Source organism: Rhizophagus irregularis, chromosome 5 (genome assembly GCF_026210795.1).
Source record: "Rhizophagus irregularis chromosome 5, complete sequence".
Classification (NCBI taxonomy): Eukaryota; Fungi; Glomeromycota; class Glomeromycetes; order Glomerales; family Glomeraceae; genus Rhizophagus; species Rhizophagus irregularis.
The window spans coordinates 3,481,332-3,542,772 of record NC_089433.1 but is presented as its reverse complement, the minus strand read 5'-3'; the positions used below and the strand labels follow the sequence as shown (position 1 = coordinate 3,542,772).

Below are 61,441 nucleotides of genomic sequence, written 5' to 3'. Positions count from 1 at the left end.
GGTACTTTTCACATCATATACATTAAATTTCGGATTTTCCATAGATTCAAGGTATATATAACTTTCGTTTTATCATCAAAAATTAATCCAACGAATTCTTCTGGATCATGTTCAATTTAATAGATTTAATTTACAAAAAAAAAAATAATAAATATCTTAAATTGAATGAAGTTTCGTCGTACGAATAACTTGTTTTAAATAAAAACATAAAAATTATTTATTAAAAAAATGGATTTTTCTAAATAATTCAAAAGAAATGTTTATATTACGTTAAATTATAAATATCAAGTACAAAGATATCATTTATAATATGTCCATCTGATCTAGAATAAAAATAGAAAACGTGTAAAAATTTTATTTTATTTTGTTTATAATAATGTTAATGGAACATTTATTTCATATTTTTATTTTACATTTATATTTTTTTTTAATTTGATTTTTTTATAATATTAATATTTATTTTCTTAATTATATATCTATTTATTTATTACTTATGTAAAAGAAAGGTTTGCATAAATTCGGTTGAAAGACGATAGAAAATTTCGTAATTCATTGCCTGATACAGGGTTTTTAATAGCAATATTTTGAAATAATATCATTTTATTTTTACTATCATCACATCGTTTCGTATGTTGAATTGTTGTTAATTGTATTTTTTTTTTTACGAAATTATCAGTTCTCAATTTGTTTATTATTATTTGTCATTTGTTCAATTTATAAATTATTTCTTAAATTATTCTTTTGGATACACCAATGTAAATTTTAGAAAATAAAAGAATTTAGACATTTGATTGATCTTTAGCTTATTTGCTTTTCAATAAAAAAAATATGCGTTTCCGTACATTTTGTAATATCTATAATATACTACTTGTATAATTAATCGGAAATCGTAGAAATCGTAAAAAAAGTATATTTTATTAAATTTATTGTCAAAATTTCCACGAAACATACAGTGCTTGTATATATCGTCTCGCTAAAATAAAATAATATCTACCGTATTTCTCTTATATTAATATTACTTATTTAAAGAAATCGTGTGAAATTTGTTAAAATATTAACAAAACTATAATAAATCATGGTAGGTTTTAGATGTACCATTTTAAAATAACTCGAATAAACAGGTTTTAAACCCGTTTTAAAAGGATACCGGAAGGACATAATAATTCTATCTTTTATTTGTTAAATAAATATTGCAATACATGATTCATACAAATTTTTTTTTTTTTTTTGGCGATGATCTATATATAACGTGCGTTTGTTAAATAGCGTTGAATCTATTGCTCCTCTATATAATGTTTTTTTTCGTTAAAGTTAATTATAATTCAATTTTTTTCCAAAACATTGTTGAATTTAGATCCAGATATCAGCATTTCTTGCAAATCAAATTGTCATTGATTATTTCTTATGCGCCACAACAAAATGTTAGCTCTACTAAAAGGGTATCCAATACCAATTTCTATAGTGCACCTACAAGACATTGTGACCCATTGAAGAATAAATTTCTTATCGTTTGCATAATAATTGTCAAAATCTACTTTTGTCGCAGTAAACATACGACACTTATTATTCGACCTTTTTTTTCGATCCATCGGTTGTTCATGCAAAAAGCCATTGCTGCCACCTACAAACTTCTAACTGCTTCAAATCAGACGCATTCGATATCTTGTACATGATTTTGAATTTCAGAACCAACGTAAGAATTGACTCGATGCCTCTTGTTTTCACTTGGAATATCATCAACCTCTCTTCCTCTTTTCCTTGTATTAGGAAGGTCATCAGAACCTAGTTGATCATTTGTATCTCCACTCATAAATTTTAAAATTGTTGGTTGCGACTATAAAGTTAATTATACACTATTAATAATAATCACACACATATTGAATTTTAGAAAAAATAATCCTCACCTGTTGAACCCCAGCCATATTGAATGCATTTTCATTAACACGTCGACCAACACGTGTACATTCCAAAATCCATTCGGGGTTGACTACCCGGCAGTTTGTGCTGCGCCGCAACTCATCAACCTTATACCAAGGTACTGGTTTACATGTTATTACATGAGTGGTTATTTTTTTCAGCTTATCGCTGTTAAATAATACAAATAAAGTTAATATATAAATAAATTTAATAAATAAAAAATCAATTTATTAAATAACCTACCAAACTTCACCTCCATTTTGTGTCACAAGAGTTCTTAAATTTTCTCGGATATGTAAAGCTCGATCTAAAATGGAAGAAATTTCTACATTAATAATCTATGTAATAATTAACAAATTATAATATTAATGCAATTACCTTTAAAAAAAATTGTGAGCCCATAAAATATCCCACTTTTAATTCCCGCTAGTTCCGTATCATTTGTATCATTTGACTTTGAAGTGGATAAAATGAGCGAAGCGTTGTCACGTTTTGTTCCCAGGAAAGAGCTAAATACAAGTGTATTGAATTTCGCTTTCTCTTCGGCTGTCACTCGTATCTTGGACTTTCTTCCTGGTCTGCCTGGTGAAGTTTGAAATACCAAACAGTCCCAAGAAGGATGCGCGTCCGTTAAAGATGGGGTAGCAATGAGTCGGTTATCTAAGCCTATAGGTGAATCATCTGTTATGGTAATAATATCTACCGGGCGAGCAGATTCGTTTTTGTCGATTTTGTGTGTTGCACCTTCATCATTTAGAGTACAATTTGTGAATTTATCCGCACGGCCTTCATTGACTTCGTCGTTTGGTAGTGAAGGAGAATCGGAAACTGAACAAGGTTGCGCATCAGGATCATCACCAGAGTAACCAGTATCATCAACTGTAAAAACAGGGATCACTTGATCGATAGGATTTACGTTCGGACGATCCCTATTTTCATCATCAATAACATCAATAACGATATCCATTGGAAGAGTTTCAGTTGAAATTTCAACATCATTAACAAAATGATCGAAGTTATTCCTCCAATCGTCCATGGGAAATTCTACCACTAAAAACGACCTTTCTGATATGTATCCAAAAAACATATTCAACATTATTGTAATTTCTAAAAAAAAAAAGAGCACCAAAATTATTTATTAAAACTCGAAATGATTAATTAAAATAATTAGTAGTAAATAAATAAATAAGAAAAACATACTTTTTGCGTTTTTATGTTTCAATCGTGGACGAGTTAATTCCTCAATCATTTCCGACAACATAATATCATCATCTAGATATACCAGGTGCATAACTTGGAGAAACGCAATATGCATCCAGTATGGGATCTGTATTATGAATAAATCCGTAACAATTTTATTAAGAATGTTGAAAAAAAGAAAAAAAATTTCACAATTAGTTGAGTGCTTACGTCAATTATTTCTCGTCCATCGACCTTATAACCATTAATGTGTAAATACATGCGAACATGATCATTAACAAGTTCTCCATCATGAAGGAGCTTATTGAAGATTTTTTTGAGAAAATTTTCATCCAGGCCTCCAAGTACCTCTCGTACCCACTAACGAAAAAAAAATAATATTTTAGAAAACCATATACAAAAATTGCTCACGTTATGCAATATTTCTCATCTACAATACTTATTCAATGATACCTTTATATTTCGTTTACGGGTATAAATATTACTAATTTATATGTAGAAACTAACGTAAAACCCCTTACTTACGTTAAACATTCGACGACAAGTATCATGGTTCTTCCAAAACAACATATTTTCTCTCCATTCTTCCAATAAATACGGAGTTGCAGTTTTCTCCTTTCTACTGAGCACTCTACATTCTTTTTTTTCACTTACGACATGCCGGTCGTTTGGCTCGTACGAGTCTGAAAAGTGCTCCGTAGGTGAGTGCATATTCCTAAACACTAAGTTCCAAAATTACGAGAGGAAGTCGTCGTAGTTAATGTAACCTTCGCGAAAATAAAAATTATTTTTTGTGCAAACGACTAGTTCTAGTCGTTTACGCGAGTAATGTACAAAATTTTTTAAGTTAAAGTAATTTCACGGTGGTTCAACCAAAAAAAAAAAAAATGAGAGATAATAAATAATTAAATAATTTCAAATAATTCTAAAAAAGAAGTTTGTTGTACTGCAAGAAAGTGTTACCGTGCACAATTTCCAAAACAATTAGTTGAATGAATAACGCGTTGACAAGAGACCTTAACTTACCAAATAAGGTTATTGCACATCAAAAAAGTTGTGTCGCCATTTCCGCAGTTTTCCTCAGTTTTCCGATATTTACTGTGGTAATATTCAATATGAGGTATAATTTCATGTGTGATTACTTTTTAATGAAAAAAATTTATGTAATGTATTTTAATAAAAATAGAGAAATAAAGAAAACAATTATCTATTTAAAAAATAATATATTTGTTTAAATTAAAAAAAAAAAAATTTTTTTTTTCGATATAATAATCTTATTGGTGAAACATTATTCTGCATACTAAAAATACAAAGTTTGTACATGAAGTATCAGTATCTATAAATAAAATTGAATTATTCGACAAGATCGGTTCATTAAACAAAAAAAAATAAAAAATAAGAAATAAAAAAAAATTAAGATTATCTTCATGATTTATAGAAATGACTCGCGACTCAGATGCAAATTACCCGGTACAACCCGATTATACATGACTAACATGAGTAGGGGACTCGGGGCAAATATTTTGATCCTCTCCGTGGTACTATTTTATTGGTATATATTGTTTTACGTCATTTACACTTATATAATAACACAAGGTCACAAGGAGGTCAAACAAAGTAATTTTTGCGTCACCGGACTCCGAGAGTCCGGTTGGGTAACTTGACCAGCCGAAATTAGTTTCATAATTAAGTAAAGACAGGTAGCCACATTTCTAATTTTTATTAAATATAATTACTGTATATTGTAATTTACATGGTTGATTTACAGCATAACCGTCAAAATATATTGAATATATTGTAAAAAAATTATTGCCTAGACTACATATTTGAAAATGTCCATTTCTCTTTTGAAAAGTCAACTATTCAATTTAATCTACTGAAAGTATTAATACACCATGAGAATACAAAGGGGACTTTTTAGTGTCATGCGATTTTCAAAGGGTACTTGACTCGTTTAGAACGATATTACACTGATTTCTTTAAAATATAACAAAGAAATTAATAAAAAAAAAATCACGTTGACTTAAGGCGGTTACAAACTCGTGTATTAAAGAAAATTCAAAGAACAGCTTTCAACACAACATATACGGAAGCGGAAAAAAACCTCGGGTAATGTGACGATCGCCTCCGATTGGTGCAGAATGTGCATCAGCGACGCCAAATGTATCGTCTGACTTTGAGTCTTTGACCCGCTTTACAATTAAAGATGACGCCACCGGGAGGGTCAAGTGATTATTCGTTAATTGTTATACATTCTAATAGTCGTTTATCATTTGCAAATTATATTTAATGTGTTTACTATTTACTGCGCAAATTATAATTTCCAAATAAAATAGAGAAATATAAAATAGTCCAATAAAACAATAGTCGCTTTCAAAAAAAAACGGGTCTCTCGTATCTAAAAACTAAAAGAAATTCAAAATAATAAGACGGATCATGAGATAAAGTAATTTATAAAGACCACAATAAATATTGCTTTCGTGTTCACGATAGTTTCGGGTGACATCGCTTTTTAGTATATACTCACTTCCATTTTGGTTCTAAAACGATATATATTTATATATTAGTATATGATATAGTAGTACGATATAATTAATAAACCATTCTAGAAAAAAGATAGGATATTTAGGTTGTAGATGGTTGTCAACGATTGTTAGTTTGTATATAGAATTGTTGTAATTATAATATCATTCATCATTGATGTAACAGGTTAAAAGAAATTGATTTTAAACTGTAAAAACTGTTCGTAAAGGCAAAATTATATTCAGGTTGAGTATTGAAGTTTAAAAGTTTTATTATGAAAATCAAAATTCAATTCATCAAAAAAAAAAAAGAATTTTTGAAAATACTTTTAAACCGTCTTTTTAAACATGGTCGGTTGAAAGAAATATTTTATTTCCAATTAAAAATTAAAAAAAAAATATAATTAGAAACGACTAATTAGGTTTGCTTTTTTAAAATTTAAATAATGGTTGTTAGATGACAGTCTTTTCATTTTCTATAAAAAAATTCTCAAAATTTAATAAAAGTAACAAAACAAAATTAAAAATAAAACATTTTTTTCAAAAATTAATTTCCTTCGTAAATATTACACCACTTCATATTATTTATTTATAAACTCAAAACTTTCTTTACATGGATAATAAAATGCAAAAACAATATAAAAAATTCATGTTTTTTAAATTTATAATATTTACAATATTTACGCACTTGTAATAATTTAAAAAAAAAATATTTTAACGACAAGTACCTATTCCTAAAAAATTCAAGCTGAGTTTTAAAATATGATGAATCATTCTGGTTATACTTATTTAATCAATCAGATACATAATTTACAAACTCAATTTTTTATGATCAAATAAATATATAAATACCGTACCTCAAACATCATAAACTTTTCGTAGAAACGGTTTACAAAAAAGTTTAATCAAATATATAACATATCTTTTATATCTTTTTTTTTTAATAAAACTCGTACAAGAAACAAAATGAACGGATCAGGTATTGGTAAAATCGTAACAACAAAAGTAGAGAAAGTAAAGTACTTTTCAAGATCTCAGAAAGTATGTTTGGGTATAGAAAAATAAAGTATTTGACTTTATAATTTTCATTTTTTTACTTATCTCTTTCGTCGATAATAATCTTTTAGGCTGGTATCATATTTCCAGTCGGACGTATTAATCGTTATCTTCGAAGAGGAAACTATGCATCACGTATTGGTCTTGTTGCACCCGTATATCTTTCCGCAGTTATCGAGTATTTGGTAGCCGAAGTATTAGATTTTGCCGGTAAAATTGCTCATGGTGACAGGAAAGTAAGAATTATTCCTCGCCATATTCAACTGGCTATTCGTAACGATGAAGAACTGGATAAATTATTTAACCAAGTTACAGTTGCTCAGGGAGGTGTCATGCCCAACATTCATAAAAATTTGTTGCCAAAGAAAACTATGAAAGGTGAGCTTATAAAAGTAATTGTTCTTTTTTAATTTGAACAAGACGAATTAACCGTTATTTGATTTGTAATAATAGGTAAAAGAAGTGCTTCTCGCTCTGCTCCTTAACCGGAAGAAAACCTCAAAGAAAATTAAAATAATACTCTTTTATTATATCTAAAACCATTTCTTTCTACGTTATGATTTTATAAAATGATTTAAATAAAAAAATATATTGCTAAAATTTATTAACATACTGCATTTTTAATGATTTAATGGTGTATTTATTAGTCAGTTGTATAAATTTGTAACATCAATATATCGAATATGTTCGTGCGACCAAGATCACACGTACAGTAAACTAGTGTGATTTATTTTGATCCATAACGCCAAGAAATATAAGCAATAAAAACTCATTTCAATTTACCTCTAAAAAAAAAAAATCTCTTTTCTGACGTTTATGTTATTGTTCATATAAATGAATTTTGAAACTGTTTATTTTATTTCTAATAAAAGATTGAGAGTTGGCGTACGAAAACTTCAAACATATAAAACTTTTTGATGATAATAAATTTAATAAGTTTATTTTGATATCAAATATTACATCAATATATACTGTAAACAATATAACTTATAATGATATTAAGGATGAGTTATGCTGACTTTTCCTTCAATACATGATAAATCTTTACCATCCGGATTTGTAACTGTATAAAATATAGTAAAGGTTATTAAAGAACAAAATTTTATAAAATCAAAAAAATTTATAAGTAATTTATATTATTATTACTCACTCGTTATCTTTACATCATATTCAACTTGAGTATGTTTAGAAATAGGATGAGGTTTTGCGGTAAAATCAAAATTATCGTTTACTGGACAAGTGAACCCACTAGATATGACAAATTCTTTGCAAAAACTCGTTTCATAGATTACTTCTTTATTCACTGTAAGCCTATACAATGTACTGCTTTCAATAGTTATAGTTGCTTTACCACCGATACGAACAGTAAATTCTTGACCTCCGACAAGTGGATTGGGAGTAAAACTAAATAAGGTAATTTCATTTGGGAAATCGCCTTGACATGGTCTAAAACCACTGAGCGCATCTTGACGCCTTATTGGAGTTGACGATACGAATGTCACGAGAATCAAAAAAACAATAAATAAGATATTCATTTTATAAAATCGTTTTTAAAATTAAAATTATACAAAAATAAAAAAAAAGAACGAGATAATACTACTTTTATATAAAATATCTCATATTCCCGAAAATAATCGAACAAGCCAAGAATATCTGATTGCGCTTTCCAAAATCGTGCTACCCACTATAGATCATCTGATAAACAATTTAAACAATTACGATTATTATATTAAAGGAAGATTACCGTCCTGTAATCGTCCCGTAATTGTCCTGTAATAATAATCACTCATTAATCACAACGTACAAATTCTGAAAACTGCGATAAAAATAATCAAGTCGTTGCAAATAGGCCCTCCCCGAAAAAAGTCTGCACTGAATGTATCGTCATTATGTGAAAGTTATAAAGATCCATAAATACATACTGCACATACTCTCCACTTTAAATAAAAATAACACTTTTATTATGCGCAATTTATGAAAAGAAAATTCTCAAATAAATGTGGCAGTGTAATAATTTGAGACTAATGAGAAAAAGGTAAATTCCATTTTTTTTTAGAACGTGATTGTGAGGCCAACATACTGTAATAGGATTAGTTTAATGAATTTTTATTTACACATAAAAAATCCGGAAAATCCGGTTTTTTTATTTTAGGATATATCAGGTCTCCCCACTTAATATTTTAACTAAAATAAGTAATTTAACAAACAAACTTAATTTGATGCAATCATGCGATGTTAAGCCACGACTCCCAAAAATCTTTGATTTTACGATAAAAAAAAAATAATAATAATTTTTTTTTATGATGAAATTTTTTACATTAATTTATTCTAATTTTAGAGCGTAATGGTAATTTATTCTTGCAGCTTTCATTACTTTTATTTTTTTTATTGGAAGTTGTACAATATTTCGAAATAATTTAAATAATTTATTAAATATTCCTTATTTTCAATTAAAAAAAATTATTATTATAATGAATAAATATTAATTTAACAAATCAAAAGATATTTATTTTTTTGATCTTTCAACAATAGGTCAAATTTTAATTTAGGATAAATATCAAATTCACTATATTTGGACAATTATCTAAATTTCTAAAATAATATTCAAAAAAACTTTAAAACTCTTTTTAACTTTTTTAAGCCTTGAGAGAAAATTTAATTTCATTATTTTTAAATAATAATAATAAGGAGGAAAAATACGATGAAACAAAATGCATGAAATTAATCTTCGGATTTTACGAAAAAACTAAAAATATTTTTTTCTCTTTATTTCGATATTTATGGAACAATTTAATATAATTGAGATCTTCATGGTTTTCATTCAATAATGAAAAAAGGGTAATTTCATGCCGTGCATACCGCTGTTTAATGTGATATGATGATCATTTTAAAAATGAAACAAACTTTTTTCGGTATAGAAGTTTCCTTGCTTCGTTATAAAAAAAAAAATTTATATGTTATTTGACTTGATTTGATATAATTTGATATGATTGATATTTTTGTATTTTCAATGATAAAATTCCTTTTATGGTTGGGAGAAATCCACGATGCAAGATTAATTAATATCTATCCCTTTTTATGATGATGGCGCAGAAAATGAAATACATATAAAAATCCCAATTTTCCGCTTTATTCAAAAGACATCCTCATCAAGATTTAATTCCTCTAAATCTAAATAAAGGATATACATATATAGACATACTTATATATATAAGCAACAATTATGAAGCTTCAATATCTTCTTCTCTTTGCATTATTCACGATTTTTTCGTTACAAGTTCAAGCTAACGGAGATTATGGTGATTCCGAACAATGGGAACACGATTTTCCTGATACTTGTCAAGAACTTTTCAAGACTAAACATTGTAATAAATGTCAATCGTTAATGTGGAATCATTTCAAAAATCCCGGTCAATGTGCTACTGCTTTCAATTTTGGTCGTGATATTTTTGAAGTTATAAAAGATTCCGGTGAAAAACCAAAACCTTATGACGTTACTTTCATTAAGAAAGGCTTAAATAAATATTGCCATGAAGGTTTCCATTGTAGCCAAAATAAAGTTGAGAAGATTTATAATAATATACAAAAAGTCTGTAAACATGAATTAAGTGTTAAACTTGATTGGAGTGATCATCCTGAAAATATTAAAGATATTACCTCTTACGCTGCTTATGGTACTTTGCTAACTTATTACACTGGAATTCCTGCTCGCAAAGCTCTTTGTACTAAAAACAATCATGGTGGTGAGTTGTTAATTTTTAAAGTACAATCTTCTTTTAACGTTCTTTAGTGTATATCTTAAAATGTAACATTGTAATTCTCTATTATATACTAGATTTCTGCAGTTTTGAATTCATTAAGAAACTCACTAAATGGATGAAGAAGAAAACAAACGCTGATCCAAAGGCTATTATAACCCATGACCTTAGATTCGTTATCAAAGGAGATGGAAAGAAAATTCGTATTCCAAAATCATTCTTTTGCGATCCATGCTGGAGAAAGATGGCTCACATCTATGGTGATTATATCGAAGATCATAGATTGAAGAAATCTATCGAAAAGAATATTTGGGGATCTTCTCATGACTTAAAAGAATTGTATCTCCCACATTGTACTTATCATAAACGTGGTTTAGGTGAAATTTTGAAAGTTAGAAGTGATTCTAAATTAAGCGAACGTAGTGCAAATCCTGTTTTTGGCGTTTTAAGTCATCGCATGAATAAATTTCATTCTTTAGCGATTTAAAAAATCTTTTTTTTTTTAGATAAATAATCTATATAGATAATAGAAATGCCTATTATAAGATTATGATTTTGATTATTTTTTAGATTCTTTTTAGATCTAATTATTTTACTTAATTATTTATAAGCTTTATTAATAAGTTTTTTATCATTTAAATCTTTCCTTTTTGTTCAATTGCCTATATTTTCAATATGTTCTACTTAAAATAACATGCATATTAAATAAATTTGTCCTTAATTTTAATTTCATTTATTAATGCAGAAAAAATGACTTAAGTTCTCGATTGAATATTCGATACTGTACTGTACACTTTTTTTTTCTGATAATAAAAATAAAAGACTATATCTCCTTCTATTTTAACCAAACGTAATTTTTTCTGCATAGAATTCTTTTTTATTCGCATTTACTTCTCCTGTGTTTGGTCCTATCCTTAAATTTATTAAATTAAAATATATATACACCTTTAAAGTGAAGTGAAAAAGAAACTTCTTATGCGCCCCAGTATGGAATTATTGGCGAAGATAGCAAAGGTCGGGTCGATTATGCAAAGGTTGAGACTTTTTTTATTTATGAAATATTTACCTCAATCAAGAAAAAAGTACTAATGTTTCTTTATTCCAAGAAACCGAGGAACTTATTTGCATTACGGAGGACGAGCAGCATAAACTCGAAAGTGCATTTGTTTTACAAAACAAATGAAGAAAGGAAAACGAGCTGATGATGATTTCGATTATCTCTATGGAATCGTCCCGATGGGTCAGGACTGGCACTTCTTGCTCTACTCCCCGGAACTATTTCGAAAGGTAGTAAGTTGCCGACTTACCGTGCACCATCGAATTTACCAATGAATTAATTTTTAATATCCACTACAAATTTATATAAATAATTCATTATATTTTCAAAAGTAGTAAAATAATATAAAAAATAAAGGAGAAAAGTATGAAAATGGATAGTGCATTCATTGCAAAATATTTTCAACTCATTTGAATATCATCAAAAGTAGTATTACCAATTAGTGACCTTTCCTCAATGATTCTGGACTCGCCTTATAATAAGTCCTTCTTTTATTCTGATTACTCGATGTTCATTCTTTGAGATTGGACAGAAAAAATATTGTGTTGCAAATTCATAGATAGTCTACCTATCGAGATAGGAATTAAGGAATTTAACGTCACCCTTTAGGGACCGCCAGTCCACCAATCAGGTACCGACTACCGCACTCAATATTCCGTAGATCCTTATTATGGTCCTATCATGTAGTTTAAGATTTAATGGTCGACCCTCGTTATAATTTACGCCTCTATAAATTGTAATGATGCAGTATCCCGAGATGATGCGTGTGTTTTCAGTAAGTATAAAAGATGTTAAGTCAATCTTTACGATCTTGGTTGTCCTACCCTTTCTAATTTTTCTATCCTCTATACGGTAAATCATGTTGCTAAAAAATTATAATTATTATATAATTATTAATCATAATTTTTATAATGAAAATAATTCACTAGATCTTCTAATTCCTGGAGGTATCAAACCAATAAAGGTATCACGTTTTATAAAATGATAATCGGTTTCTATATACGTGATCAATTAATCAACATCGGATAAAATGTTGAAAGAGCGGGTAAAAAAAATGTTTGTTTTCTTAAATTCTTCTTTGTTCTGAACTGATTGATCAGATTGAGACAGAACCTACTGTACCCCAAAAATTTTAAGGCGCAGTTGTTGCTACATTTTCAAATATTCCAAAGACCGGCTAAGGACCGGGCGGATCCGTCAAAATTAGCCGGTTGATACTTTATAATGATTTGAAGGCAGGTTACAATCTTGTAGAACCAAATGGAAGACGAGCAGTGTGATAACATTAGCTTAAATTCGTGCATCACTTTTACAAGGGATATTAATTTGGTCGCATTTTTGTATGTTACATCATTGTGTAACTAAACTTTTTACGTTATTATTGTTATTACAATTTTATTCCAAGTGTATCTAAATACGATTAATTATTCTATTTTTATTTTGTGACATGCAGTGTTATAAACTCAAAAAATTCTAATTCATACGCGCAACCTACTAATTTCATATGCGCTTTATATATTAGATTAAAATAATGATAGCCGCCTAATATTTTCAACGAAATACTCGGGAAATAAAAGTAATGTACGCTGCGCCTACTGCGCGAATCCAATTTACATCACATGCATATTGTTAATATATATGATATGGTGTATCAATCATATTACACCATTATTATTTTTTTATTTATAAACGAAATGCAAGAAATTTTAATTTGGAGAACTTTATTTTTCAATTTGCGAGATTAAGAAGAATCTTCGAATACGTTCTCTTTTAATAGTAATAAAAATCGAAAATCTTGGATTTTTCAGTTGAAAGGTAAGCTGTATACTCATAATACCGAATATAATATTCACAATAATTTATCCAGCTCATATTATAAATAAATATCAATTGTCCTAATATCAATTAATTCTATATTCACTTCTAAATATACCGTAATATTATAATATCAATCCTATTCATGATCTATTCGAGGGTTAACTTGATGTAATCATACTTCATTTGGAAAAACGTTTTTGAAACGAATGACTTGAAACCTTTTTAAAAATTGGATTACAGATATTTTCTGAACTTGCTGATTAGATATTAATCGAATACAATAAGTACATCTTCGTTTACTTTCTTCATATTTCCTACCTTGGGAAATGAAGAAAAAATCGAAATGTTAGCTAAAAAAATCAAATTCTTTAAGCCTTGTTTAAGTATTGTAAAGTTTCTTTTGCAAGAATCAAAAATTTTTGGTACGTAAATAAGTTCTTTCTAGTTTTAATAAAACCAAATTTCTTCTCTCAGTATAACGAAAAAGGAAAAAAGTTAAAAATTAATTATAAAGATAACGATAATATGCAAAACTATACATATTAATCTTTGTATTAGGAAAATTTCGGTATCTCTAAGAGGTAGATTGGCGTAACCGAAAGATCTACCTCCGGCATAATGGTGAAACAATAGCAAATAGTAAGTAAGTATTACGTATTTAAATTAACCATTTGTATTTTTTTTTTTAAAAAAAAACATGCCCACTCAATTTTTTTCAAAATTAAGTCAAAATTATATCGAACTATTAAAAGATGATGAATATTATGATACTACAATTGAAGTTGGAGAAGACCCTAACGTAAAAATATTTCGTACTCATATGAATATTTTATGTTACCGTTCTCCATATTTACGACGGGCTTTGGCTTCCAAAAAAAGGAGTAATGATAATGGTTTAGTTCATATTAAATTATCAAATATATCGCCGGAAATCTTTCAAATTATTATAGAGTAAGTTATACTGCATATTGTGATATATTTAACATAATATTCAAATTATAAAATTTTTTTGTAAATAGGTATATCTATGGCGGTATTCTTTCGTTGGAAGAACAAGATACCTCAGATTTTTTTAAAGTTTTGGCCGCTGCAGATGTGCTTCATCTTCAAGAACTAGTTGATTATTTACAAAAATACTTAATTGAAAATAAGTCGGAATGGATAGAACAACATTTTGAATTTACCTATCAAATTAGTTTACAATCTAATAATTTATTAGAACTTCAAGAATTTTGTACAAATTTAATGGCACAATTCCCTGATAAAATACTTAAATCATTTGAATTTACTTCACTTTCAGAAAAATCGTTAATTTCACTTATAAAAAGGGACGATTTACAAATGAGAGAAATAGAAGTATGGGAACATGTATTAAAATGGGGTCTTGCGCAAAATCCAACTCTCATTCCAGATTCTGATACTTGGACGGATGATGATTTCATCTTGATGAAAAATACTTTACAACAATGCTTACCTTTTATTAGATTTTTTTGTTTGTCATCCAAAGAATTTGTACAAAAAGTTCGTCCATATAAGAAACTTCTAAATCACCAGCTTTATGATAATTTAGTAAATTCCTATATGGATCCTGATAGTGAACCGGCTGACAATATTTTACTTCCTAGAAACATAGTAACAGACGAAATTATTGATTCAAATATTGTTAATTTAAATATTGTTTCGATTATTTCAAGATGGATTGATAAAGTGGATCTTAATTACAAATTTTCTCACTTGAGAGAACTATATTTTCCATACAAATTTAAATTATTGTTAAGTGGAAATCGAGATGGATTAACCCCCAGTAAATTTCATGAACTATGCGATGGAAAACCTAATACTATTACATTTATTAAAATTAAAGATTCGGAAGAAATTATTGGCGGTTATAATCCTATAAAATGGGAATCTTCTTATACTTGGGGTGAAACTAAAAACAGTTTTATTTTTTCTTTTAAAAATAAAAATAATTGTAAAGATGCAGTTATTAGTAATATAGAAAATACGATTTCATTCTATTTTAACCCTTCACGTGGTCCATCTTTTGGTGATAGTGATATTTTTATATTTTCTTCCAATGTAAATACTGACTATGACGCGAATTACTGTAAAAAATCTCATTATGAAAAGAAGATAAGAGATTCCATAGATAGATTTTCTATAGAAGATTATGAAGTATTTCAAATAATGAAGAGAAAAGTCTAATGTTTTATTTAATTCATAAACATATAGTATTATAGTAAATATTTAATATTATTTTGGCTTCACATATTATGAATAAATCTTTGACAAGTTTATTATGGATAAAAGACAAGATCTGTAAATAAAAATTTTTAACATCATTAGGTTATTGACTTTTAGCCTATTAATAAATTTGCTTATTTTGTAAAAAAATATTAATTCTCCATTTTTTTCGGAATTTTCCACTATTAATAATTAACTTTTCGAGTCTCTTGCGATATTAATTAAAGTATTGTAAAGTTTCTTTTGCAAGAATCAGAAAAATACAAAATTTTTGGTACGTAAGTAAGTCTTTCTAGTTTTAATAAAACCAAATTTCTTCTCTCAGTTTATCGAAAAAGGAAAAAAGTTAAAAATTAATTATAAAGATAACGATAATATGCAGAATGCAGAACTGGTAGTAGATTTGCGTAGCCGAAAGATCTACCTCCGGCGTAATGGTGAAACAATAGCAAATAGCATATTTAAATTAATTAACCATTTGTATTTTTCTTTTTTTTTTAAAAAAAACATGCCCACTCAATTTTTTTCAAAATTAAGTCAAAATTACATCGAATTATTAAAAGATGATGAATATTATGACACTACAATTGAAGTTGGTGAAGACCCTAACGTAAAAATATTTCGTGCTCATATGAATATTTTATGTTACCGCTCTCCATATTTACGACGGCTTTTGGCTTCCAAAAAAAGGAGTAATGATAATGGCTTAGTTCATATTAAATTATCAAATATATCGCCGGAAATCTTTCAAATTATTATAGAGTAGGTTATGCTGCATATTGTGATGTATTTAACATAATATTCGAATTATAAATTTTTTGTAAATAGGTATATCTATGGCGGTATTCTTTCGTTGGAAGAACAAGATACCTCAGATTTTTTAAAAGTTTTGGCCGCTGCAGATGTGCTTCATCTTCAAGAACTAGTTGATTATTTACAAAAATATTTAATTAAAAATAAGTCGGAATGGATAGAACAACATTTTGAATTTACCTATCAAATTAGTTTACAATCTAATAATTTATTAGAACTTCAAGAATTTTGTACAAATTTAATGGCACAATTCCTTGATAAAATACTTAAATCATTTGAATTTACTTCACTTTCAGAAAAATCGTTAATTTCACTTATAAAAAGGGACGATTTACAAATGAGAGAAATAGAAGTATGGGAACATGTATTAAAATGGGGTCTTGCGCAAAATCCAACTCTTGTTCCAGACCCTGACACTTGGACGGATGATGATTTCATCTTGATGAAAAATACTTTACAACAATGTTTATCTTTCATCAGACTTTTTTCTTTGTCATCCAAAGAATTAGTACAAAAAGTTCGTCCATATAAGAAACTTCTAAATCACCAACTTTATGAGGACTTAGTAAATTCCTATATGGATCCTGATATCAAACCAGCTGAAAACATTTTACTTCCAAGAAACATAGTGACAGACGAAATTATTGATTCAAAAATTGTTAATTTAAATATTGCTTCAATTATTTTAAGGTGGATTGATAAAGTGGATCTTAATTATAAATTTTCTCATTTAAGAGGAGTATATTTACCATTACCATACGAATTTAAATTATTGTTAAGAGGAAGCCGAGATGGATTTACTCCAAAAAGATTTCATGAACTATGTGATGGAAAATCTGATACTATCACATTTATTAAAGTGAAAGATTCAGAAGAAATTATTGGTGGTTATAACCCTTTAAAATGGGAATCTTCTGATAATATGGGCGTAACTATTGGCAGTTTTATTTTTTCTTTTAAAAATAAAAATAATTGTAAAGATGCAATTATTAGTAATATAGAAAATACAACGATTTCATTCTATTTTAACCCTTTACGTGGTCCATCTTTTGGTGGTACTGATATCATTATATTTTCTTCTTATGCAAATACAAACTATAACGAGTATTACTGTAAAAAATCTCATTATGAAAAGAAGATAAGAGATTCTGAGGATATGTTTTCTATCGAAGATTATGAAGTATTTCAAATAATAAAGAGATAAGTATTATTTTTATGCTATACAAAATTGTACTAGTAGTATTTTTTTGAAGTAATTTACTTAAAATATTTAAGATAATTAAATCCTTAAAGTATTTATAATAAAATAAATAAATAGTTATCTTCTGGATTAGAGATATTTTTTTTTTTAAAAAAAAGGTAACTTTAAATGGATATAATGTAATATTTTAGATTATGATAAATTTATTGTGACAGGTTTACTCTGAATAATTTGTGGATATAATAGAGTCTTGTTTGTTATAAAATTGATTGCAAAATGTTAGTAATAAGAATAATTTCAGTTATTTAATTATCTAATAAACCTAATACAAAGATACAATTTTCCGTTATTTCAGTAAAAAATTAGTTTATTGCAGAAATAGACTCAAATTTTAGCCTATTCAAAGCTATTAATTGATTCTTATAAATAACTAATAATAATTAATTACACATACATTCATCATTGAGTTCTTCTAGGTAATGATACTACAGCGATATCGTATGGGATATCGGCTTTGATCGCGGCCAAACCTTAGATACTGTTCTGTTAGATGTTTTAATAAACGGTTCATTATATCAAAATAATGATAATAATAATAGTAATAACTAATTACATCTTACGCATCAAAATAATTCTGGAATTTTCATTAAACATTATTAAAAAAAACTATTATTTGTCAAGTCTTTAGTATCTGAATGCTCACCTCTGACGAAATTTATGTGTCAAATGTCAATTTAGTGATAGTTTGATATTGAAACGTTATAATGTGAGTCAAAAACTAAGCCATATAAGTTTGCTATAATTATAATTGCCGTAATTATAAGCCTCGGTCTAAGTTATCTCGGCTTAGCATCTTTAGCACCGCCAATCGGACCAGTACTTGAAATTTAATTAACAAAATAGTTTAATACTTCTTTTATTTGATAATATTTATTTCTTATTGGATAAATATATTTGATAATTATAACTACTTGGCTATATTTGTATGCTTAGCCTTAGTTCGTGTACAGGTAACATAGTGATAGCATTGGGCTTAGCATAAGTTGAAAGTCAATTAAAAGAGCTCATTTTCCCCCTTCTTTTACATCACTTATGAAAAACTGTTACTATTTTGATATCTTATACCAGTTGAAAGAGTTATATATAAGAATTCTTAAAATAGTTACTATTTAACTATTAAACTTATTATCTGGAATCAGATCAAACCTCCTATCACTAAAGATATTACTACTGCGCAAAATCGCCGCACCATTCAAGTGACCTAAACGTCACGAGTAAAATGGTTACTGCGGCTTTCAAACGTTATGGTACTAAATATTCTTATACCAGTTGAAAGAGTTATAAGAATTCTAATAATTCTTAAAAATAAAAATTTATTATATATCCAAAAGGTCAAAGGATTAACCGCAACTCCTGCATATGATACTACATTTGAAAGAATCTATCATATTGTAGAAAATACATATAAAATTCAATAATGAGTTACCAAGTCTATATGATTGTGAAATGGCTAAACAATTGAACTGGCCTATCATATATTATAGGTTTTGGCACATTTTCTAATATCCTTATTGCTTCATTCTTATTTTACAAACTGACAAAGCATGATTATTTGAAGTTTTACATGGATTTCTTTCAAGCAACATATTACTGCTCTGATAGCTTTATTTAAATATTCATATTATTATTGGAAAATCTGCATTTTTATTTCCGAACATTCTTAGTAAAGTATCTTGTTTTAACTATTAATTATATTATTTATTTAAATATTTATGAAACAAATCATTAATATTGTTACAATTAATTATTCAAAGCCTTCTTTATTAATCACTATTAAAAATACATAATGGCATATTTTTTTCTTTGTTATTGTAAGAAAAAAAAATAATACTGTTAGTATACAGTACAACAGTACAACAATACAACCAGGATAATATAAAACTAAATAAGAGACAAAAAAAGGTATCACAATTAAATCTAAAGTTGTAAAAATAATATTCCAAAATTTCAAATAAATAGAGAACGCCATATGTGTAGAAAGGTTATGTCTGATAAGGATGTTTATAACAGATATTAAAACAAGGTGGAATTCCACCTATACTTTTTAGAATTACATAATTCAATAAGTTGCAGTTCAACATTGTTACTTCCAAATCAGGTCATATTTCGCAAAAGAAGGTGAAAAATTAAGCTTAGACTCAAGTACAATTACATATTGGACAAAAAAAATCCATATTCAACTATTATGGCTTTCTAAAAGAAACAACTTGAAAAGTCTTATAAGTTTAAAAGCATTTATTTAAAGTAACTGAATTTATCAAAATTATTATCTCTACTATATAAGGATTTTTAAACATGAAGTCCATATTCTGAATGATGCAAAGTGTTGTATTTTTGGTATTTTTTGGTATAGCTTTGTTAGTACCACTCAAACTATCTTTATATATAATATTCATCCAATTTTTCATTATTTAATAAAGAGTCATATTCTTATTTTTAAAAACTTCTTGGCCAACAGCATTAAATCCTACAAAATATATATTAGACCAGCATGTAGAAATGAATCTATTCATTTTCTTGGAGTATGATTAATCTTGCTAAGGAAAGAAAATGTTATTCAACAAGCTAAAGATGAAGTTTTTTCAATGTGTGAAAATTTAAAGAAAGAGAAAGTTACTGATAAACAACTTCTTTAACTAATTAATATGGTTATTATCCCTAGAATAGGATATCATACACAACTCACATTTTTATCAAAACAAGGTTGCAATGATATTATTCCATTTAGAAAACTTTTTAAGATGAACCAAGCTGCTTCAATTAATAGATGCATCCTGTTTATTCATCAAAATTATCTTAAAACTAATTAAAATAAATTTTAAAAATAAAAATAGAATCAAAAATATTTTGTCTCTACTGCTCTGATGTGCATTTGTTATTAAGTTGCCTATAATTCAAAACAAGGTGAATAGCTATTGGATAATCAAAAATTATGGATCAATTGTAAGTTTACATGATTGGATTAAATACTGCTTTATGTTAGCTGGTCATACAAATTTTCTCCTAATGGATTTTTTGGATTAATTAAATTAAAAATGAGAGTTTCAGAAATTTAAGATCTTTCAGATATGATAGAAATAGTTCATAATGCTACTACTGGAGGATTTAATACAGCACAAACAATTTATGGTTTAAATGGAAATTCAGCAGTATTATTTTGAAATTTTAAATGAAAAAATTGAAATAGTAAATGTTCAAACAAAAGTTGATGGAGAAATTTTAATTCTTAAAAAAATATAACTTTTTCAATTAGTTTTCCAAATATATTGTTGCCAAGGAAATTATCTGCAGAATGACAATGGTACTTATATGAGCAAATCCGTGAATATGTTACTCATCCAGAAAAAAAGATCAATATTGTTCAAAACACTTATACCAAAATCTAGTACTTTCATAAAAAAATTAATAGTAATATAATAAAAATTTCTAGCATGCTTCTGCAACTAAATATAAGAATCAGATACATTTCTTACTACCAAGAGTTAGATATCAACTTTAATAGTTAATAACACTCAATTAATAAAAATAAAGAATGTTGTAATTTTTATTAAAAAATAAGGATAATTTATTTTCTCATTTTTAGGAAAACTTGTGGATTTTGATTTGGACTTCATTGCAGAAACATCATATTTTTAAACAACGTTGGTACTACGCCAAAATCACGTGATTAAGCCGTTGTTTTGTGCGTCGTTATTGAACGTCATACGACGCATTGTAAAAGTGAGAAAATGTATCGCCACTATGCTTTTTTAATTTACTGCAACAACGAATTCACTATACCAATTTCACTATTACGAATATACAGTCAATATACAATTATTTATTTACAACGTTCTAAACATACTTTGATTATATATATTTTATAAAATAAATAATGCTATATTACATTGCAACACTAATTATACATTATTAAGTATTAATATAATTTCTTGTATAAAATGGATAAAAATGTCTAAATAGAAATAAAAGAAACATAATTCAAAAGTCAAAACCAACCAGAACCTATAAGATAGGAAATAAGAAGAATGTTAAACATATTCCTAATATCCAATGTTCCATTGAATCCGAACCTAGGACTGAACCTACAAAAAAAATAGATACATTAACGAATGTTTCATTAAAAAAATAAATGTTGAAATGGATTAAAAGAGGCCGAATCTTACATGTCTATGGTCAGGTCATCTGCTTCAATAATTCAACTTCAACAGTCAATTTACGGTATATAGTATGATCCTAAAATAGAAGTGTTTAACAATGAAAAAAAGATAGCTTTAGTCTTTCATATTTATACATCAGAATGTAACATCTTACATACATTCCGTTCAAACTAGTCTGCATTCAAAGCCCAAATTTAACGTTAGCGAGTGAATTCTACAAAAATTAAAAAAAGTTAACATTTTTTTTAAAATGGATTTTGAAAATTTTTGAAAACTTACTCAGGTTTCATAGTTTTTAAAGTTATTTCCCAGAATTCTGCCAGTGGTTAAATCAGAGCAAAAGTCCTTCAATAAAAAATAATAATAATAATAATTAATAAAATTTTTTTTTAAAGTAAGTTTTTGAAAGTGATCAAACTTACTAAGGAATCTGTCCATAACCGAAGCTGGAGTCCCTACAAAATAGAAAACAAAAAATTAAATTTTTTTTATACTAAAAAGTTATTGGTATGATAACTTACCAGAATATTTGGTATCTTCGAGTTTAGAGCTAGATTCCTATAAAAAGCCTAAAAGAAATAATGAATAAAATGTTAGTTAATAAACTTTTATTAAAATAAAGATTTAAAGAAGAACCCAAATGCAAAATTCCAAACGTCTAAAGATCATAAGAGCCGGTCTCCTAAAAAAAAAGAAAAAAATAAACACCCACCTGGCTGTCTCCATATTTTTAGTAAACTTTATTTTTTTTTCTTCTTGGGATATTGTTTTCTTGGAATTTTTGTATTTCTAAAGTTAACGAAAGGGGAGGAAAAGTAAGAACGAAAGAGAAAGAGCAAAAGAGAGAAAGTTTAGTTAAAAAAAAAATCAGAGATCGAATATTAATAATATTTCACGTGATACACGTGATACAAAATGTAATCCGATCAAAATTTTCCTTTTTTACCAGTGTTGATTAGAGTTTGACATGAAATAAATTAAGTTTATTTAATAGTTTCATGAAGTTTAATTTTTTTGACTTCATATTACCCTATAAAAATACATCGTAAATAAAATGATCATTTTGAAAATTGCAATAAGATGAATTGATGATCTGCAGACTGCATAATTAAGCTTTTAAAATCTTTTTTTTTCGTTAACTTTCACTTCCCTTTCATAATTCCTCTTTTCCATTTTCATCTTCCACTCTTTTCCTTTTATTCTTCCCCCTTTCTTTTTCTCCTTTCTTTTTCCTTTAGTTTTTTCACCTTCCCTTTCTTGTGTTTTTTTTCTTTTACTTTTTTTTTTAGTGGCTGCTTTGAATTTCCTTAGACACAGATTCCTAAATTTCTCTTTAAAAAAAAAACTTTTTTACCATTTTTTCTTTTACTTATTGAAACAATTATTAAAGTTTCATTTTTTTCTTTTTGTAAATGAAATACAATATCTAGCTTTGGTTGGTAAGGTTTTTTTTATTATTTATTATTTCTTTTTTGTAGTCTTCAAATATTTAGACGCGTGGGATTTTGGTAAGAAAAGTGATTTATTAAATTATTCTTTAACATACATTCACAGGTCTTTGGACGTGAGAATAGTATGTTTTTTTTATATTTTTAAATTCCATCTTTATTTAACAAAACATTAACCTACAATTTCATTTTCATTACTTTAGATTAGTCTTTGGCTCTTTAGGTGCATGTATGGTATCTTTGTACGCGAATTTTGTAAGATATTTAACTCTTTTCTTTTATTTTTCTTTTAATAAATAGTACTAATATTCATCTTACTTTTTTCAGATGGTTTGTTCTTCAACTCTTTGGATTTGATGTAATTATGCATTTCAATAAAAATTAGACAAAGTATAAACTGATTTGAGGTTAGAAGTCATAAGCTATCTCACCAGCTGGCAAAGTGTATGAAATTTCTTTAAAACCACAAAGAAAGCCTTGCTAAAGTCATCTTTAGTGTAGGTCTAGTAATACATTGCCTTAATTGAGCGTGGCTACGAAGTTTATGATTCTATATTTATGTTTTTGTTTAATACGTGTATAAAAGTCTCTATACAAGTCATTTTATAATAAACGTTATACTTATTTCATTGTAATTTCAAATTTACATAAAATTGTTAAATCAATTATCTGTATATTTACATTTGATTATGTACATTTAATGTTAAAAGATAGTTAAATTTACGTTTAAATTGATAAAATAATACATATATTGTTCAGTAAACATTGTTTTTTATATGATTACTAATGATTATTTAATGATAATTTAGTATAGTATTAGTGTATCACACCGTTTTAATACGGTTTCAATATTATCACTATGCAATTACAAGTATTATAACTATGTTTTTGACAATTCTGAAATTTATTAATATTAAAATAGTTTACCGTTTAATAACATTGAAAAAGTTAAATTCACAGTATCGTTACGATATACCTAACAACACTGTCGCAGCATCGTGAGTGTATTGTAACTTTGCATTAATGTAAAATGCATTGTTACATTATTACAACCATGATGTTACATCATAGTGAAAGTGTTGTCTTAAAATCATAAGTTTCTGCTATGTTATATATAAAAGGAAGTTCAACAGTTATTAAACATCAGCAGGTTAAGAAGTAAAAGAAGTAATGTACAAAAACCATTTATCATTTTAAGAAGTAATATAAAAGGAAGGTCAACAGCATTACGGATGTTTACATCTGCAAGTCCTCGTCTATATAAATACCACCAATTATTTTACTTTTTTGCCTTTTGTCTGTGGAATCATCAAAGAAACGATGGCATCATCAAAAATTTCACTTCGCGATTGTATTCAAGCACTCTCGTTTATGGAAGAGGATACTTATTTTTTTTTGGGTTTTATTATTTTAAATAATGCTGTTTATCATAGACATGATGAACTGGCTTATGTTATAAAATGGTTATCAATGGCAAATGTATGCAGGTCATTATATTTTCAAAACTTAATAGAATTCATTATCTCATTTCACAAATACGCTTGAAGAGTGTGAAGTATAAAATCTAATACAATGTAGTGAATAGTGATTGTTCCATTGAAGTCGTAGAGGTGCTGAATGAAGTTCATGGATTCATAATTTCTCATTAACAAGCTTTTTTAAATTATTGATTTCAACAATAGAGAAATGTGCAAATAGCTCATATTATTAGAAACTCTAGTACAAAAGTTATTGAATTAGTTGTATGTGTATAAAATAGATAATGAACGTACATGGGCTGAACAGAAAGAGTGTATAATTACAAAACTATTACCTCCACTTTACAAACTAGTGAACAAAACGTATAGTGTTTTGAACAGTGACTTATTATAAAATCTTATTCAAAACTTTACAGATAGAAAGTAAACAATAAATATCAGGAAATAAAATCCTCATCAACTCAGAAAATTGGTATTCCTTGACAATTGGTAATGACTTCCACTAAAATTACAAAAAAAACTGATTGAAACTTTAATCTATCCATCAATGGAAGAAATGTGTAATGTTACTAATATACACATGTCAGAGGGCATGGAGAATTCTTGAAAAGTTCTTAAAAAAAAAAGTCAATGGCTATGTACTATGAAAGAAATATACTTCTAAAATAATTGATATTAATTCCAATAATATTATTATTACTCCTGCAGACTTCTATAAACTTATGAAACAAATATTTAGTTCATATATTTGACCACTTATTCATTAATATTTATTTTTATAAAATGATGGAGAAAAGTTTTAACCAAATCCAAAAAAACATGATTAATATTTCTTTTAAAAGTACAATGAAGAGCTGTGATATCCAGATATAAATAAATTAATTGTTAAGCAAATCTCTATATCTCTTCAAAATATTATGGTAAGTTGTATTGGTTGTATTCTATATTTTCTGTATTTGTCTTGTTATATATTATAATTTAATATTTCTTAATAATACAAAGTCTAGCTATCATAGGTGAACAATCTCAAAAACTCTTGATAATGCATTCAAACATAAAATTCATATTCTGAATGATGCAAAGTATAATAATGCAGTTGCACATTTTGCTTTGAAAAAGGACATTGGTTAAAGGACTGCAAAAAAATACTGGACAAGTATAAAATTATTGCTTTTAAGTGTTGGCAAGCTGATTCCCATAAAATTACATGCCTATTGTTAATCGAATGATCATGTGACCGACGATCATGTTACGAATGTTGCAAATGTTACGAATGTTCGATATGTTTAATGACATATGCAACATATTGAACATATAGCACATATTTAATATATTTAATATATAACACTTATTAAACATGTAGCATTTATACAATATATTAAACATGATTAGCATAGATTTTATTGTTATAAATAGATGTGTTCCAAGTCAATGTAAAAACAGATAATTTGTTTTGAATTTAATAAAGCATTTATTAAAAGAAGTTATCTCATTGTTTATTTTAGAGTTTAGTTCCATTGTGAATCAATAATTGCGTCTGAGTGTATATGCTAGTGTGTGCATTACCGTATTCGCATTTGATTGAATTTACATTTGTTTCATTGTGTTACCTTCGTAAATTGATTGACAGTGATACACTTACTAGTGTTTTTATATAACTTATTTCACTACGCGTTTGTTAACATTTATTAACATTTATTTTATTTATTATTCCTTCTGCTTACCATATACATATACGCTTATTTTTATAAGCATTCAAGAACTGGCATAACACTATCATCAATTAGTAAACAATCATCTTGGTTGACAAATTTTTTTATGATACTCAAAAGAATGCTTTGGCTTATTGATAAATTATAAGTCACAGGAGTAACTTCTGCATTTCATGCCGGCAGGATTTAGTCTACTTCTTATATTGGATGATATTTTAAAGACCACAATTCTTTCTCTTCTTCCTGAATTTAATAGCAAATGCTGAATTATAAGTACTTTACTAGTTTATATTATCAAACACCCAACAAGATACTGCAGATGGACTAACCAATCTACTGAAGAAGTATATTCAATTATAAAATGTTTTACTATAATAATGATATTAAGATAGCAAATGGTGTAATAGATCAAGTAACTGAAGACATCCATATTTTGGGTATAGCTTTGTCGTCAAATTTGCGAATGGGGAAAGGCCAATAAGAATAAACGTCATGTAGATATTGCAAACCACTTTAATGAAGTGTATCCCAATTTAACAATTGACAGGAGCACTATATCGAAAATTTTGTTACAAAGTGACAAGTGGACAGCTATCATAAATACAGAAGATTCTAGTAAGACGTTTAGACATAAGGCGGTCAAATTTCCGATACTCGATCAAGCCATGAATTTATGGGTGGAGAATGTTACAGCTGGAGGTGTTATTTTAACTGATTTGTTAATTAAAGAAAAAGCAAAGATATTTGCTCAAGCATTTAATATACAGGAAAATGAGTTGGTATTTTCTAATGGTTGGCTATATAAATTCAAACAACGCAATAATATCCGTAGGTATCATATACATGGAGAGTCAGAAAGCGCACCATTAGCTTCTCTCCCAGAAGAACGAACAAAACTACAGCAACTTCTAAGCCGATATATTCTTGACCAAATTTATAATATTGATGAAACAGTAAGTCTTACCATTTATTATTTATATTCCTTTATCTTTTCCTTATCTCCTTTTTTATTTTGTATCTTATAGGGCCTTTTTTATCGAATGTCACCAAGTCAAACACTTTCAACCAAACCAGTTCCAGGTAGAAAGAAAGATAAGACACGAATTACAGTTCTACTTGGTGCTAATGCAACAGGAACTGATAAACTCAAACCATGGGTAATTGGAAATGCAAAACGTCCAAGACCTCTTTCAAAGGTTAATTTAGAACGTCTTCCAGTCTTTTATCGTGGTGTTCCGGATTTTCCTTATGAAGTATTTCGAATTACTGGAAACTAAGATAACTAAGATAATGATATATATATTCTTGTTATAAATTTTAATTTAAATTTAAAAAAATCGTTTAGGTAAAATGTAACTTGAGATACAGTATATGATTAGATATAATATTAATAATAGAATCAGATAATTATATAAAAAATTTTAATTTTTATATCGGAGGATGAACACTTTTTTTATATAATTATTTAATTTACTAGCTGTACTTGCAAAATCAGATAATACCTTATAATTTTGCATTCAATTACGCACATTAACAGTATAAAATATGTTGTTATTTTTTCTTTAAATATTAGGATAGCGGAAAACGAAACGTGTTCTACACTATAACGAATCAGTAGTGCTACTATTTAAATGGTGATTTGTAAGTTAACTAGTATTTAACTAATATTTCATCGAACTAGTAAAAATTTAATTGCAGAATTACCTGTAAGAAATTTTATTTGTTATCTTTGATATTCAATGGCAAATTTTGACTTAAAATAAAGAGAACAGTGATAACGGTTTAGTTCTTATTAAATTACCGAATGCATAACTTGAAATCTTTGGTTAATGTCACTTCGTGACGACGTGACGTTAACCAATATAAATACCAATGCTCAAATAAGCTATCGACTATTGATATCAATATTGTACGATAGTGAAAATAAACCGTGCGATAATACTGAAGTAATTTCGAGCAAAATTGTTTATCATAATCTGGGAAGTACACCATCTAATAATGTATAAATTTAACGTGAATTTTTTTTTTAATCATAAATTATGCACAAATTTATTATGTAATTAAAATACATAATTAAGATATACATTTAATACATTATTAAAAAAATACAATTTTCAAATTTATTGATACATTATAAATTATAAATGATGACGAAAAATATTTAGGTTTTGTTCTAATTCATTTATTCTATTTTCTTTACTCTGTAACTTTTGGATTAATTTCATTTTGATTTGTTCTTCATTAATTAATTTTTGTTCCAATTGAGCAATTTCTTTTTCCAATTGAGTAATTTTTTCCAATTTGGCTTTCAATTTAGTAAAAAAGTTGTGATTTTGCGAAAAACCTACAATCATATTACTCATATTAATTTTATCTTGTGTTAACTGCCCATAATTAATTTGGAATTGACTTAATTCATTTTCTAATCGCTCTTTTTGTTTAATTAAACTTACTTGCTGAGATTTTAATTTTTGAATATAAGCTTCTGTTTGGGCTAATTTATCTTGTAAATTCTTTCTTTTTTGTTTTAACTGATTGATTAGAATTTTAACTTGCTGATTAATCAGTTCATTTTGTTTCAACACTTTATTTAGATTGTAAGCTAAAGCACGCTTTTCATTTTGTGAACGAGTAATTTGAGCCTGTAAAGTATTTTCTTCTACTTCTGCAAATTCTCTATTTTGTACAGCTGAGGTAAGCTTTAGATTTTGATAATCTTGTTCAATTTGAGAATTTCTTTGTTGTAAGTTAACTAATTCACTTTCTTTTAACTGTTTTCTAATTTCCATCTGAGATCTTTCAGAATAAGTTTTGGTAATCATTATTAACTTAAGATTTTCATTTTTTATTTGTTTACAAATAATTTGGGATTGACTTAATTCATTTTCTAATAGGCTTTTTTTGTTTAATTATATTTTCCTGCTGAGATTTTAATTCATAAATATAAGCTTCTGTTTGGGCTAATTGGTCTTTCAAATTATTTTTTTCTTGATTTAATTGACTAATTTTAATTTGAGCTTGCCGATTAATCAGTTCATTTTGTTTTAACTGATCAGCTAAATTGCTAGCTGAAGTTTGCTCTTCATTAGTAATTTGAGGTTGTACAGTATTTACTTTTCCTGACAATTCTTTATTTTGTACAACTGACGAATTGTTATCATCTTATTGATTAAAAAATGTGCAAAAAAAATATTAATAAAAATCATTGTTACTAATTAACATAATTAATATATTAAACTTACCAGAAGGAATAGTCAATTCACTATGTCCACCAGTACGTATATTAGCAGTATCGCAAATATAAGGTTGTGATGGTTCGGAATATTCCACAGTATTTATTGATAATTGACTTAAAATTTCATGTACTTTTTCAATATCGGGTCTTGATTCCGGTTTACCATCCCAACATTTTTGATAAAGCTCTTGATATTTTGGAGGTGTACCTTCAATTGGATTTTCTCTATTACCATCTTTAATGTGATCTCTAAGTAAATTCCGTGGACAGTCAGAAAAAGGAGGTCCCTTACTTGAAATTTCCCATAATAAAACACCTAAACTATAAATATCGGATTTCTTATCTTTTTTATACCTAATATCCTTAAAACATTGTGGTTCAATATATGCAAGTACCTCAAGTTCATTATGTTTTGTATGAGTTGTAGCTTCCGCTAGCTTTTTAGATAATCCAAGGTCTGCAATTAATAATTTTTTATCATTCACTAATATATTTTTTGAGTGCTACAAAATGATTGAACAATATTTATTAAAAATTATCATCGAAATCATAAACAAAATACTATAAATAAATATTCCTTTACCAAGTCTCTATGAATTATTCCTTTGGAATGTAAAAATTTCAATCCACTAGTAATATCCAATGCCATTTGAATTTTATCTTCCCATTTCAAAGAAGTAAAATTTTTTTCCAAATATTTTCTTAAATTTCCTCCATTGGCATATTCCAACACCAAAATATAATTCTCAGAATCTATTAATTTAAATATAAATAAGTTAGATTGAACTGTTTAAGTAAAGTTATTTAAAAAAAATTTTTTTTAACATAAACCTTTTGTTATTCCTAGACAGCGATTGATTTTTGGATGATAATCAACCTCACGAAGGAGCTTTAACTAAATGGTAAACCGAAAATTAATTATTTATATGTATATTATCAAGCTAATATACTGTAAAACATAAAAAGAACAATTTCTACCTCCTTGATAAGCTCTTTATTAACCTCATCAAGTTCATCTGAATTTTTATTAATTATAATTTTTAGTGCGACCAATCCCGTATTATCCAAATTTGCTTTAATCACTTTACCGAAACTTCCACTACCAATTTCGCCAATTTTTTTAAATTCATCATATTCAAAATAGCGAATATACCCATTCCTTATCTTTTTCTTAATCCATCCTTTTACTGAAGTCATTTTATAATTAAGCTACAAGAGAGAAATATTTATTATTTCTTTGTTATTTTTTTTTTCAACGTTTTAAATTTTATTTCACCGTACAAAGAATTCCATAATTATGCATATTGCCGATCCATTTCATTCTACAATATAATGTACTTCCAAATTTAAAATAACGGTTAAACCCCCAGTTTCATACCAATATTTTATCTCGCTTATATAAGAATATTCGTTTTACGAGAAATTTCATCCCCAAGCACAATTTATAATTAAGAAAATATGATTGATATATATAATAATAGAGATTTGAGTGGGCATTTATTTTTTATTATTGAAAAAGTACTAGAGAAAAAGCGTTTAAAAAAAATAAAATATTAATAAAATCATTTATATTATCATCATCATCATCATCATTATTATTATTATATACTGTACATATATAATTTTTTTCGTGTTTTATTTTCAAGAAAAGTTTTATTTGTTTCCTTTATTAGGAAAAAAAAATTTCTTTCAATTTCTTTTTTATTTATCTTTTTTATCAAAAGTGATAATGGTGCAACAAATAATGAGAAAAATACACAAAATTCAAACGTGATACTGCTAAAAAAGCGGGTAATTACAAATTAATTTAATGTTAATGATAAGAAAAATAAAAAAGAAAATCTCAAAAAACAGATTTATCAATTGAATTGAGGTCATTTATTTTTTTTATCAAAAAAAAAAGTGACAGATAAAACATATCTCAATTTTTTATAAGCGCCCAAAATTGAATCTACAAAAAGAAAAAAGAAACCAACAGAACATTAGAACATTAGTAAGCATTTCTAAAGAATTACGTAAGTTATACTCAATTTTGAAACTTGCCAACTCAGTTGAAAAATAAAACCTGAAGGATCCCATAAAAAAAATTATTATTTTTATTTTTTTTAAAAAAAAAATTGTAAGCTTCACTCATTTTAAATATTCAATGCCAAAATTGAAGTCATAGGGAGTCTACAAGAAGAAAGTGAATACCTTCCATCTTGAAAGTCCAAAAGAGAAGAAAAGGAACAGTTTGAGCAAATGAAAAAAAATGAAAATAAAATTCAACATACCCAATTTCCTTAAAATTTAAAATAATGTATTGGCATTAAATAAAACAATTAAAAAAAAACCTTGAAGAATCCAGCTAAAACCTGTAAAAAAGTTGGTTAGGGTAGAATTTTGAAAAAAATATTTTTCGTTCGTTTATAGAAAAGAAGGAAAAAAAAATTTATTATTTATCAATTTATCAACCAAGGATGATAATGATGCGACAAATATTTGCATCTATACTTTTTTTTAAAAAGGAGTAAAAATCACAAAGTATCAAATGTGCCTGCTGTAAACAAATGGGAAAAAAAGTGGTTGAATAAGCAAAAATAAAATAAAAAAAAAATCAAGTTTATTATCATTTTTTTCTTTTATCGTTTCGCAGGAATAATTATTGTATTTATGATTTATTCTTTATTAAGAAATGATTTTTGGATTAATCATTTTTTCCTTTTTTTTTAATTAAAAAAATGATGAATATATAAATTTTTTTTTTTATTGTTAATATCTATAATTAATAATAACCTACAAAATGATTTTATGACCATAATAAGGTTCTTATCATTAATATCAATGTGAAATATTTATATGCATCTTTGGACGATAAATTTTTAAGTTGTCATTTATTCATCGGCTTCATCGCGTGCTTCTTTTTGTCACCCGTGTCAATCAGTCACACTCCTCTATGTATATTCTTTTTCTATTTTTCACTCCCCACTTTAAATGTCACATGTATTAATTTTGACCAGAGTGCATCGCTATTGGCGATGAGTACATTTTTTTAATTATTGCACATTTCAATTATGTAATAAAACATTATTACTACAACATTACATTAAAAGATGAATATTATCTGGTGTAATAAATTTGGCGTTTAAAAAAAGTTTCGTAAAGAATACAAAAAAAACAGTACCATACAATAAGACATTGAGACATTTAGTTGTTCCTTTTATAATATCTTTAGTTTTAGGTTTACGCCCCAGCCAAAGATTCTGAGCAAGGTCGTCGTCGTCGACTCGTCGTCCCTGCCAACGTTGTAAAAGTAAAAGTGGTGTTTTTATATGGTAGTTATTTTAGTTATTTAAGTCTCCATTTCATATCATTCATCTTTAATTCCATATTAGTTATCTTTATACCTATTTCATCATTTTTGATTCGACACCGCTCATTTTTTGACTTCATATTTAACATTCTCCAGTTATTGATTTAAATTTTTTGAAATCACTTTTGAATTCGTTAAGATTCGTTGAAATAATATAACTTTTCATTTTTTGCTTCCATATGATTGATCAAATAGGTTAACGACACGTTTTACATAATAAAGAATCACAATGTATTATATATATTATATATTATGTGGAATAAGCTCGGTCAAGAGACGAGATATACTATATCGAATAAAAATTCTTGAAACTATTATGTTATTCATGTACTGATTATAAATTGAAAAAATTGAGAAAAGAATCTGGAAAAAAAAACGTTATGTGCGTTATGTGTATATTTTTATACTGTTTGTGTGTGAGTCATTGTAACTTTCAATGGCGTACATTCAAATCATTTATAACTGTTCATTGTTGAAAGATATTCAAAACAATTACTTTCTCACGATACAATATTATTAAAGTTTACCGCCAAAATAATATCTGGAACAATTAACAATGATCTCCCCCATGGTTAAAAGAATGGAAACACGCATGAAATAAAATACACGTGAAAATACAATTATTAACCCAGGAAACATAATATATGATAATTTTTTTATTAATGCTGTCTAATCTAGCTCTGAGTTATTACTAAAATAATAATTTATTTTTGATTATATATAAAAAATGCGTGTTAAAACAAGTAAACATTTTCATTATTTTTAAAGTTTGTCGAGTAAATGAAAACCGCGAACAAGTAACCCACCCACGTGTAAAATGTTCACCTTTAAAATGTACATACTTTTTTAAAATTGAGAAAAATACCTAATTTTGTGATACAAATAAGGGACAAATAAATTACAATGCAAAGGTATTTACAGAAATATTTTAATTTTCATTTTTTCCTCCAGTTCCAAAACTCTGCCAAAGGTATTCCGTAAGTAAATAATAAAGCTACAAAAACCATTAAATTACAAATATTAATATATAATAATCAAAATAATAAAAATAGTAAAAGGATGAAAAATTCGTACTTCTCTATTAGCATTGTGTAAATCAATATTATGATTACTATCGGTATAGAATTGTACACGATAATTATGGACCGAAGCAAGTGTTAACCTATCAATTAAATTAGCGGTATTTTGGAAGTGAACTATAAAAACATATACATATATATATTAATATTTTAAGTGTAAAGACCAAAAAAATTTTTATGATAAGAAAATATTCATTATACTTAACCATTGTCTATTTTAAAAATTTTAAATTGATAAAAACGAAAAAGATTATTATATTAATAAAACGAATGACTTGTTGATCAAAAATTCAATCACATTGTATAAAAAAAAATTCATTCTTTACCATCACCAGTTCCATGCACGAGCAAAAATTTGGCATTATCGAAACCTGTCATATTAGTAATAGCACTATGTTCATAGCCATTTGGATTTTGTGCCGGTGTCTTCATATAACGTTCAGTATAAATGGAATCATAGTATCTATAAAAAATAAAAAATAAGTAAGTATTGCACAAAAATTATAATTTTTAAAAATTTCGATTTTTACCTCCAATCGGTAACGGGTGCAACGGCCATTCCAACTTGAAAGACTCTAGAATCTAATTCAATAACTTTTGTAGTTAAAAACCCTCCATATGACCAGCCCCAAACTGCCATTTTATTTGAATCAACATAAGGTAATTTTGACCAATAACGTCCAGCATTAACTACATCCTTTGATTCAAAATCACCTATATGTTTCCTAACACCACATCTAAATTTTCTTCCCTTAAACCCTGTACCGCGTGTATCTACTATTACTGTAATATATTTTAATCGTTCTGATGAAGCTAAAAACACATGCCAATCAATTTTGAATCTTGTTTGAACGAGCTGGGAATTTGGACCTCCATAAACATTGAATAATACTGGATATTTTGTTTTTCCGCTTTCATCCATTCCAGGTGGTCTTATTTCGACAACATTGAGAACTAATTGGCAAAATACATAAGTCAAAATTATTACTCCATATAATCTAATACTTGAAAAATAAAACTTACTGTTTCCGTCACTTTCAATCGTTAGATGTCTTCTTGTGGGAGTTTCGAGGGATCCCATAAGTTTTCTGAGGCCATCATTCTCATGTAAAACCAATGCAAAATCTAAAACATATAACCACGATTAACCGCAAAATTTAACAAAAAATTTATTATTATTATTTTTATTGAACTTACTAGGGTCTCCAATTTTTAATACTTTTTGCCAGGGAATATCAGGACCTTCATAATTTAAATTATAATATTGAGCACCTGGTGAAAAACTAACCGAATAAAATCCTTCATTATTGATGTCTGTTAATGCTGTTCTATTTTTCCCATTAAAATCTACGGAATATAGATGTCTTTCTATAGAAGACTTTTCCGTGCTGATATAATATCTGAAAAATAAAAGAAAAAGTTATAACGTTAAATCTTAAATTACTCTTATTTCAAGCCCTTTAAAAATCATGCAAGGCTCTTACATCAATTCTCGTTCATAATCAACCGCTTGTATTCTACCATCAACCTCCCATTCTCCACTAGTGAGAAACTTAGGCGTATTTGAATCAACAGGCGAAAATAGGGCGAGATGATCATATCCGTTATTAACCACAATATCAACATAACCATCCTGTTCGAGACTACCCGACTTTTTCACGTAAAACATACTCCTATTCTACATAATTAAAGTATTATAATATAAATATGTCCTTTAATATGAATGCCAAGAAAAATTTTCTTATTATATTGAAAATAAATAACAAATAAACTTACTATTTCATACCATCCACCATCCATTTTATCAGCATCTTCTTCGCGTACAGTTTTTCCTTTACGGGTATTTACATTAACAAGAACTATCCTTGAGATGTCTTGAACGCGATTCATGACTCTTACTAAAACAGTATCGTCCCCAGCCCACATAACTTCTGTTATTATTCTTTCATCGTCTGAAAAATCGTCTTCAAAAGTAATGGCGCCAAATTGTGAGGCTAATGGAGTTTCCAAATCATAGACATGAAAAGTTGCGATCGGGTTTGGATACCCAGGTTTAGGATATCTCATGACAACCTCCTTAGGATAGGGTGTAGCATTAAAATGAGTCAGATAAATGGGGAATTCGTACTCGGGAACTTCTGATTCATTTAATCGAAGATAACCAATACGTTTTCCTCCGTTAGACCACCAAATTGCATTATCTGTCTTAAGAACCTCCTCTATAATACGGACATTTAAAGATTACTTAATTTTTATACTCAATAAATATATTAATTGAATTCGAAAATAAATACCTTCATAAATCCAATCTGGCATACCATTAAAAATGACAGCTGAACCATCAAATGTAAGACGTCTTTCATCTACTAAATTTACTGATACATACATGTCATTGTCTTTGATAAAGGCCTATAGAATAATCAGAATTTAAGTAATCTTAAAATAAGATAAACGTGAATGATTTACAAATATAACCATACCACAGTGTGACCAACAGGACTCCATTGAGCATGCGCTATTACCGCTTGATGATCTTTGTCAATGGGATTTGTAAGAGGGAAAGTTGAACGCGATGTTATGTTGAATATCCAATAATTTGAAAAGTGTGAAAATCTCCATTGCTTAAAGAGGAGAATGTATATTAATTAATGTGACGTCATTTTCTGCCATAATAATAAAAATTTTTTTTCATATTCAATACCTTCGTTCTGTTAGTAGTAAGCAAAACATATTCTGAATCCGGCGATACAACAAAATCATTATAATGAAGATGTTTACCATTTGGCTAAAAAATGTGACAATATAGTTAAGTACTCTCATCTGACAATTAATTAAAGTGTATATGTCCTAAATACTAACATCGACAATGTCCTTCCCGTTGACCAAAATCTTCTTTTTATCATCTGCGACATACTTGACTATTATACTATCATCATGATCTCGATATATGAAAGCACCATCAACATCTAAAAAAAATTGGTTCAATTGTAAACATACATGTGTTTTTAAATTGAATAATTAAAAATTCTGAATTGAACCAACATACCATCATCCGTCTTAATCCATTCCAACTTCTGATATTCAGGAATAAAACTACCGTTATATAAATCATCAAACTGTATTCGGCTAGCAAGGCTACCAGTTCCAGACATATGACCTGTCCTATAAAATCCATAAATTATGGCCGAGGCAACCCAGGCGAATACAAATATTCCAGCAATACATAAACACGGTAAAATTGATCTATCGATTTTCTACGAATTGATCAACATAAAATTAGTAATTTAATTCTGGATATAAATCTTTTTTTTTTCTTGAGAAAAATAAACTCACATCTTGTTTGCCATATTCCATACTGTCTATATTTTCTTCCATGTCAAGTACAGTATCGTCTTCCCCTCTTTCTTTATTAAGCATTGTTTCTTGTTCTTCCTCACTATTTTTGTGACCGAATCCATTGTCGCTGTTTGGGGAATCTAGAGGATCCCCAGTCTCATTCACAGAAGATAATCGTGGATCATGTTCTGTTTCCTTGGAAGGTAACGATATATATTTCATAAAGCTCATCTTTGCTACTTAAGAAATTAAACTTTTCCCTTTGTAATATCCTTCATGAACAGTCAACGTCGTCTTATTCACGAAGAACCGACTATTACATGTATTAACGGTTGTATTGTAAAAAAGCGACTAAGCCACCACTAAGCCACCACTAAGCCAATAATTATAAAATGTTTGTGATTATAAAATTATATAATAAGGGCTTAGTTGTAAATAATTCGAAGAAATTAGTAAGAAAAAAACCTTCGCTTCTCAAACTCGAAGACTCGAAGACAACAAATTTTACTTTCAAAAGAATTTCTGTTAATTAATTTTATTTTATTTATATTAGCCACAAATGTGATTTATCAATATACCAAAATTGGCAAAATTATAATATAGTAGATACTATAGTACTTTCTGCTGTTACCATTACATTTCTATGAAATTTCTAATTATAGCCATTATATGATTAAAAGCGCCGATCAAATAAACAACTAAGCCAATATGTATTATTTGTATTATTCAGCATTTAAGCCACATGATTTGGTTTTATCGGCTCGAATTAAGGTAGATTTCATAATTTAATTTGTGCGTTTAAATCGTACTGTAGTTGATAGAACATCTAACAAAATTAACGGCTCAAAATAACAATCGTACACTTATCGACCCAAGGTTATTAAATAATCTATTGACATATATTCAATTTTTTTTTTTTAAAAAAAAAAAAGAATAATTTATTTGATTTATTACTTACTTAGGGCTCGATATTAATCTTACGAGGATCCGCTGATCGTGTAACATAAAATATGGAATATCTTTTATTAGCAAGAATTTGCAATTAATAGGTTCATAAAAAAGATGGACGATATTATATTTGACGACTCCCAGCAGTCTACTTCAACAACAAGTAGTTCAACACCGCTAAACCAAACTAATGCGTCGGAAATTTTCATTTCACAGGGCGAGTCAAGAAGAAATTCTCTCGCCCTTGAGGACGATTTGTCTAATTTTGATCAACTTACACTTTCGGCGGCAGATGCTTTAAAATCAAAATTGTAAAGAAAATGTTCCTTGCTTTTTTAATACATTATATTTGTTACTATAAATTATATTGAATGACAATAAATTATTCAAATAGGACAGACATGGATGATTTTACGTTTAAACGTAAGCGTTCAGTTGGTAATCGATTATTTTCTCGAACTGATACACCAAAAAAACGTTCGAATCTTGAGGGTGGATATGTTTCTACTAGTCTTAGAAAGCATAATGATGAAGAATTTGATGGAGATGTGACAGAATGGACAATGGAGGGCACTGGTAGTAGAGTTGCATATGATGATTTTACGACAATAGGTTCGTGATGCATAAATTTAGTCGAATCCACTGTTATTGGAAAAGTTGGAAAAGAAATATTAAATTATTATATCGTTCATTTTGGTTATCTAAGATTGGATACATGATTTTGCAAAAGAACGCGCACGACAAAAAAGATTACATCAACAAAAAGGTATACGAGGAAGATTAAACATTTTGTTTGATGCGATGGAAGGGTGGATAGTAGTTTTAGTTGTTGGTGAGTTATTGTGTCATGTTAATTAATGTGATCTTTAAACCATGTTATTTAATACGATATATTCTGATGTTAGGTATCGCATCTGGTATTCTTGCTGGAATTATTGATATAACTTCAGATTGGCTTAGTGATTTAAAAGAGGGATATTGCGAAACTGCATTCTATTTGAATAGAAGATTTTGTTGTTTGGGTTATGATGGTACGTAATTTCAAATGGGTATATGTCTTATATGTTATTCAATAGTTAACTATTAATTTCAATATAGACGAACAAGATGAATGTAGAGAATGGATAACGTGGAATTCTGCCCTTCAAGCAAGATCAGTAGCTGCAGAATTTTGGACAAATTATTTATTTTATATAATTTTTTCGGTAAGATTGGTGATTAGAATAAAAGAATTCTCTTTATTTTGTTCCGATATTTATAATATTTGGATACTTTGTTCTTAGACATTATTTGCCACAACGGCTGCTTACTTGGTCAAAACTTATTCACCATATTCGGCAGGTAGTGGTATACCAGAAATAAAAACAATTCTAGGAGGTTTTGTCATCCGAAAATTTTTAGGATGGTGGACATTAGTTATCAAAGGCATTGGAGTGGTTAATATCTAATTTAATTTGAAATTTAAACGTCATGATTAATGAATTTTTTTTGAATTAATATATATATTTAAATTATTTTTAGTGCCTAGTTGCAGCATCTAGTCTTTGTTTAGGTAAAGAGGGCCCTTTGGTTCATTTGGCTTGTTGCTGTGGTAATATAATTCCTCGAATTTTCCCAAAGTTTAGATATAATGAAGGTAATAATTATTAAAATTCAATATTTATCAAATATTATTATTCATTGAATTTATTTTTGTGAAATCCTCAATTAGCAAAGAAGCGTGAGGTGTTATCAGCAGCTGCTGCTGCCGGTATATCGGTGGCATTTGGTGCACCGATTGGTGGCGTTTTATTTAGCTTGGAGGTATTTGAAAAAAATTTGATAAATCAAATATTTAAGTCGCTATTATTTGTGAGTTTGAGATTAATGTTGTATCATTTAGGAAGTCTCATATTATTTTCCATTCAGAACCATGTGGAGGAGTTTCTTTTGTGCTATGGTTGCTGCTGTTTCACTTGCAGTATGTGATTTTATTTATTATTGCTTTTATTAATAGAACCAATCGTTCTTGGATCGTTACATGCTGAAGACGTGTTTTTTTTGCACTATTTTAGTTCATGAATCCATTTAGAACGGGAAAGTTAGTCCTTTTCCAGGTTGTTTATGATAGGGATTGGCATGCGTTCGAACTTTTCTTTTTCGCACTATTAGGTGTTATGGGAGTATGTGTAGCCCAAAAATTAATTATTAATTATTAATTATTATTTTTAATTATAATGATTTTATATAACCAATTTTTAATATTTGTAGGGGTTATATGGTGCTTTATTTATAAGAATGAACCTTAAGATTGCAGCTTTTCGTCAAGATTCATGGTTACGTTTCTTTAGTGTTCATGAAGTTGTATTTATGTCCGTACTTACTTCAATTGTGAGTTATTTAAACATATTTATGAGGGTTAATCCATCTGAATTGGTTGCTAATTTATTTCGTGAATGCGTTGGAGGAGATTATCATAATCTTTGCAAGTAAGTTTATAACCATTCAAACTTATTTTATATTCTTTCTAATAATTAGCTTTAACTAAAATGCCATTATAATTAATAATTCAATAGTCATGTAAATCATTGGAAGCCAACATTATTGCTATTGATTGCCTCTATTTTAAAATTTTTCTTTACTGCGTTTACATTTGGGTTAAAAGTTCCTGCTGGTGTATGGTTGCCGTCTATGGCAATAGGTGCATGTTTTGGAAGAGCCGTAGGATTGACCGTACATGCTTGGCATATGTAATGATTACTTTTATATTTATCATATTATTAATTTCATATTCTCAATTATTTACGCATTTTTTAATTATTTAAGGTATAACCCTAATTTTTGGCTTTTTGCTTCATGTGCACCAGAAGGCCGATGCATTACACCAGGAATGTATGCGATGGTTGGTGCAGCTGCAACTTTTGGAGGAATTTCGCGAATGACTGGTTAGAAATCATTTTATTGAATTTTACAAACGATAATAGCAGATATTAACTACTTGTTTTCTTCTGATTATATTTAGTATCTCTAGTTGTAATTATGTTTGAATTAACAGGCGCATTAACTTATGTACTGCCTATTATGATCACAGGTGCGGAAATGGTCAATTTTTTTTTAAATTTGATGTACCGGTTTACTGAGAATCATTTCTATATATTATACAGTCATGATTAGCAAATGGGTTGGTGATGCCTTTGATAAAGAAGGCATCTCCGACGGTTGGATACGTATGAGTGAATATCCTTTCTTAGATACCAAAGAAGAATATGTGTATAATACATTAGCTTCTCAAGTAATGACTCGTGTTGATGACTTAATAGTAATAACCGCAACGGGTCATACACTAGATAGTCTAGGTATTTTTATTTATTTTAAAGACATATATAGTTAATTATGATAATTATTATAATATTGTAAATTCTTACACATTTTTTAACGATTATATAGAGAAACTGTTGAATAGCGTGGATTATAAGGGCTTTCCTGTGGTTCATAATGCAAAAGATATGTTACTTACTGGTTACATTTCGCGTTCAGAGTTGAGATATGCAATTGGTATGAATTTGAGATATTAAATAAACGATCATAAGAATTTGTTTTTAATTGTTATTGTTTTTGATTAGATAAAGCAAAAAAAAAACCGGGAATCTTATTGTCTAGCCCTTGTTACTTTTCTGGCAACCTTCCTATACTTGATGATTCAATTTTTATTGATTTCAAACCATGGATGGATCAGGTAATATAATTATTATCTCTTTGGGAATCTAATTTTATTATATTATTTAGAATTATTTAATTATTTTTTATTTATAGACACCAATAACAGTTTCTCATAAGTTTCCAATGGAAATGGTGATTGAATTGTTTAAAAAGATGGTAAGATCATAGAATTTATAATTATTAAAAATATATTGTTCAATATTGTATATATCTAATCAATCTACTACCTATTTAAGGGTTTAAGATATACCCTAGTTACAAAGAAAGGACAACTTTTGGGATTAATTACAAAGAAAGATGTATTAAGACATCTTTCAATAATGTATGATCCAAATTCGTCAGAAGACGATTTACAAGAAAATCTCATGATGTTACCCGAACGAAGAATGTCAAGTTTTGTCGGTGATTTTGGAATAGACTAATTTATTACTATTTAACGGTTTAAGTATATTAGTGTTGGTAATTAGAAAATTTCGAGCGAATTGTATATTATAATAAGTAAAAAAGTAATTGTAAATTTTATAAACATTTTTAAATTAAATAATATTTAGATTTTATTTATAAAAAAAAATCGACTCGGTAATGTTACACCGGAATTTTTCCGGTCATGAAATGTTGCAACTTGTTATTGGTTATAGGAATTTGATCATGATTTTCTGCCTGAATGAGAATTATAATAATTAGCAACGCTGCAGTTGGTACACCAGGAAACATTTAAGTTTTGGATCGTCGTACAACATTAAATTTATAAGTTTTGTGAAAATCTTTCCTGTATGATAAATTCTTATAATTCTCTTCGTTTCTTTCTTTTTTTTTTGATCTGTAATAAATATACTAAAAAGAAATCATGGAAATTGATACTTTATCTGTTATTTTGTTGGTTTTAATCATATTTTTTACATTTCTTTCAATTCGTGATGCTCCAAATCCCGATGTACATCCTTTATTATTAACTTCACAGTCTGACTGTGCTAAAGTTCGAAACCCTGGTGAGACTGCTATCTACAGAGCAAGTAGTTCTGCTCATGGCATGCCTTTAATGACAAGTCCTGACAAAAGTATAAAAATTATTTCTGATTTATTCGAAAATGGAAAAAAACTTGGAACGGACTGTCTTGGTTTCAAGGATACTAATGGGTTTCATTGGGTAATATATATTTATAACATATTTATTAAAATAAAATTATGATAAATAATAAATTAAAAATTAATTCATTATCCAATGTTTTAAAATTAAATATTTTAGGAATCATATCGTAAGTAACAAATTATGAAAGTAAATAATGTTTTAATTAAAAATAAAATAAAATTTTATATTTGTATTAAATTTTAGAACAAGTTGCCGAAAGAGTTGTAAATTTTGGAACAGGATTGATAAAATCCACAGAATTGACACCTAAATCATCGAGTATGTTTGGGATTTTCATGAATAGTCGACCAGGTATTTTACCGAAAGTGATTTTTCTTTATTCATTAAAACCTCTGAACCATAAAAATAATATTTTAATATATATATATATATATTTGTTTATAAAGAATGGGTGATTGCAGATTTGGGTAAATATAATAACTTTTTATATGACTCTAAGAATCATTTAATGAAATGTTTATTCGTGAATTAATAATGAATTTTCTTTTTTAAACGATGAAAAGTTGCCAGTCATTATAGTTTAATTACAGTAGCTATACCAAGTATTCCTCTTCGTTTGAATGACATTATCAGCCAAATAAACCTTACACAAATCGGAGTTATAGTGGTATCCAATGATACGCTTCCAATTATTTTCAGTGCCGCGCCATCTTGTGCATCATTAAAACATGTCATATTGACGGAGTCTTCAATTTCATCTGATCAAAGCGAAAAGGCCAAAGCTTTGAATTTAATTTTGACAAGATTCAAAGAAGTTGAAGAATTAGGCTCTCAATCTAAATTGGAATTCGTTGTAGCTGGTAGAATAATAAGTTTTTCACCTTGTTCATGATATATATTTGATGATACAATTGACTTGAATACAACTTACTTTAACTTTCTTATTATTATCAACAGAACCTGGAGAAACTGCAACTATTGTATTTTCGAGTGGGACTACATCAGGCGTATGTAAAAATAATATAATTAATTTATTTTTTTAAAGGTTAAGCTAATGATCCTTTCCTTTTATTTCTTTAATAGGAACCGATTGGAATTGAATTGACACAAGAAGTAAGTTAGTTAATTTGTTGTTTAATGAATAGTCTATGGAAATTTTATTAACTTTTGACATTGAATGATAGAATATCGTTGCAGATGTTGGTAAGTCAACACAAGTTATACTACAAGAAGTGTACTTTACAAAAAATTTTTTTAACAATTTTCTTAATTAGCCGGAATCCTCTCGACAATTCCAAATGCACAAAAAATCATTCCCTCCGATAAGCATTTATCATATTTACCACTTGGTAAGAATTAATTTGAGTAGTTTTTATTACTTCTTGCAATCCTATTTACCTTCACATGATTTTATATTTATATTTTAGCTTACATGTTCGAAAGGATCACAGTTCTTGCTCTTTTATATTCCGGAGCATCAATTGCATTTTATAGTGGAAAATCATCTACTGTATTAAAAGAAGCCGAAGAAGTTAAACCTACCATTTTTACCAGGTTTGAATATTTATTCTTTTTTTTTAATTCTTTTTTTTTTAAGATTCTAATCTTCGTTTTTTTCGCCTCTTTTAGTACACCCCGATTTTTGATTCGATTTCATGAAACTATTAGACAAGAATATGGAAATCAATTTCTTTTTGAGAGAGGATATGCATTTAAATTAAAACATCTAAGAAAAGGAAAGTTGGTTACAAATTCACTTTGGGATATGTTGGTATTTAATAAGATCAAGGAAAAATTTGGAGGTCAAGTTCGAGTTATTGTTACTGGAGCTGGTAATATATTAAATTTATTATTTTTTTTTAAGGAAATAATATTGATTTTAACGTGATGAAAAACTCATTACACACATTTTATTGTGATAGGACCAATTTCTCAAACTATACTTGATTTCCTCCGTTTAACCGTTGGATGTCAAGTTATTCAAGCTTATGGTCTTACTCAGTGTAGCGGTGCTGTTACATTTAATGCGTTTTTTGATTATCAACCAGCTGATCGATCAGGATGTGATTCACATACTGGTGGACCGATTCCATGTAATGAAATCAAATTGGTGAATTATGAGGAGAAAGGTTACACTGTTGAAGATAAACCTAATCCCAGAGGAGAAGTATGTATCATATATAACAAAATGATATAGCTTTTTACGGATTAATTGTATCAATAATCAAATATGTTTTATCAAATAATTATAGATTTGTGTAAGAGGACCAAATGTTATGAAAGGTTATTATAAACGTCCAGAGCAAACAGCTCAAGCAATTGATTCTGAAGGGTGGCTTCATACTAGTGATATTGGAATGATCTTACCGAATGGAACATTAAAAATCATTGATAGAAAATTGGTAAATTATTTAATCACCTTTTTTATGTCGTTTTTTTTTTAAAAAAAAACAATTGCTATTTCTAATTTTACTTTATACCTGATATTTATATAGCCAATTAAACGACAAAAAGCGGCGGAATTTTAATTTTAAGTATTATAAAATCTAGTTTTTTTTATATTATGCGAGATGTTATTGTACTTTTTTTTTTAATTTGTCTTACAATTATTTAATAATAAATTATCTATTAAATTTATTTAAATTAATGATAATGTATAATTGATTATAATTACTTTTTATAATAAGGCATTTAATATGCTTATAAATGAAACTCTTAAATGCGAATATATACACACATATATGTATTATTGTTATTAGTGAGGTTTGGTGATCTGTTAAGTGAGATTCATAAAATACAAAAAAAAATACGCTTTTTATGTAACTATTAAACATACCAATGACGCAAAAATATTAGTGCAAATGTTCATAAGCTCTCCAACAAATAGTTTCAACCGAACCTTCTTTGGATTTAAATTAAATTATATTGGACAATTGACATAATTTAACAGTAAGTTATATAACGTTTAAACTTTTTGTTCAAGTTAAGTTTAAAATTCTCCCTGTTCATGTTTCTCAACATTTTATTTTTAATGACCTATCTTATCTTTTGATGCGGACTATCTTTAACAATTAAATAGAATGGTTAAATATATATAATAAATAACCTACGATTGTTAACTATAATGAAGACAAAAAATAAAACTTTCGATAAAAAAAAAATAAACATAAAACTGAAATTAACAAAATAAGCCAATCCAATGAAAAAATAAAATACTAATAAAAGAATAAATACTAATAAAAGAATAGCAACAACATCCTTGAAGAGAATAATTATAATAAAACATTAAAAACTAAGTAGATAAATTAAATAAGCGAAAATTACATATCACCAACTCACCAATTATGACTGAATAGTTTCTTCATCGCTTTCGTTTTTTACGCATACTAATGAAAGAGTGATGATAAATTACCAAAATACTTGAAATACTTGTATCGCTAAGAAATAAAAACCAATTCTAAAATTTTGTGATATAGATATTTATGTTTCATTAAAAAGATATCACTACGATCGCATCTAACTCATACTATGACGTTTAGACAAATTTTTTCAATAAAGCATAGAGTTCAGTAAGTCAAGTACCATTATATTAAGAACAAAAGATGTCAATTAAGTAAATGGTTTAACTATAACTCAACTACATACATTATTAACAATAATATTTCAAACCTGAATGAAGAAAAAATTTCTGTATATTATGATATTGTAATAATTAGTTTATATACAGTTATTAAAGCGATGAATTTTAATAAATTTTTTTCGTGATGAATATTACTTTGAAATACAAATTCTTCCGTTCACATAATTTATGAATGTTTTACGTTGTTCATTTTATAATAAATTAAAACTAGACGCATTTAAATTACATTTAAAAATTAGTTTTCCTACTCTCTAAATTATTGTGAAATTGATACATAAAGTTACAACTAATTATGTAAAGAAATTGAAGATAATGGTGAAAATGATGAGGAACCAACAAATATTTCAACCAGAACAAGAAAAATTAAAAAAAAATTAACTTTAATTATTGAACATTATATATTATTATAATGTACATATTTCTTGATAACTACAAATTTCCCTTTATTTTTATTTCGGTACTTTTTTTTACTGATAAAAAATTACATTAATTGATTTATTGAATAAATGATAAATTTACAATTATTTTTTTATTTATATAATATAAAATATGAGAATATACTCACCTAAAACAAATAGCATCACAACTATTACCAATTTTATAACTATCAAATTATGAAATATAGCAATTAGTGTACATCTACAATCATGTAAACGTATCTTAATTTGTATAAATCATCTTTAAAAATTACCCTAAAAATATTCTCACATTTAATATAAGGCATCATGTATAAATTGTCAATATGTATTATATTATTATATAATTTCTAAATAAATATTTCTATTTATTTTACAATACTTCATTTTAAAAACAAATTGAATCATCAAAATTTATAATCCTTAATATACTCTTAGTAAAGGCCAGCCAGAGGCTGGCTGTGGGCATGACTAGTTACAAATAAAGAAAACTTATTTTTATGTGATTAAAAAAAAATTTTTTATCCGAGAAAAATTTTCTAAAATAATCGACCTCTTATTTTCTATTTTTGGGAAATAGAATATGTACATTTATGTACGATCGGGCACACAACAATATAGTATTTATGCAAATAATTTTTAACGGTATGTTGGCTAATTTGACATTTTTCGTTTTTTCTTTCTATCACAATTTCAGAATAGTACAATGGCGATATGTAAAATATGTGGCTATGATGACCATAGTAATTACTATAGATGGTGTAAATGTCGAATAAACCATTTAAGAGAAAATTTCACAAACTGGACTAGTGGAAATGAAGAAGTTGACAAATTAATTCAAGAAATGCAATTAAAAATTAATTCCTATAGTGATATTGTATTTGAATGGATACCATATAACCAATTTGATGATATTAAAGGAAATAATATGAGTAGATTATGTTTAGCAATATGGAAAAATGGTCAATTGCTTTATAGATATAGTGCAGAAGGATATACGAGATTCCCAAATAAAAATATTGCTTTAAAATATGTCTCTAGTTCTCAAAATATTGCGGATGAGGTACGAAATCTTATAAATTATTCAAACAATATCGTAAGATCATCATAACAACCCCATTTTGACATTGTAACAATATCAAAACAATTTCATTACAATATCATCACGATATCACTTATCGTTACGATATAAATGTAATATTGTAACGAAATTGTTTTGATATCTTATAATAAATATCAAAGGTCGTTAAGATAATCTTAACGATGTCGTTAACAATATCACTACGATATAATTTCGATATTGTTAAAATATTATTCAATATCATTTTGATATTGCATAGTAGCTATATTGTGACGATATCATAATGATATCAAAATGATATTATTTTGATATTGAAATGATATCGTTTAAAATAAAGAGATTTCTATAAAGTTATAACTACTTTTTTTTTGTATAATTATTAAATTTTTTTTTTATTCCTTAATAGATCAAATCTTTTTCAATTAAAAGTTACGCTGTTAATAAAATATTTGGGATATCTCAAAATCCAGATACAAATGATTATATTCTTGTTCTTGAAGATGCATATTGTATAAAATGTAACCAAAAATATAAATTCCATAAAGTGTGTTTAACATGTAAAATACGGTATAGTAGGGATGCAACAATTGATAATATAATTCAAAAAATACAATTCGAAATTGACTCTTATGATATATTTGAATGGATACCATTTAATCAGTTCGATATTAAAAAAATGGGTAGGGATGATTCTCCTAAAGTATACTCAGCATTATGGAAGGAAGGTTTATTGCAATATGACAATAATAAAAACGAATATATAAGAATTCAGAACGAAAAGGTTGTATTAAAATATATTTACGGCGATTCACAAAATATCATTAATGAATTTAATAAGGTATGAAATTTTATAATTCGAATCAAATACTCTTTAGATAATAACTTTTTTGCTTTAATAGATAAAAAACAGTTTTGATTGTAAAATATATGGAATTTCTAAAAATTCAGATACAAATGATTATATATTGGTTTTCGAAGATAAATATTGTGAATACTGTGAACTGCATACTACTACATATGGTAATTGTAAACCGTGTCAGATAAATTATATTAAAAAGAATTTTACAGACTGCGCTAATGAAAATAAAAAAATTGATAATTTAATCCAAGAAATGCATTTAAAAAATGATTATAATGATATAGTGTTTGAATGGATATCATATGATCAATTCAATAATATTAAGGAAATGGATGAATGTGACTTTATTAGTAAAATTTATTCAGCAGTATGGAAGAATGGTCCATCATATTATAATGGTGAAAACAAATATGTAAGAAATTTAAATCAAAATAAAAGTATTACCTTAAAAAATTTATGTGATCCACAAAATAATATTGATGAAATTCTGAATGAGGTATGTAATTTATTATTAGATTTTATTATAAATGAATGAATTTAAACAGTATTTTTTTTCATAATTGATAGATTAAGAATTATTCAGATTGTGAAATATATGGAATATCTCAGGATTCAGATACAAAAGATTACATTATGGTTCTTGAAGATGGATATTGTAAAAAATGTGGACTATATACATATGGTAAATGGTGTAAACTATGCCGAATAAATTATTTTAATAAAAATTTTACAGTTCACGCTAATGAAAATGAAAAAATTGACTATTTAATTCAAAAAATGCAATTAAAAAGTGATTATGATGGCATAGTATTCGAATGGATACCATATAATCTGTTCAATAATATTAAGGAAATGGATGTATATGACTTTACTAAAATTTATTCAGCAGTATGGGAGAATGGCCCATCATATTATAATAGTAAAGACCAATATATAAGAAACAAAAATAGGAATAAAGAAGTAAAATTGAAAAGTTTATGCAATTTACAAAATATTACTGACGAATATCTGAATGTGGTGTGTAATTTCTTAATAAACTTAGTTACTAAGTACTTTCAACATAACTAATTGAATAACAATTTTTTTTCACATTTAACAATAGGACAAGAGTTATACAGACTGTATATTATATGGGATATCTCAAGCTCCAGGTACAAAAGATTATATTGTTATCTTTCAGGATGATGAATATTGTGAAAAATGTAATAGGAAATATACAAATGGATACACTCCCGCGCAATAAGTTTAGGACCACCTTATTTTTGTTTATATTAATAAAGTTTTATTCTTATTTATATAATTTATTTTTTTTAAAAAAAAAATTTGTGTTATAATTTTTTGAATAAACATAAAAAATTACCATATTTGCATTTATAAATCATGTAAAATAAAGTTTTTTTTTAATAGTAAAATTTTAACTCTTTAACTAAAGCAGTTACAGTAAAATGAATACAAAATTCTAATAGTTTAGCTAACAATAAAATTATATTCCAAATTTCATGAAAATTGAGTCAGTAGTTATCGAGAAATTAATAATTAAAGATCGACAATTTATATATGAAAATCATTTATTTATTAGGTCAAATATATAAATTGTCGATTCTTAATTGTTAATTTCTCAATAACTACTGATTCGATCTTTACGAAATTTGAAATATAATCTTATGTTTACCTAACTATTTAAATTTTGTACTTATTTTTGTTGTAATCACTCTGGTTGAAAAGTTAAAAATTTGTCATTGAGAAAAAAACCTTGTATTATATGATTTATAAAGATCAATATGATAATTTTTTATATTTATTCAAGAAATTACAATGTAAAGAATTTTTTTTAAAAAAAAACTTATATAAATAAGAATAAAACATTATTTATATAAACAAAAATAAGGTGGTCCTAAACTTATTGCGCGGGAGTGTATATTAAGTTGTGTATTATATGTCAATATAGCCAATATAGTCTTTTTAGTGGAAGTGAAAAAATCGATGAATTAATCCAAGAAATGCAATTAAAAATTAATTCACATAATGACATAGTATTTGAATGGATACCATATAGTCAGCTTGATGACATTAAAAAAATAGGTGAAGGCGATTTTGCTGCTGAAGTATATTCGGCAATATGGAAAAATGGGATGTTATATTATGATTATAGTATACATGAATATAAAAGAACTCAGAATAAAAAAGTTACTTTAAAATATTTATATAATTCACAAAATATTACTAATGTATTCATAAATAAGGTATTAAATCTTCTATTAATACAATTCAAAATTTCATTTTTTTTAAATATTATTTTTTTTTTCTTTTAATAGATTAAAGCATATCCAGTATATGGAATATCACAACATCCAGAAACAAAAGATTATGTTATAGTTTTTCAGTATAGTGAAGAAAAATGTACAATTACAATGGATAAAAAAATATTAACAAACTGGACAAGTGGAAATGATAATATTGACGAATTAATCCAAGAAATGCAATCAAGAATTAATTCAAATGATGATATAGTATTTGAATCGGTACCATACAGTCAGTTTGATAATATTAAAGAAGTAGGTCAGGGTGGCTTTGCAAAAGTATATTCAGCAATATGGAAGAATGGTCCATTATATTATAATAGTAGTAATGAATATATAAGAATTCAGAATAAAAAAGTCGCTTTAAAATGCTTGCATAACTCACAAAATATCTCAAATAAATTTTTAAATGAGGTAAAATTATTTTTTTTGAATTTTAGATATTGCAACTTAATTATTTCGGTTATTTATTAATTGATAATTTTTATTATTTAATAGGTTAAAGCATATTCAATTAAGAAATATGATGATTATGCTGGTAATAATGTTCTTAAAATTTACGGAATATCACAAAGTCCGAATACAAAAGATTATATAATGGTTCTTGATTATGCAAAAGGTGGAAATTTTGATCATTGGGTATATAAAAATTATAGAAATTTTAATTGGTCATATAAATTAACAACATTATGGAATATTATTAAAGGTCTTGAAGAAATTCATCAAAAACAACTGGTTCATAATGATTTTCATACAGGAAATATATTATTAAATGTTTTATATGTTAATAATTTAAATGATAATAGTATATATGTTTCAGATATGGGATTATGTGGAAAAGCTGATGATGTTAACCAAAATAATATTTATGGAGTTATGCCTTATGTAGCTCCTGAAGTGTTAAAAGGAAAACCTTACACTCAAGCAGCAGATATATATAGTTTTGGTATGATTATGTATTTTGTAGGAACTGGAAAACAGCCTTTTTCTGATTGTGCTCATGATAAGATTTTAGCATTAAAGATATGCAATGGAATTAGACCTGAAATAAATGAGTCAGAAGCGCCAAAATGTTTTATTGATTTAATGAAAAAATGTTGGGATTCAAATCCAGGCAATAGACCAAAAATAACCGAAATTCTTGAATTAATTGATCTATATTTCTGTTCATATAAGTATGATAAATTTGCTTTCAAAAGAATTGTGAAAATTAAAAAAGAACAACAACATTATGAAATTGAAAAACAATTCAAAAAAACAGAAGAATACCGAAAATCACATCTCACACCATTTGACGAAAATAAACGATTAACTACTCATCCACAAGCTTTTTATACATCACGATTACTTAATCCATTTACAGAAGACCTTCCAAAAGATGACAATATTGGAAATAATTCAGTAGAAGTATTTGATTTTACAAAGTAAGTACTGTTTTGATTTTTGTTAACAATTCTATAATTGTATTAATTGGTTTTATTTTTTGTATGTTGTAGTTATGAATGAATGAAATTTAGAATGTTATAAGTAATGTAGTATAAATTAAGTTGAAATTAGCCACTTGTTATCAAGCTTTTTGTTCTATAATTGATTTCAATTTAACTAGATATATTACGGAATTTAACATTTTATTTATTTTTATTTTTTATTTTTTCATTTATATTTATTTACTTGTTGCTCAACACTGATCACTGATTATAGAGTATATGTAACTTTGTTTTTACATAAATAAAGTCAGTTTGTAATTGAGTAAGATAATTTCGAAATTTTAATTGATTGGAAATTTTACAAGTGAAGATTTTGAATCCGAGGTGAAGTAAAAATTACGTATATCATTGAACTGAATGTTCGAATTCAAATATTTATCTAGCGACTATAATTGTAGGCCTTTTCATTGAAACATTTAACTGTTAAGATGAACCGATTTATTTGAATTTAAAATAACGCGCGAAGTAAATAATTTAATTGAATTAAACTTTTACAAGTTATTATTATTATATTATAAATTGTTTCCCAAATACTGAATTAAATATTTTTTCTTAACATAATTAATGTAATTTTGTATGATTCAACTGCATTGGAATAAATTCTTTTTTTTTTTACTAAAAATATACATTTATATTTATTAATAAATATTTTAAAACTGCCGTAGTTTTTAAAAATAATGATAATTTTACGCCCCTGTTTTTTCTCTTATTCATTCTCGATTATATTTATTTCGGAAAAAAAAACAAAAAAATATAAGGAATAGTTTTTGATTTCGAAATGCGGAACATATTTTTTAAAAGCGATATGATTAAAAAAAATGTATTTTTAATTATACTACAATACATTAATATGTATTTTAAAGAATTTAATGATACAATTGATACAGGAAAGTGATACCTTAAAGTTTATTCACGGGATGAAATCGGGAGAAGAAAGCAACATCTGAACACTTAACTTTTGTTAAAAAATGATGAAATTATTGCCAAAAATGCTTTTATTACAGCATTACTACCACTTTTCTAGTTTTCTACTATAGGATGTAAAATTTCTTAGCTCATTTAAATTGATAAACCGTTCAGTAATACAAATCCATTTATTTTAAAAAAAGTTGTTAATAGATCAAAATTTTGCCCGATCTAACCAGAAATATAAATTAATGCTATCAAGAAGAATAGCTAGAAGCAAAAAAATCTTGAGTTGGATACTATTTAAGGTAAATAAATGATGTAAAAGTTTACCGAAAAAGAATCACAATGAGATAATGATTAAAATTTTGAGATTTTATTTAATCAGATATATTTCATTTTGTTAATTTTAACGAACGAATAAAATATGGATTTAATAAGTAAATTTATTTTGAGTTTCGATAAAAAAAAATTGTTTGTCTGTCAGTCAAAAGTAAATGAACGGATTTCAAGTAGGTTTTATATTCTCTTTATTTAATTATCTATTGGTTTAATTTTATTTTGAATAAGAAAAGTTTAACAACTTAATTTTGTTCGTACCCGATTACATATAATCGCGAGGAATTTATAATGTTCAAGTAGTTTCGTAGAATTATTCATTATTTTTTTTTTTAAAAAAAGGATATCATTTCAAGGGTCATTGAGATGGTTACATGGTGTATCTTAAGCTTTTCGAAATTAAGCTCGAAAAATCAGACGATTTATATCATGAATGGAAATTATTTAATCATTAAATTTCTAGAATTTTAGATGATTGGTTCCTAGTGATTTTTTTTTGAGTCATATTATACAAATCTTTAGCAATACCATTTTCGCAATAATATTTGACATCTAGCATTTTACCTATTTTTAATCCCGTGATAATCATTCAATAAAATTTATTACACGTGACTAATGCCTTTATCAATTTTATTCATAATTAGGGATGACTAATTAAATTTTGTATCTCCTATTTTTATAAAATTTATTGTTCCCTATTAACCCTTAAATAGTAATATTAATAAGTAAATAAATCCGGTTTAACCAAACTTAGACAAACTAGATGGGTCAAATGTATTTTATTTAGGTCGCAAATGTATAATTACAAAATTAGTACATTTTTTTAAGTGGAAACAATGTATTAGACTCTTCCCTCTTTTATCACCATATTTTTATATTAGATACTACATTTACTGTACTAATTCTGTCATAACGTTCGTATACTGTATTAAACTATTTCTAAGTAAAAAAAAAACAGTGATTTTATTCGAAATAAAATTTATTATAAAGCCATTGTTATAACTTATCGTGATAGCTAAATTTATTTATTGTGGAATTTATGGTTTTTGATAAATTACTGTCAATTTCATAAATATGATCTTTAGATATTTATTTATCTTGGAAAATTTTTCATATTTGAATCAATTTTTGACTTTTAAATTTTGATTTGTTTGTTTCACTCAATTAATCTCTTAGTATTACACTATCCTAGTTTTATTATTATTAAATCACGAGTTTGAATATATACAATCAAAGTGAAGTCCAAATTTAAAATTTAGGATCTTAAAAATACCGGTCATATTAACTTATAAAAAAATTTCCTCTAAAGATTAAAAAATATAAAAATTTCCTTTCTATCCTTTCCTCTAAGAATTCACTTTTTTTTTAGGTTTCTAAAGGTTTAAAAGATGAAAAATATCTGATATCATAATTTAAAAATTTCGAAAAATTGAAATTGTGAGAAGGATCTCTTGTATAGCTTGAAAATACAGATGAGGCAACCCAACGAGGATGTCGTACAAATGGTTCAACAAATCCAGGTAAAGTGAATAAAATGATCATCATCATAATACTCCACCTTAAAAAAATTCTTTTAGAAGAACTTTCTTCATTTTCTTTTATTGATCCAAAGATACTTTCCCAAATAACAAGAATAATTCCATGTGAAGTAAAGAAGAAAAAATTATCAAATGAAAATTTATTAAAAAGAACGAATATGAGATATTCGTGTAATATGGCACTCATAGTAAATGCTGCTAAAACTCCGATCGCATCCCTAAAATTTTTTGATCTGTTAATGAAAAGGTTTCGAGCTGGTAAATAAGCTAATTCTTTAAAACTTTCGTTTAAGAATAATTGCCATCTGAATGACCAAAGATCTCGCGGAGATGTTGATAAGTAAGGATATCTAAACATATGATTTGTATCATAAATCATGGATATACACCATTCCTTAATATGTTTCATATGCTGTTTTTCGAAAAAGAAGATACTTTTTTCATCTTTTAAAGTGATAAGAAATCTTAAAAATATTCCATTTATAATAAGGAATAGATCGTATCCTAAAGATAACGTGATTGTGACAAAAAATGTAGTTACAGCGTAATAAAATAATAAAAAAGGTGTTAAAGCTGGAATTCCTTTTGTAATCCAGTTGAAAATTCGAACCGGGTAAATCCCTTCAGGTATTTCAGGAATATTATTTGTTATCCATCTGTATAATATTTCAAATAAAATCCACTTAAAAAGTAATATAATAATACGCTTAATTATGTAAATATTTATGTCTTTAATTGATATTTCTCGACTTTTATTCGTTTTTTCCGGCAATTTTCTCCAATAAAACATAGTCAAATAAAATGGACCTATTTGTTTCTCCTTCTCGGCGTATAAACATTTTTTTAACCAAATCATCATTTTAAAGCTCCAACCAAATGCCAATAATGTTAACGGAACTATTTCATATTCCTCATATTTTCCTCGATATATGATCGGAAGTGTTAACAAACATACAATTATATTGATTAAGATAAAGTATCTAAATAGTGATTTCGGAGGTTCTAATGAAAACGCAACGAAAGTGGAAAAGAGAGTAAAAAAAATTATTTGTAATATATGTAAAGGTAATTTTGGTGGGAATTCCTGGAATGAAATCATTTTAGATTGTTATTTTTTTTTTAGTTTCTTTATAAAAAATTTTATAAAATTAAAAAATGATGTAATCGTTAAAAAATTATATAAGAAACACTTTTTGTGAAAGTGGGAGGGAAAAAGTTAAATGTGCTGGAAAATTTTCTATTTTAAGAATACTATGTATGATTAAACATAATTGGCGTATTTACTATTTATTGTATTAATTTATAAATAAATTTCCTATTTAAAAGATAAGCGGAATGTCGTAATATTTGGAGTCACCTGACTTTTCATTACAGGACGAATAGCTGATTGTTATATTAATCGGGCCGACATTTTGTACGTCGTGTCATGCAGTCATGCAGTCATGCAGATCTTTTTTTTTTTGTACAGTATGATATACCTAATTCTTTTATTTCCATTTCAATGACAAATGACAACTGCCAGTTTATTTTAAATTCGAATTATTTTTATGAATTTTAAAATTTTTGGAAAATTTTAGTTAAATTAAATTTTTTTAAAAAAAGTAAAATTATTAATAATTTATGGTATTTTATAGTATTAATAGTTTTTTCCAAAATATATAATAAATTAATATTTTATAGCAATATTGTTGTAACCGCAAATTTAATTGTATACTGAGTTACTCATAATATCAAATATTTGATTTTTTTTTTTTGAAAATTTTTATAACTGGTTAAAGCTTCAATGACTTTTTAAAATTTGAATTCATTGTTAGATTTGTTAATTAAATGTTTTTGAACTGATAAAATATACTATTTAATTAAAATTTTCGTTTATATCAGATACTCAAAAAATCGAGTTATTTAAATAAAGATAATAAATAATTTATTTATTATTTCCCTTTCGAAAAATCAAGAATTCTTTATTAAAGCAATAAGAACAAAATTAGCAATAGCCCGTTTCTTCGCACCGGGATTAAAGCACATAGTAGGTAATTCATAATTGCACACAAATAATATTCTGGAATAAGCTGTAATATGGACAAAAATATTAATAAATTCTTTTATTTATTAAATTTATCATAATTTGCCCATTTCTTTAATCATCCGAATTGGTTACATTGATAATGAATCATTAGTAAAAATAATCTAACGTTAATATACGAACCTAATGATCAACGTAATCATATTAACGGAAAGGTCGTGTAGCCAACAAAATGATCGGTGTTCATATACGCTAATTTACCGGTCAAAACTATTCTGGCTAAAATTCTATATGATGGAAATCTGTAATAAATTTGGCAGAGACATGATATACATTACGCAATTCAAAATTAATTTATAAAGTGTAATCTAGGTATAACTTAATTATATGGATAAATTTTTTTAAAAGGATGTTTAGTTATAATTAAAGACGTGATGTGAACTAGTTTGATCCTCAGCAATTTTAGGCCAGTCCATCAATCCTAATTATAATAGAATATTAATAAACGCCAAAATAAAAAATAGAAATTGAGAAAAAAAAGAAAGTCACCTAAATAAGAAAAAAAAGAAAAGAAATAAACCTAAGCTTAGCATAACATTTCAAAGTCTAAGAAAATATTCGTACGCTTTCAATTTACAATTTTGGGAATCCAGTTCAAAATCCAAAGATGTAGAGAGAAAAGGAGCCTTAGTTACATTCCTACAATAAAAAAAAATCACAAGATTCCAAACTAGGAGGAAAAATAAAATAATTAATATATATATAAGCTTTTAAAATTATAAGGTGAAATATAATAAAATAATTGTTATAAAATGGTTAAATATGAGAAAAATTAAAAAGTAAAAATATATATATATATATACAAACTACTTTAAAAACAGCTTTAAGCCATAAAAAAAATACTTAAAAAAATCACTAAAATAGTTTAAAAAAAGGTATCAATGATCAGATGGCAAGACTCTGATATTGTAACGCTCAATCCCGTTATATAAATTCTTACCACATCGAGTCGTTAACAAAATATTCCTTTATTTAATAACCAAATATCTTCTCTATATAAAATGTTCATAATATCCTATTAAACTAAATTCTAGAATCAACCTTCGATAGTCTCCTCTCATATACATTCTATCAACCATTAAAATTAATTAATGTGGCACTTTTTCATCATAAGAAAAAGGCAAAAAGAATCGAAAAATAATATAATGGGTAAAATAGGAAAATATATTGTCCTCCTTAATGGTTGAATACCTCTTATAATTCTTATGAGCGTTGATTACATTCAAAAGATATTTCTAAGCCTCATTTCAATCCCTGTGATTAATTCATAGATCTTCTAAACACGTGTCCAGTTTATACTCATGTGACAGGAGTTATCTAAAAATAACAAACAAAATTTATACACTTAAACTAAATATAAAACTGTGCCCCATGCCATAATTAATAAATTCACTAGATAATTCTGGTATTACAATATCAAAGCTGATTGGAGGATATCAATCTAACCAAAAATGAACAACAAATTATACAACTCATATTATCCTACAGCCACGTTAAACCTAAGCATGATCACTGCGAAGCAGCGATGATTTTCTAGATAATGGTGTAGTTAGCCGAAATATCCAACAGGAGCGCAAGAAAATGCCAATACATATATAATTTTCCAAGAGACCAAAGCGAACCAGCAAGACAAGGAGGCAATATCAAAATGTGTTGATTTAAAGTTAATAAATAAATTAATTAAATTAAATATATATAAATCAACATTTTAAAATTTATTAAATTTACAAACTATTCGTACGCAGGATGTTCAAAGGGTTTCCAAAAAAGTAAGCTGATTATTTAATGTTGGGCAGAATTAAATTTAACGAATAATCAGGAAAAAAAAAAGAATTTGTTAAATAAATCAAAATTGACATTTAAAATCAACTTTGACGCTTTAAGTAAACTTACAGAACAGGCAAAAATACACATTGCATGTTTTTAAAAAAAATTATATTTATTAAATTTTTTTTTTACATAACTTTTTAATAAAGTCACGTGATACGAGTATGAACCGAGAACTTTCAATAATAAAATATTGAAAATTTTATAATCATTTATACTTTATTAAGCTATAATAAATGTTCGAACAAAATTTATTTTAATTATACTAGTATTCAATTTAATTATACTCCTGTTACCGCTTAAATTATTGTGTTATATTTGTTATTTACGGCTCAGAAATATATATATAGGGGTCAGGTGATGAAAAAAATTTTTTACTATGAGCTGTACGCATTTTTTCAGGGCCGGAATTATGATAATGTCAGTAGGTTACTATAATAGGAAATAGAATTCTGACTGGTGTTATCAGAAATTATCTTAAAAAGGGAAGATTTTCATGAATTTTTCAGTTCAAAATACGCAAACTCAAACCTGACCCTTTTATATGTATTTCTGGGTCCTGGCTAACTACACTTTTTTAAAATAATAATGTAGTTAGCCGTAAATATCTGGCCGTAGTTGAATTATTCAAGATCGACATGGATTTTTTTCAGCTGGGTGTTTGAATATTTATATTTTGAAAATACAAATTCTTCCGTTGTGTAGAGGCTTAAACTAAAATTTAAGCTACTTTCATATAGTTATGATCGCTTTTTAAACTATCGGCGTATAACTATTATTCAATTTAATATAGAACTATTCATAATACCAAATATTTGCTCACTTTTATATAATTAAATTTTTTTTTTGAATTAATTTTCTGAAATCAACCATTTAAAAAACCGCTGAGAAAAATAAAATCAAAAAGTAAAAAAAAAATTTAAGAAAAACCAGTTTTAATCCATAAAAAAAAAGGGTTAAAGAGAAAACAAATCAGGATCAGCTGATCGGTTGTCAATCATGATAGGTCACACAAATAGACTCTTCAATCTAACCAAAAATGAATAATAATTAGTCCGAAGTGTAACGAAGGACTATATACAGTATATTATTATTATGAAAGATCTCAAAATACTCGTATCCGCTAGAAATAAAGAATATTCTAAAATTTTTGTGATGTAAATATTTATGTTTCATTAATTTCAATAAAAGCGTAGTGTTTAGCAAATCAAAAGTCCATTATATGATACTAAGAACAAAAAAGTATATTATAGATTTATAGTATACCCGACTATAGTATTTACAGTTTTCAAATCTGATTGAAGAAAAAAATTTCTACATATTACTATGACAATTGGTTTGTATACAATTTATACAGATGAATTTTAATAAATTTTTTTTCGAAACGAATACTATTTTGAAATACAAATTCTTCTATTCACATCATTGTTATCATTTTATAATAAATTACGTTTAAATTAAACTTATAATATATTACAAATTAGCTTTCCTACTTTCTAAATTATAGCGAAATTGGGTACGTAGGGTCATTTTTTTTTCGTGGTTATGCTAGGGTAGTCTCCTCACTCCTTATTGCGCTTTAATTTCAAATTATTTGATCTTCGATTTTTTAAGAGAAATTGCTCATAACATTTCTTCGTAACTATAATTAATAAAAGAAAAATATGCTGCTTATTAAAAAAAAGTTATAGCTTATTTACTTTCAAATTGTAATAGTATGTTCGATTCAATTTCATAATAATGGTTTCATACGATAAATAATTACGGTAAAAACCTTTTTTGTAT

At 26.8% G+C, this 61,441-nt stretch overlaps 14 protein-coding genes across 14 annotated transcripts; 8 read left to right on the top strand and 6 right to left on the bottom strand.

Moving 5' to 3' along the window:
- Window positions 1-1,145: 1,145 nt before the first annotated feature.
- On the bottom strand, window positions 1,146-3,828 carry OCT59_025289 (uncharacterized protein; the record flags this gene model as incomplete). Its single annotated transcript, XM_025321107.2, has 7 exons — window positions 1,146-1,834; window positions 1,905-2,085; window positions 2,161-2,224; window positions 2,296-3,024; window positions 3,118-3,244; window positions 3,328-3,477; window positions 3,643-3,828. 7 exons carry the CDS (start codon window positions 3,826-3,828, stop codon window positions 1,646-1,648), a joined length of 1,626 nt encoding a protein of 541 aa, XP_025169754.2. The 3' UTR covers window positions 1,146-1,645.
- A 2,777-nt stretch (window positions 3,829-6,605) lies between these two features.
- Window positions 6,606-7,180, top strand: OCT59_025288 (histone H2A; the record flags this gene model as incomplete). Its single annotated transcript, XM_025327729.1, has 3 exons — window positions 6,606-6,680; window positions 6,767-7,073; window positions 7,149-7,180. 3 exons carry the CDS (start codon window positions 6,606-6,608, stop codon window positions 7,178-7,180), a joined length of 414 nt encoding a protein of 137 aa, XP_025169753.1.
- Window positions 7,181-7,516: 336 nt separating this feature from the next.
- Window positions 7,517-8,321, bottom strand: OCT59_025287 (uncharacterized protein). The gene is made up of 2 exons (XM_025321106.2): window positions 7,846-8,321; window positions 7,517-7,758 (listed from the first exon to the last, which is right to left on the bottom strand). Exons 1-2 carry the CDS (start codon window positions 8,228-8,230, stop codon window positions 7,694-7,696), a joined length of 450 nt encoding a protein of 149 aa, XP_025169752.1. The 5' UTR covers window positions 8,231-8,321; the 3' UTR covers window positions 7,517-7,693.
- Window positions 8,322-9,918: 1,597 nt separating this feature from the next.
- On the top strand, window positions 9,919-11,198 carry OCT59_025286 (uncharacterized protein; the record flags this gene model as incomplete). The annotated part of the gene is made up of 2 exons (XM_025321105.2): window positions 9,919-10,438; window positions 10,531-11,198. 2 exons carry the CDS (start codon window positions 9,919-9,921, stop codon window positions 10,938-10,940), a joined length of 930 nt encoding a protein of 309 aa, XP_025169751.1. The 3' UTR covers window positions 10,941-11,198.
- Window positions 11,199-13,671: 2,473 nt separating this feature from the next.
- On the top strand, window positions 13,672-15,670 carry OCT59_025285 (uncharacterized protein; the record flags this gene model as incomplete). Its single annotated transcript, XM_066137436.1, has 4 exons — window positions 13,672-13,750; window positions 13,914-13,971; window positions 14,055-14,279; window positions 14,348-15,670. The coding sequence occupies 4 exons, from the start codon at window positions 13,672-13,674 to the stop codon at window positions 15,531-15,533; spliced, it is 1,548 nt and encodes a 515-aa protein (XP_065991988.1). The 3' UTR covers window positions 15,534-15,670.
- A 410-nt stretch (window positions 15,671-16,080) lies between these two features.
- OCT59_025284 (uncharacterized protein) lies at window positions 16,081-17,589 on the top strand (the record flags this gene model as incomplete). The annotated part of the gene is made up of 2 exons (XM_066137433.1): window positions 16,081-16,334; window positions 16,401-17,589. The coding sequence occupies 2 exons, from the start codon at window positions 16,081-16,083 to the stop codon at window positions 17,587-17,589; spliced, it is 1,443 nt and encodes a 480-aa protein (XP_065991987.1).
- Window positions 17,590-28,579: 10,990 nt separating this feature from the next.
- Window positions 28,580-29,263, bottom strand: OCT59_025283 (uncharacterized protein; the record flags this gene model as incomplete). Its single annotated transcript, XM_066137422.1, has 1 exon — window positions 28,580-29,263. One exon carries the CDS (start codon window positions 29,261-29,263, stop codon window positions 28,580-28,582), a length of 684 nt encoding a protein of 227 aa, XP_065991986.1.
- Window positions 29,264-29,321: 58 nt separating this feature from the next.
- Window positions 29,322-30,873, bottom strand: OCT59_025282 (uncharacterized protein; the record flags this gene model as incomplete). Its single annotated transcript, XM_025328695.1, has 5 exons — window positions 29,322-29,602; window positions 29,684-30,179; window positions 30,260-30,429; window positions 30,508-30,571; window positions 30,655-30,873. The coding sequence occupies 5 exons, from the start codon at window positions 30,871-30,873 to the stop codon at window positions 29,322-29,324; spliced, it is 1,230 nt and encodes a 409-aa protein (XP_025165469.1).
- Window positions 30,874-33,653: 2,780 nt separating this feature from the next.
- OCT59_025281 (uncharacterized protein) lies at window positions 33,654-37,955 on the bottom strand. Its single transcript, XM_066137406.1, has 15 exons — window positions 37,441-37,955; window positions 37,154-37,361; window positions 36,967-37,073; window positions 36,809-36,892; window positions 36,588-36,728; window positions 36,402-36,516; window positions 35,884-36,326; window positions 35,592-35,785; window positions 35,305-35,507; window positions 35,131-35,232; window positions 34,638-35,061; window positions 34,434-34,570; window positions 34,314-34,319; window positions 34,103-34,224; window positions 33,654-34,022 (listed from the first exon to the last, which is right to left on the bottom strand). The coding sequence occupies exons 1-15, from the start codon at window positions 37,672-37,674 to the stop codon at window positions 33,957-33,959; spliced, it is 2,586 nt and encodes an 861-aa protein (XP_065991985.1). The 5' UTR covers window positions 37,675-37,955; the 3' UTR covers window positions 33,654-33,956.
- Window positions 37,956-38,505: 550 nt separating this feature from the next.
- Window positions 38,506-42,654, top strand: OCT59_025280 (uncharacterized protein; the record flags this gene model as incomplete). Its single annotated transcript, XM_025309676.2, has 19 exons — window positions 38,506-38,702; window positions 38,786-39,003; window positions 39,098-39,223; window positions 39,297-39,422; window positions 39,490-39,596; window positions 39,675-39,827; window positions 39,913-40,027; window positions 40,103-40,194; window positions 40,274-40,351; window positions 40,446-40,553; window positions 40,642-40,859; window positions 40,947-41,120; window positions 41,197-41,315; window positions 41,393-41,461; window positions 41,535-41,726; window positions 41,818-41,925; window positions 41,994-42,106; window positions 42,184-42,246; window positions 42,327-42,654. The coding sequence occupies 19 exons, from the start codon at window positions 38,506-38,508 to the stop codon at window positions 42,510-42,512; spliced, it is 2,562 nt and encodes an 853-aa protein (XP_025165467.2). The 3' UTR covers window positions 42,513-42,654.
- A 283-nt stretch (window positions 42,655-42,937) lies between these two features.
- OCT59_025279 (uncharacterized protein) lies at window positions 42,938-45,708 on the top strand (the record flags this gene model as incomplete). Its single annotated transcript, XM_025322771.2, has 14 exons — window positions 42,938-43,237; window positions 43,337-43,346; window positions 43,424-43,531; window positions 43,627-43,647; window positions 43,744-44,040; window positions 44,138-44,187; window positions 44,264-44,293; window positions 44,365-44,383; window positions 44,455-44,529; window positions 44,608-44,734; window positions 44,810-45,012; window positions 45,103-45,347; window positions 45,433-45,582; window positions 45,676-45,708. The coding sequence occupies 14 exons, from the start codon at window positions 42,938-42,940 to the stop codon at window positions 45,706-45,708; spliced, it is 1,668 nt and encodes a 555-aa protein (XP_025165466.1).
- A 2,456-nt stretch (window positions 45,709-48,164) lies between these two features.
- OCT59_025278 (uncharacterized protein) lies at window positions 48,165-50,419 on the top strand (the record flags this gene model as incomplete). The annotated part of the gene is made up of 5 exons (XM_066137388.1): window positions 48,165-48,299; window positions 48,724-49,155; window positions 49,217-49,672; window positions 49,744-50,193; window positions 50,279-50,419. 5 exons carry the CDS (start codon window positions 48,165-48,167, stop codon window positions 50,417-50,419), a joined length of 1,614 nt encoding a protein of 537 aa, XP_065991984.1.
- A 757-nt stretch (window positions 50,420-51,176) lies between these two features.
- Window positions 51,177-52,982, top strand: OCT59_025277 (uncharacterized protein; the record flags this gene model as incomplete). Its single annotated transcript, XM_066137383.1, has 4 exons — window positions 51,177-51,419; window positions 51,975-52,422; window positions 52,591-52,900; window positions 52,973-52,982. 4 exons carry the CDS (start codon window positions 51,177-51,179, stop codon window positions 52,980-52,982), a joined length of 1,011 nt encoding a protein of 336 aa, XP_065991983.1.
- Window positions 52,983-55,213: 2,231 nt separating this feature from the next.
- On the bottom strand, window positions 55,214-56,959 carry OCT59_025276 (uncharacterized protein). Its single transcript, XM_025312074.2, has one exon. The coding sequence runs from the start codon at window positions 56,843-56,845 to the stop codon at window positions 55,574-55,576; it is 1,272 nt and encodes a 423-aa protein (XP_025165464.1). The 5' UTR covers window positions 56,846-56,959; the 3' UTR covers window positions 55,214-55,573.
- Window positions 56,960-61,441: the final 4,482 nt, after the last annotated feature.

Bases quoted from the DNA above. Each gene is read 5' to 3' on its own strand.
- OCT59_025287 (XM_025321106.2), bottom strand. From the start codon at position 8,230: ATGAATATCTTATTTATTGTTTTTTTGATTCTCGTGACATTCGTATCG. The intron at 7,759-7,845 runs GTGAGTAATAAT...TATTTTATACAG, and splicing joins ATATGATGTAAAGATAACGA to TTACAAATCCGGATGGTAAA.
- OCT59_025281 (XM_066137406.1), bottom strand. From the start codon at position 37,674: ATGAGCTTTATGAAATATATATCGTTACCTTCCAAGGAAACAGAACAT. The intron at 36,729-36,808 runs GTATTGAATATG...CTCCTCTTTAAG, and splicing joins TTACTACTAACAGAACGAAG to CAATGGAGATTTTCACACTT. The intron at 36,327-36,401 runs GTATTTATTTTC...TCCGTATTATAG, and splicing joins GCCAGATTGGATTTATGAAG to AGGAGGTTCTTAAGACAGAT.
- OCT59_025276 (XM_025312074.2), bottom strand. From the start codon at position 56,845: ATGATTTCATTCCAGGAATTCCCACCAAAATTACCTTTACATATATTA.